The 52,160-nt window shown below is 44.8% G+C and overlaps 7 protein-coding genes across 7 annotated transcripts; 3 read left to right on the top strand and 4 right to left on the bottom strand.

Moving 5' to 3' along the window:
- Positions 1-2,065: 2,065 nt before the first annotated feature.
- Positions 2,066-2,769, top strand: HD556DRAFT_1446808 (uncharacterized protein; the record flags this gene model as incomplete). Its single annotated transcript, XM_041307157.1, has 5 exons — positions 2,066-2,101; positions 2,171-2,409; positions 2,442-2,453; positions 2,507-2,569; positions 2,622-2,769. 5 exons carry the CDS (start codon positions 2,066-2,068, stop codon positions 2,767-2,769), a joined length of 498 nt encoding a protein of 165 aa, XP_041156633.1.
- A 128-nt stretch (positions 2,770-2,897) lies between these two features.
- On the top strand, positions 2,898-5,422 carry HD556DRAFT_1396350 (uncharacterized protein). Its single transcript, XM_041303699.1, has 8 exons — positions 2,898-3,076; positions 3,137-3,386; positions 3,439-3,550; positions 3,602-3,683; positions 3,733-3,783; positions 3,838-3,942; positions 5,099-5,108; positions 5,224-5,422. The coding sequence occupies exons 1-8, from the start codon at positions 3,045-3,047 to the stop codon at positions 5,290-5,292; spliced, it is 711 nt and encodes a 236-aa protein (XP_041156632.1). The 5' UTR covers positions 2,898-3,044; the 3' UTR covers positions 5,293-5,422.
- Positions 5,423-24,876: 19,454 nt separating this feature from the next.
- On the bottom strand, positions 24,877-28,905 carry HD556DRAFT_1492627 (uncharacterized protein; the record flags this gene model as incomplete). The annotated part of the gene is made up of 3 exons (XM_041308824.1): positions 24,877-26,169; positions 26,224-28,143; positions 28,243-28,905. Coding segments are annotated over 3 exons (3,876 nt in total), but the record flags the coding sequence as incomplete, so codon positions are not given.
- Positions 28,906-31,043: 2,138 nt separating this feature from the next.
- Positions 31,044-35,881, top strand: HD556DRAFT_1311176 (uncharacterized protein; the record flags this gene model as incomplete). The annotated part of the gene is made up of 19 exons (XM_041300511.1): positions 31,044-31,164; positions 31,240-31,281; positions 31,381-31,481; positions 31,542-31,603; positions 31,657-31,733; positions 31,797-31,856; positions 31,892-31,910; positions 31,997-32,143; positions 32,224-32,407; positions 32,699-33,197; positions 33,310-33,446; positions 33,496-33,900; positions 33,964-34,200; positions 34,255-34,662; positions 34,712-34,957; positions 35,001-35,063; positions 35,549-35,602; positions 35,659-35,715; positions 35,825-35,881. The coding sequence occupies 19 exons, from the start codon at positions 31,044-31,046 to the stop codon at positions 35,879-35,881; spliced, it is 2,976 nt and encodes a 991-aa protein (XP_041156630.1).
- Positions 35,882-38,036: 2,155 nt separating this feature from the next.
- Positions 38,037-41,028, bottom strand: HD556DRAFT_1311175 (uncharacterized protein; the record flags this gene model as incomplete). The annotated part of the gene is made up of 8 exons (XM_041300510.1): positions 38,037-38,081; positions 38,125-38,712; positions 38,763-39,015; positions 39,061-39,491; positions 39,546-39,746; positions 39,796-40,358; positions 40,422-40,708; positions 40,943-41,028. 8 exons carry the CDS (start codon positions 41,026-41,028, stop codon positions 38,037-38,039), a joined length of 2,454 nt encoding a protein of 817 aa, XP_041156629.1.
- Positions 41,029-45,113: 4,085 nt separating this feature from the next.
- On the bottom strand, positions 45,114-47,970 carry HD556DRAFT_1446798 (uncharacterized protein; the record flags this gene model as incomplete). Its single annotated transcript, XM_041307156.1, has 3 exons — positions 45,114-46,457; positions 46,520-47,890; positions 47,935-47,970. 3 exons carry the CDS (start codon positions 47,968-47,970, stop codon positions 45,114-45,116), a joined length of 2,751 nt encoding a protein of 916 aa, XP_041156628.1.
- A 3,310-nt stretch (positions 47,971-51,280) lies between these two features.
- HD556DRAFT_1446797 (uncharacterized protein) lies at positions 51,281-51,976 on the bottom strand (the record flags this gene model as incomplete). The annotated part of the gene is made up of 1 exon (XM_041307155.1): positions 51,281-51,976. One exon carries the CDS (start codon positions 51,974-51,976, stop codon positions 51,281-51,283), a length of 696 nt encoding a protein of 231 aa, XP_041156627.1.
- Positions 51,977-52,160: the final 184 nt, after the last annotated feature.

Genomic DNA, 52,160 nt, shown 5'->3' with positions numbered 1-52,160 from the left:
GTCTGGATGCAGTGGTGTTTGCCTATTGAACTGGATCGACCTACCTTCCCACAGGAGTCCATCTATCGCTGACCAGGCTTTGACGTGCACATACTTATTGCGGAGAGCCACTGCAAACTTAGTCATAGCCAAGAATTGCGGCAGGTCTACAAATTCCAAAAGAGCATTGACTCTCAAGTTCAAGAGTTCGAGATCGGATACCAGCTGGGTGGAGAGAGAAAATCGTCGGGCACTGGAAATAACATCGGCGGAAATAACAGGTTCCTTGTTCTAGATAAAACAAGGGATTAGATGAATATCCGAATGATTATAGCGTATTACCTGTTGGCCCACGGCATGCCAAGCTGAAACCAACTTAACATTACCAGCCAGCTGGCCCTCCACTACATGATATGATTCCTCTTGATCTCGCCCTTTTTTGTCCGCCCCTTTTCCCATTTTAAGGGGGACAGCCATCCCAAACTGCATCACAGACTGGTATAAGGCCTCCTGCACCGCACAATGAGTATCTCAAAATTAATCAATCAGTAACCATACCCGTCCTCGTTCATTAATAGCATTGGGAATGTGTAACACAAGAGGCACTCCATCAGCGCTGACTGCCAACCGGGGTTGGTTGGGATCAAGCCACTCACGCAAGTTCTCCATTGATTGGTTCCAATGAGGTGGTGTGAGGTGCCGATAGGCCCGCTCTTTCACAGCATCATGGAACTTGAAGCTGGAAAATTCAACTAATTTTTGGCCGTCAATCTCAGTGAGAAAAAAACAGAAACCATTTACCTTGGGACACTTGGGCCTTTTGCACCAACCTTCCCATCATTGACCGAAGCTTCGTTCGAAATTGATTAGCCTCAGCTTTCCGGGTGCGACTGAAAGGAAATCAGTGACATTACAGCAAGAATTAAAATGAATGCACCGTTTTTTACGGGGTGGTGGACACCCATCATGTATCTTAACCATTGGGTCCTGGCTAGACTCCGGAGAGGAGGGCTCATCCCCTAAGAATATGAGTAGATCTTCGTCGGTCCAAATATCAGCATCGGCATCAGCCCCATTGACAGGCCCATAATCTTCGTCGGTGACACTAGAGGCTACCATCTAGAAACTCGTATCACAGTCAGAAGGAAAGTGTTGAGGCAAATGACAACAAAAAAGTTTCAAAAAGAGGCCCCACCACACGTGTAACAGTCGAATAACCTACAAAAGGCTTGTCCAACCTCGCATGGTGTACCAAACCTCGCTCACCTACAAAAGGCCGGCGAGGACAGTAGGGGATGGGCCGCAACAAACAATTAAAGTAAAGATGGACTAAAGCTTACCTATCAGCCGGCCAACCAAAAAGAGAGGGTGGAGAGGTAATGTGAATGGAATGAGTAGCACAGTTAAATCGTGGAGAACGTCAGGAAATAGACGATCGGGGGACCAGTCAGTCACCGGGCGGCGATGGACGTTAAGAGGAAGGGTATGCGCTCGGTCATAAATGAAATTAACATTCGAAACTCCAACCAGATTATGTAAGCCCAGCGGCTGACACAACGAGTCGACATATCCGAGTTATGAGTCCTACAACTACATTCATCTTATCTTCTTACTACTACAATCATGTTGTCTTCTCTCTTTTTCATCATCGCAATCTCAGTTTTTACAGGACCTCTGCCGATTTTTTGTCTCCCACTGAGGCCATAGAGTGTAAGTGGTATTGTTATTATTCATAAACAGACTTGATTTTTAACACAAGTCCTGTCGCGCCAGCCGCATTCGTGACACGCTGTGACACAGTACTGCACCGTCACAACATGTATGTCGCTATATGAATTCCAAACACTTTGAACTCTTGCTAATGATCAATATAGGTAAGTACTACTTGGGAATGTTATGAGCCATGCTGATCAAAGTCGTTGCTTATTGTTCGCAGGAAGTGAGTATGTCAAGATTTTCGAGCTCGAACCATTCTGATCCAAATTGTTGGCCACCGTTCCTCGTTCGAACAAGAGCTGTGCTGATCCAAGACATTGGCCACCGTTCGCAGGTCGTGAGTGTGTCAATCCTCGTTCAAGCAACAGCCATGCTGATACAAGTTGTTGCCCACCGTTTGCAGTTCGTGAGTCCGTCGATCTTCGTTCGAGCTCGAGCTATGCTGATCTAAGTTGTTGCCCACTTCAAAGACAAGGATTTGGGATACATTGCAGGAACGATGTTTGGGGCCAGTTCTGAAATGGTGAGCTCTTACATTGCATTGCGTCTTAAATTGACAACTGTGACTGCGTTCGCAATCACAATCATAATGATGGCTGCTGCCACTCACACAGATGCGCAGGCTCGCGTACAAGAGGAACTCGATAATGTCGTGGGGCGTACACGGAACCACACAAGTTTAATCCTCAGCGTTGGATCGACGATGCAGGTCGTGTGCGCGGTGATCTCAAGTTTTTCACTTTTAGTTTTGGCCGCTGGTGAGTGGTTGACTCTAATCTAATTTTCAGGTCACTCACAGATTGATGTTTAGTCAAACGTACATGGACTACCTCAATGAGAAGGCCGCGACGTGCAACCTACTAATGGATATTTGGTATGTTGCGCATGTAGACTCGACTCTGGATGGGGGACTGATATGTTCCTAGTCGGGCACTCTTCATCAACGCGGCTCTTATTCTATGGGCCTTCTGCCTTTCAGAGAATCCTGCAGCGAAGATTGATACACTTGCATTCTCGGACATTGCAAACATACATGCTACTCTGTTTGAGATATGTTTTACAAAGAGGATCTAACTGCATCCTACTCTCAGAAAGTGCGCAGTGTTTTCGTCTTTTGGCCTGCTTACCTGATGTTGATGGTGCTCTGGCTACGTCCTGCTCTCAGTATGTGCGTGTTCTCGTCTTTTACTACGTTGCATACTCGCTGATGGTGCTCTGGCCGCGTCCTGCTCGCAGTTTGTGTGTGTTCTCCTCCTTTGACCTGCTTACCTTACGCTGATGGCGCTCTGGCCACATCCCGCTTTCAGAAAGTGCGTGCTCTCGTCCTTTGACCTGATTACCCCACGCTGATGGTGCTCTGGCTACGTCTGGCTCTCAGTATGTGCGTGTTCTCGTCTTTCGACCCGTTTACCCCACGCTGATCTTTCGAATATCTTGATAGGGTGGATATATGTGCACGCCAAGTGCCAGCACTTCCTCCGAAACTCGAACATACAAATCGCAACGCATCAAGTTCGAAGATGACGACGCTAACAGTGCTACGGCCATCACTTTCTGGCTCTCTGCTCAGTGTTCCCCCATCTTTCGTGCTCCACCATCCATGTCACTCAGCACCGAGCTTCCACCATCTATCATCGACGGATTCACGCGTGCGTTGTTTCTTGTGCTCTAAGAACGACACGACGCATCGAGTAAGTCCTTTTCATTTAGGCCATTTGTTTATCCTCATTTTTGTCGTTGCAGCCCCGATATATCAGATGCATGTTTGAATTATTGAATTCATCGTCACATGCAGTAAAGTACGAAGCTACTATGATGCTCACTACACTCACGCAGAACCCCGCTGCTGTGAAAGGTATGTTTACGATCAGGTCCCGTACGCATATATGCTCACTTTCATAATTAGCGGCTGCCTCGTGCTTTGTTAATTTAGACGCCGGGATACAGACCCTGGGTGGAGGTTTAGAACTGTGGCGCGGTTACTTCCAGTAAGCTCAGGATCTCTGTGGCGACGCACATTTGACCAACATACAGTAGGAGTGTTCACCCTACCATTTCAAAGAACATTGATGTGTCGACAGTGGTTATGTAAGCAAGCCTGTTCCAATGATCGCTATACATTAACCCTCATCTAAATCTCAGGTTCAAGCAGGGTAGCTTTCAGACCGCCGCTCTTGCTGTTCTCAAGCAGAACGATGTTCGTGCACTGGACCTCCACCCAGATTTGCCGCAGTTCAGGCAGTTGAAGAACTTCTTCAAGGGTGTTTCTGTCACACTCATCCACCGGCCAGGCCTCAAAATTCGCGTGGCCACATTCCTGCACACACTCTCAGCCCTTCACTAGCAAGCGTGTGCAGTGCAGACGTATCCGGAGCCAAAGGTTCTTTGTACTATGAAGTCAACTTTCAGAACCTATAGGGCTAGCTATAGGTGTGTCGTTTTACTTATTTATGTATGTACATCACCGACAAGTATTTATATATCTATTAGTGCCGGTGTCTCTTTTGCATTTCAGCACTGTGACTTCATTTTTGAGTCATTTTTTGTGTGCTTGCGCACATCTAAGCTTACTACTCCCAAGTATAATTCACTTCCGCAGGTGAACAGAACGCTTGTATGTGAGTACAATGGAACACTTTGATGATATTCTACATACACTAATTACTAGTACTACCTCCCTGACGTTCCATAGCATTCAGTATCGACGAAAGAAGTTGTGTTTGCCTATCGATTGCTGCTTCAATCCCTCCCGCAACTTTCAGCAGTGCCTCGGCTACTGACAGACTCGGACTCGGAGCTTCAAACTCAAATGCACGTGCTAACTTCCGCCGTTTCCGTGGTGCTTCAAGGGCTGCCGGTACTGATGTCCCCCGCTGTCCATTGAAAAGGTCATGGTCAAAGTAGCGCCGAGGCTGTTTGCAGTTGTCATTGGTCAGGTTGATTCAATCCTGAGTAGTACTACTTACCGTGACAGCCTGAGTGTGTTCTTCAACTTGAATGAAGTTAGACTCAGAGCGCTTTCTCTTCTGCCGAGTCGGAGTGAGCAGTAGTGGACTTGCACACTGAGATTTCCAAACTTGAATATCCTACACATGAGTATGATGAGGATGACTACCGTATGTGTTTGATCTAATTACATACGAGTTTGAGTTTGGATGCGGAGTCCAAGTCATTTTGAAGCTTGTCCGCAACGTTAGACTCGGCTGCCTTGTTTAGTAGGTCTGTAGCTTCAGCCTGAACTTGATAGCGCGGCAGTTTATTGTAATTATAACATCCACAAGAATAGGTAGGGAGACCTTGCCCAGTTCCTCCTCCCCTGTTGCAGTTCTCGCCGTGACTCGATGGAGTAGTGCTGCCAGCCTGAAAATTCATCAAGAGAGCCTCAGCGGCATCATTAAAGTCTGAAGGGCGGGAATCGAATGACATGTTTGTGGCTTTCTTCTCGGAAAGCACATGTATTTGAATCATATTTTCCGGACCTTACATTCTACTGCAGACCTTGTGGACAACTTGAATACTCCATGCAGTATGGCTTGTGCCGTGATTTTGCCTTCCAAAACTTTCTTCAAGCCTTCAATGAACTTTGTCTCCTTTTGATTAATGCTGCCATCAGATTTATACTATTCAGGGTGGTGTAACCAGTGCTGAGCTCCGTGACTATCATTTTTTGAATCCTTTTTACATACGTCATTCTGACCAATATTGTATTGTCGGCCGAACACAATGTGCACTAGACATGGTGTCACAGACGCGTCACGACCATGTCAATGGTGTCACAGGCGCGTCGCTGCACACAACCATGTCAACTAGAAGAATCTACTAGATGAGTGACGACACCGAGTTGCTCACTAAAACTTGGAAGGTAAGTATCTTCATTTATCTAGTCTTCAACCTTTTTTTTTACCCTTTCAGAGGTATGTGCCAAGGTAGCCTCATGATTCATCTCGAGCAGGGATAATGCAGGCTCCTTTGACACTTGCAGAACCTAGTGGTGACACAGACATTGTGTCAAAGTCCATAGGAATACAAGAAGTTGTCAAAGAACATGGACAATAAACTCGACAAGGAGAAGGGCCGGTATGATTCCTTTCACTTCGATCTACAGCATTTTACATTAATTACTTTCTGCAGCGCTATCAAATCTTTCAATACACTATGCTGACCTCGACCAACCTCATCTCCGCCCCACAAACTCTCGTATACACTATGGTGAATTGAAGGCATTAGTGGTCACGTTGTACCACCTGCATAATTTGACAGCTGTACGCCCACTCAGACTTGCACTCTCCTCCACCTCGCTCACTCAGATGCAGTCTGCAGGCGTGTGTCTCTGTATGCAGTTGATTTGCTGTGAGTATTATATTTCAACTTTACAGCATCAAAGATGTGCTCTCACCTCGTATTGCAAGCCTTCAGATTACCAGCTTCAAGCTTGTCAAAGCAATTGGCGATGTGGACATATAAGTCCATCACCATAACTGGACAGAGCCGGTAGAAAACGGTAAGACATTCCGGTGTAATTATTTCCATGTCGTCTAATGTTCTGATGCCCATTGAAGTCATAGGACCGTGAAAAATTCTAATCCACCCTCTTCGTGGCTCCATCTTCTCAAGATCAGCCAAAATTTCATTGATCGATGGATAGGAAATATCTGGGTGGATCTCAAGTTCCAAGTCGGCGAGTATTGATGACTCGGACATTGGGTATATTGTGCTTGAGAAATTCAGTGTCCAAGCCGGTACTTCTATACTTATTACTACTGTTAAATCAGCAGATCGGTTCAAGATGACCGAAACTGTATTGGGATAGTTCCCAAATCATTCCACATGACTAGTGACAGTGAAGCTCCGGAGACGTACTATTGTAAATCTGTGTGTCCACCTCCATTTCTTTTTTTTTTCAAAAACTTTAGATTCCCAGAGGAGAAGGAACATTACGAAGGCCAGGGTCAACGGGAAACTCTGAACCTTGTCTGATGCGGTCTGTACGGATCCGAACAAAGCAATCGGCTGCTGTTTTCTGGGTACTATATGTACGTGGCCCATGGTAATGCTGCGACACTTTTCCACTATGTTAGACTCACCTCCATCTTGCGCTGATGAGACCCAGATATTATCATTAAAAAGGCGTATTGCTCTCCTGGAGGAGCAGAACGCTGAGCTTCGCATGCCAACTGCCAGTGAAAAGACCACGTATGTCAACATTTTTGACCTTGCTATATGCTAAGCATCATTGGCAGCAAAAATCACACTCTTGAAGGCCGTGTGATACGAAGACTGGTGTGTCTCACTGAGCGTGTTGATGACATGGTTGCAGAATTCGATAGACATCACTGAATAGAAGGTAGCTCGCTATGACCTGATGTCGATTACATAACATCGTCTATCAAGGCGTGGGTGTACATAGCTCGACACCGCATTGTAAAGCTGAGGGCGCTTCCGGCAAATTATGTTTTACATTGTAGAACGCAAACTCTTAGACTGCACTTCTCTCATTCTATATCTATGACTTACAAGGGGCAAGTCATTTTGTCACAATTGAACCACGCACTAGCTGACAACATAAACATTAAGTAATATGACCAGAGCATTGGCTAGTCTCAGCAACGGCTGAAAAATATTTGGTGAGGATTACATATTTTCATCTATTGAGACATGTATTTGGATAGCTTGACATCACACGAGTAAAATTTTATCGACATTCTAGAATATGAACATTGAGACCGCACACTCTCATTTCACTATCAAGGGGAGATCACCATGTCGCAGGTGGACCATGCTTTTGCGAAAGGTACCAATCAGAATGCAGCATTAATCGAGCAAATATTTCTGACAAATGTTTGTAAAATCAGTACGGCTGCTAGGTGGCTTGCAAAAGAAGACTGTGTCCGTTTCCTCCGTACGTTGGATAACGATGGTGTTTCCTTCGAAACCAACATCTGTCTTATTTGTCGGCAAATTGAAAGAGTGATAGTGTTACGACACTAGGTCGTGTGCGTACTTGGATGGGATCTACAACAGCAAGGCCGAGAAGACGGCGTTCAGGTGCTGAGGTTTGTCGGCTTCCACAGAAGAGCAGAAGTTGCGTACGCCTTGTGGGGCGATGATAGCAGTTACAGACGGAAGGTTCGTGGTCGTAAGACAAGCTTCCGAAGGTGCGAGCCGGATGTCAAGCAAGGTAGCTTTATGCGAGACAAGAGGTTTCAAGGGAAAACCAAGTAAGATTAAAGTTAGGAACATCTACTTTAATCGTCGACCTTTATATAAGGCTACTCTATCGTATCTAAGCTCAGCTTGAAGCTGGGTTCTAATCTGCTTATCTATCGAGTCAGAGATACCATGCATGAGGCAGGCTTCCATCAGTACACGAGGCAACACGAGGCTTGCCTTCTATCTTGATAACAGGAATAGGTCTTCTAGACCTATGTCGTCATAGCGGTCCAGACCGCTTATCTAATCCGGCATCTTCCGGAGTTCTCTTCTATATCGGTCCGGTGTTCTATCCTGTGTTCTATCCCAAGGGCAGGAGAGGCCCGGGTATCGTCTGTAGCCGTGCAGGTGGCAGAGGGCAGGGTGGCAAGGGGACTCATGTAACGTTGTTGTAACATTACCCCACTACTATCGTCAAAGTCACCGGCTTTGACTATCTACGACATCTTCCATCGTCAAGGACGGCAGCGCCGGTTTCGTGGACGTGGAGACGGATGGTGCGAAGGGAGTTTCGGTTGTGCTCCCAATACAGTGACGGGAGAGTTTTCAATAGAGGTCGACATGATGGAGGTTCGTGGAAAGGATGTTCGGGGAAGTCAGGGTTTATATCCTCTTCCAGATCGTTTCAAGCTCCGTTTGATTCATGCTTATCTTTTGTTTCTTTATCTCTTATCTCCTATCAAGGTTCAATCGTGAGGGCTTATTGATGCCTCGTTTTCCGCTATCAGAGGGAAGTGCCGTGATAGGTGCGTTCGATCTTCTGTAACCTTTTGTTTGATCTAAGGTTCGTATTCGATCGTCGTTCTAGAGGGTTCCATGGGCTTGCAGGAGTTTCCGTGGAGTTCGTCTCGTGATAGTTTAACCTCGTTCCGGAGGATCTTCTTCTTCTATCTTTTGTTAGATGTTCACATCAGATATCGAAGGTTCTATGCGTGGGATACGCGGGGGTCTTCTTAACCTTTTGTTTTCAAGATCGAGGTCTTTATACGCGGGTGTTATCGAAGAGATCAGTGGATAAGGGGTTCCGAAGCTTGCAGGAGTTTTCCGGAGTTCGTCCTTTGTCCAATAGTTTTACGTCATCCCGGACGATCTACTGAGACAAGGCAGTCTTCAGTTCATAGTTTTACGTCAGTTACGGACGTGCATAGTTTTATATCATTGCGGATAATCGTGCAGTTTAGCGTCGTGTCGGACGTTCAGTGGATAAGGGGTTCCGAAGCTTGCAGGAGTTTTCCGGAGTTCGTCCTTTGTCCAATAGTTTTACGTCGATTGCGGACATTCGTAGTTTAGAGTCATTCCGGACTATCGTGCAGTTTAACCTCATGCCGGAGGTTCGTAGTTTTAGAGTCATTCCGGACTATCGTGCAGTTTAACCTCATGCCGGAGGTCGGAGGTGTCGAAGTCGTAAATCAGAAGTGGTCAGAGTCGGGAGTGTGGAAAAATAAAAGCAAATCAGGGATTTTACCCCCTTCCTAAGCCTATAGTCACCGACTATATCCATCTTCTAGAAGTCGAAGCCCGAGTCAGGGCCGTCGTAGTCGAGATCGTTTCCTTCTAAGTCTACCATCCGCACGAACTGCGGAGGTTCATCATCGTCTTCTTCTCTGTTATCCTCAAGGTCCGTGAAGTGGACAAAGCTGGGTCCATCGGAGATGATGCGGTCAATTGTCATCGCTTCATCGGGATATTCTGTGGGGATCTCCCCGGATGTCGTGGTGAGGTTGAGGGAATTCGGTGCGTGGAATTCATCGGCTGTGTCGGTATCATCAGCCGGACTTTCATAAAACCTGAGTTTCTTGGCTTCAGGTGGGTCTGCGGTTTGAACCGCTCTTCCTTTTCCGAGAACGGATATTGGTTCTCCGGAAAATACAAATCTATCTTCCATCCGTATTTGGGCTGGTTCGGGTTCCAGTCTGAGCGCCTTGGAAACAGGCGGTTCTTCTGTCATCATCGCGCGTCCCTTCCCAAGGACTGACGCGGGCTCTGCCGAGAATTCATATCGGGCAGGTACGGGGTCGTTCTTCGTCGGCTCAACAGCCGGTACAATCTTCGTCTGCTGAAGAGCAGGTACAATCTTCTTCATTGGCGGCTTTTCGGGATAAACGTGGTCGAATATCGAAGCCGGTCTAGAAGTCTTTCTCTGAGTTGTCTCCGGATCAGTGGCCGGTCTCTTCTGTTCAAATCGTCTGGCTGCAAGGTCTATTCTTGGCAGCGAATCTTTCTTCGTCACGGTTTCAGCGGGCCGTGGTGCAATCGTGGAGGAATTTGAATACTGCGGTTCCTCAGGGACCGGTGCGATCTTTGTTGTCGGGGCTAGGTCGATGGAAGCACTAGCCGTTCGGGGGTTTCTGGGAGTTGTCGGGGAAACTGATTGTTCCCTTTTCTTCGTCTCCTTCTTTTCTTTCTGGAAGAGTGGCGTTTTGCCGTTCTTCTTCCGATCAGCATCGATCTCTCTTTCCTTCTTTCGGGAGTCTACGGTGCTCTTGAGAGTCACCGTGCCAGTCATCCAGTTGATGGCGGGGTTCTGGCTGCGAAGCCAAGGCAATCCGAGCAAGAACTTGTCTTGAGGAGCAAGTTCGGCAAGGTAAAACCTTTCGGTTATCACCCGTTCGTCGATCTGGAATGTGAGGATGCAATACTCCTCTATCGGCTTCTTTCCGAAGTCAGTTACGTCAGCGTTCGAGAGCATTAGGGGCTGCTCAAGCTGGTGCGTCGAGACTCTTAGTTGCGTGACCATGTCCTTATGAACGAAGGACTCGCACGCCCCCGAATCTACAATCATGGTAGTCGAGACCGGGGCGGTTCTCTTTCTGGAGATCAGGGTGGCTTTCACCCGTAGTTCTTTCTTCGTCCCGGCCACCTTGATGGTGCGCAAGCGGGGTTCTTCTTCGATCATCTTTCTCCGTGGGGTTCGGGTCCATTGAGGACAGCCCGCGGCTTTGTGGCCGATGTCGTGGCACACAAAACATTTCTTCTCTCGCAGATATATGCGAGTCTCCTTTCCGGACAGGTGTCTAGCGGCAAAGGTGTTTCTGGTGAATGTTGCCATACTGGAAATGGTTCTATTCTTCTTCGTAGTGTTCCCTGCAGGAAGTCTTCTACTGTGACAGCGGTTCTTTAGGTTCCTCGACTGGTCAGGCCGGTGCAATCTGAGATCTGGGATCTTCTGGTTCTACAGGCTCCGGTGGGAGGCAGGTGCGTTCAGGACGTCACAGATGGTGACGTGCGTGAAGACTTTAATCTTTTGTTACGACACTAGGTCGTGTGCGTACTTGGATGGGATCTACAACAGCAAGGCCGAGAAGACGGCGTTCAGGTGCTGAGGTTTGTCGGCTTCCACAGAAGAGCAGAAGTTGCGTACGCCTTGTGGGGCGATGATAGCAGTTACAGACGGAAGGTTCGTGGTCGTAAGACAAGCTTCCGAAGGTGCGAGCCGGATGTCAAGCAAGGTAGCTTTATGCGAGACAAGAGGTTTCAAGGGAAAACCAAGTAAGATTAAAGTTAGGAACATCTACTTTAATCGTCGACCTTTATATAAGGCTACTCTATCGTATCTAAGCTCAGCTTGAAGCTGGGTTCTAATCTGCTTATCTATCGAGTCAGAGATACCATGCATGAGGCAGGCTTCCATCAGTACACGAGGCAACACGAGGCTTGCCTTCTATCTTGATAACAGGAATAGGTCTTCTAGACCTATGTCGTCATAGCGGTCCAGACCGCTTATCTAATCCGGCATCTTCCGGAGTTCTCTTCTATATCGGTCCGGTGTTCTATCCTGTGTTCTATCCCAAGGGCAGGAGAGGCCCGGGTATCGTCTGTAGCCGTGCAGGTGGCAGAGGGCAGGGTGGCAAGGGGACTCATGTAACGTTGTTGTAACAGATAGTTTGCGGAGAGTGCGAGCGAAGTGCGCAGAATGAGCTTGGATTGATCCTGGAGTGCAGGGTTATCCCGAAAGTTCGTTGCGCAGTTGCAGACTACGCGATCGAGTCTGACTAAGTGGATGCACAGTGTATAGATCAGAAATTACCATCGTCGTCGATATCATAGTCACTGAGACTTGTATCTTCCATACAATTGTCCTCGCTCTCCTCTTCGCTCTCCTCGCTCATGTCCTCACTCTCCTCCTCGCTCTCCTCGCTCTCCTCGTTCTCGTCCTGCTCATTCTCGTTCTCCTCGCTCTCCTCGTTCTCCTCGTTCTCCTCCTCCTCACTCTCGTTATCGTCCGCTAGTTCATCTTCCTCACGAGATTCGTCATCACTTGGGCTATCCACTTGCCAAGGACCATGTCCGACACCAGCACCAGTAAACCGAATGAACATATCACGATCCACAAAACTGCATGTTGAATGAGAATGAATTAAAAAATTGAGACGACGACTCACATGTTGATATAGTATGCAGTCCATGTGTCGTCCTCCATCCATGTGCATTGAGTTGATTTTTGCCGTTGTGCAGACTGGCGTACGCATCCATCTGCAAAAGCCGGGATCAAGTGTACCCCGCGAACCACTAATGCAGGATCGATGAAACCGAAAGCAGAGTCGTCTGTCTCGGGTACAAAAGCCACTTTTGGAAGACGAGCTGCCTTGATCCCTGACCGGTACCGCCGCACTGGATCGAACCATCTGACAAACAATATCTCCATCTGAGTTTTCTGTGGGCTTGCTCCGCTCGATCGTAAATCAAGTACGTTAACATGGAATATGCGCAGTACTCGAGCATACCAATACGGATGATTGGAGCGGGATTCAGAATCACCTGACAATACCATGATATCAGCGTGATTTCGAGGGTTAATCAAATCTTGCTGGGATTGTAGATCGTATGAAGTGTAGTTGACGCGTAGTGTATTGACAGAGAACAGAACGTTGTCACATATGACAACCTCATTTCGGTCATCGCCTGAGAATTCAATGAGGCCATCTTGCGCGTGCAAGCAACGTAATATATGGTCCTTGAGTTTTGGAATGAATTTCTTGTGAAAGTGGCTGAGTAGCTAATGCACGGAGACTCATGAGAACACACCTCAAATGCTGGATCGTTTTTGTTGTCCTGCAGTAGTTTGTGTATGTGTACAGGAGAATTGCGATGGTGGGATAGTTGGTGATGAAGGCGGGGATCCGGAGGTGGAATATTTTCAACGCAGACTGGGCCAAGAGACGAGGCTTTCTCTGCCTCTTGCATCTTCCGAAGTCGTCATCGTCGTCGTTCGTGTTTTGAAAGCTGTTTGGCGGTATTCTGTTTGTTGGTGAACGGGTACAGTGCTTTGATGGCCCGATGAGCAAGTTCACCCTGCAATCCGTATCGAATTTAGATGCTCAAACTGATAACTAACCAGCACCCACTATCTGCGTTGTGAAAGAATCGGTCGTCCCAAAGAACTTGATAGACTGGACGTAATCTCCAAGAGCGTGGAACTTGTAGGTTTTCATGTTGAAAATTTTCTTCTTTGGAGAGGATGGCGGTGCGTCAGTAGTTCGGTGTTCCTTAAGTGCTTCGCGTCGATGCCGTGCAGCCTTTTCCTTTGGAAGTTCAGTAGTATCATAGTTATCGCAGATCTGACGACGGAACTTTCGTAGCTGCTTAGTGAGCGAAGTAAATGCTTGTGACATAGAAACCAGAGTTAATTCACTATGTAGCCGCAATTTTGCATAGGCGTGCCATTCAGCAAACCTGAATAGCAGCGTCTGCACTATTGTGTCGTGCGGGGTCGGCAGGAGTCCCTCAAAAACGGGCATAGCACACTGCAACAACATCAGCAACGATCTCTGGAAAGAAACAACAACGACCTGTAAGATATCTTCGAAGTCCCTTGCAGCCAATCTCTTCATGCTCGCCGTATCATCAGAGAATTTTCGGATGATGCCTTGGCCAAAAGTGGGTACATGCCTGAACCTGGTGGTGTGGTGAGCCTTTCCACAAGTTTTAAACGACAAAGTCTTACCTTTGATTGAGTGTAATTACAACTTCGGCACCTTTCGGGAGCGCATATAGGAGGCGGATCAAGTGACTAAAGAGACTCTTCCAGGTCCCTAATTCACACTCGTGCATAAAATCGACGACCAGCATGCGAAATGGGTCGAGTCCGAGGCTGCCAAGCTTTTGCACGAAGACGTTCTGCATGTCATATCTCAGCCAAAGTAAATAGGACGAGCGAAATACTTACGATAGTCGGAATCCATGACTCACTGGAGAGAACTTTCTCTACCGCAACGCCATCAACGGCATATCCAGACTTGTATACCATGTCCCGAGCAGCCTGTACCTTCCGCAAGCAGTAAATTCTTAGATCTTCAATTCACCCGCGCATGTCTTTCATAAATCCAACACGATCAGCTTTTGATTTTGTCACCAGGCATCGTGGACAAAGACAAGACCCCATGTCTTTCATGGTCGCAATGAGAATCCTGATAGTCTCGTTACAGTAGCATGCGACAGATGTCTTTGAGCTCACTCACTTTTCTGGATAGTCGGCAGAATATGTAAATATTCGGGGAAACACGCGGCGAAGTATGCCATCAGGGCATCTCATTACAATACCATGGCGGTATGCATGGAGAAAGTCTTCATCCAAAAGAATATCCCAACAGGCCTGAAAGAGCTCTCTCCGGCAATGTGTGTAGAGAGCGGCTATCCCACTTTTCGTAGAGACCCCGAGATTTCGAAAAGTGTCTTTAATTCGACCTGGAAGCTACACCTTGATGTGAAATTGCTTTGAACAATGAACGTAAACAACACTTACAGACGGTAGGAAAGCGATTAAGTGACAAGCTCCAGAGCTGGGTTTTGCGCGAGCGTACTTTGACAAATTGCCAAAAAATAAGTATAACGGCCATGCTGTTGCATTTCCGAAGTTGGTAAGTTGTGTTGCGTCGGAGGAAAACATCAAGCCAGTAATTACTCGCTCAAGAGTACAATCAGGCTCCTTGGGCTGCTTTTGTAGGTCGTCGTGGGCTTGTATCCAGGCATCTGATGTATAAAGTTCATCATAAAGACGATATGTTCGCCCATCGTTCGGGTTAGTCCAAAGACGGCGAAATGGCCATAGATGAAATGCCTTCGCTTGAGCATCTGAAAATGCTTCGCGAATGGTGCTGACCAACAGCCGATAGTGAAGCCCTGGGACTTTAAACGGATGGCCACCGGAAGTGTCACCCTTCCGACCTGGGACTTTTATCATGACATCCGCCTCCACCCAACCTTCCGGGAACGTCACAGCTGCAGAGGGTACATCGCTGTCCCACGAATTTTGATCTGGAATGTCGAGGAGTCTCAGGGATTTCCTCATACTGAAGTCTTGCAGGTCGGTGGTGTTGAAATCCTTTGCGAGCAACACGTCATGGACCAGACGTGAAACTTCCGCCTCGGACTTTCTTGTACTTCCACTGGACATCCAGTTGAGCAGCCGATACACGGTCATGTTTGGAAAGGGATGTGGAGGTGGAGGAACTGAATTAGGCGGCTGTAATGTCAGGCATTTTTTGGCCAGTAAACGTGAGGGGACGAAGACATCGGGTTCATAAGATGGGCGTTGTAGATAATCACGAGTTAGACCAAATGCTCCAATGACATTGCGAAGGGACTCTGTGACCAGCAGAATCACCCTTCGAACAACACTGCGAGCTGGTGGTATATCATGTGTCGCCGAGTGGTCATCTTCTGTCGCATCCTGAGTAGAGGTTTCGATATCGTGGACAACATGTTCCACAGGTTCGGCGACTCGATATCGCTTCGGTAGTCTGATGCGCCTTTGAGGTTTAGAGCGAGCTATTTCAGACATTAGCATATATGAAAGTGTAATGATTAATTTTTCACCAATACAATCCAAGTTCACGTCCATGGCACTGGGAAGAGCGTACGATTCACCCGGAATTGAGTTATCTGACATGAAATCGTTCGGTACAAGAAATAAACAAAATCACCAAGCTTACCAATGACCATATCAAGATCCTGGCTTCCTGCTGGTGCGTCCGTAGCATCTGTGGTTGCCAGTATCTAGGTCAACATCCATAGGGGACTCAGATGCAGAACCCAAGGGAGTGATCTCTTCAACAGCTGGATATTCAGGAAGCGATGCCCGCTCCTGCGACTCAGTATCACTTGCAGAACCCCCTTCTGGGGCGACGAAACACTTAAAATTTACTTTGTGAGTATCAAATCTGAAGTCCCGCGCAATGTAGAACTTACTTGAGGGCCAGATAGTTTGTCTTTTAATGCCCTCACGGCTATTGCGTTGCGTGCACGATCTTTCCGTTTCTGAGAGGCAGCGACCACTGTTTTCTTATATTCTACGCAAGTTTTCCGGTGCAAAGTAAGAGCGCGCTGATCCTGCAATGTCCGTTGGCACCCATGGGCGCCACAAGAGAGTTCAACCATTAATGAAATGCAGAAAATTAAGATGACCGTTGCAGTGATGGAGCATCGGATTCTAGAACAAAGTTGAAGCATAGGTCCGTCAGTTTGGTCATAGTGAAGATGCACCTGGCGGTGGCCAGCAGTGCATGGCAGGTGGCACGTGACCTCAAATTGCTGTGCAGCTCTGACGCTCTCAGGTTATCGTTTTCACTTTTGGAGCTAATACAGGCTGTACAGCATAAAACCCAACGACCTATGGTCATCACTTGTAGTATATAGGAATCAGTATTTGTCAGATAAAGATACCTAGGACATGAGACCGAGACACAAACTGTCAGGCTCCCAAATAATGTAACTGTCTTCATCATAGGAAGCGAATCAAGCTTGTAATGAGGAAGTGGCCACTATCAATTAAGCTGAATGTTCGAATATAACGTTAGAGTATGTGTGAGATCCTGCATGGCCTATCACTCATGAAGAAAACACCGGCAAGGGTACACTCCATGTTTGGAGAAGTCATAAATGGAACAAATGTTCGCGAGATTCTCTTATGCTCTGCAAGCACTGTTTCCTCCGTTTCCTCAACTCTCTGGATTTCAAAGGTTTTCGACACGACTTTGTGAAACTTGACCAAAAAAATGCAGTCTGTGGGTTAGGTAAAGGAGGATCTGCTTTGTTTTCGGTGGGAGCAGGTGCCGGCAAAGCTTCATACATGGCTATAGTTCTAGAACGCGAGAAAACCTGTCGCAAAATTTAATAGATAAATCACAAGACTACTTACAAACAGATGAGGAACCAAAGCCATTTCGCCTAATGGTGCAACGAGAATTTGATCGATGTCAAGATCCTGAGGCTTTCTGGGGGGGTCTTGTGGTAAAGACAATGCAGCAGGAGAGCAAGAATCACCGATATATTCTCTAACGGAGAGATAGCAGTGGTCGAGAATACAATAGTCAACTTTGGTAGTGACCAGATCTATAGAAATTGATATTAGCTAGCTTCATCCCAAAAGGTCGATGTGAGGCTAACCTCTATGACGCCTTGTGGTCGCACGACCATGAGCCACCGACATCTGTTGCCAGCCGTTGCGGCCGCCTGCAGTGTAGACGTATTCTTATCTGCATGTACTGCAGGGGTAGTCTCGCTCGCCTCTATATCAAAGAGACCGATAGTATCCGTGAAAAAACAGCCTGCAATATAGCGAGATGTCTACATTGAAGCAGTAAATAGTGTGGAACAAGGTAAGCGAAATCAGAAATACCTTGTCACCCATTGGAGACATATCTTTGCGTCGAATCTTTCCTCGCTCCGCTTCACCAATAAAAAGACTGATAAACTCGTCTTCTCGAAGGATAAGTACAAAGGGATCGCAAATATTGCATGATTTAATCCTTGCCCGAGGTAGACTGCCGTCCATATCTTTGATAACTTGTCTTTCATTACCGTCTTGATTCCACCTCATTAGTCATCAATGCAAAAAGTTTGTAGGAATATCATACTGAGCTCCAGCACACGGATAGCATTTGTCATGACATGCAATAGAGTGGTGCGCTGGAAGAATGGAGCTGCGCTTATCGTTGTCCCAGGTATGCGAGTCGGAATGGCGACATCGGTCTTTGCGGTCCGGGTTGCTATCTGCGAGGGTTTAGCGAATAAAATGTACCAAAAAAAATTACCTACCCGCAAAACACCCGGTGTAGGATTAGCGTCTGTGCCAGTAATTATCGCGTCAATTTCAGCTGAAAATGAGTCCATAGACTTCTCATAAGAGAGACCACTGACACGTTTGGACTGGCGAACGGGAAGAGACCAGATTCCTCGTGCCCCTCCAAGTACATGCAGTTTCCGCTTAGTGCGCGTCGGAAGGTCACGCTGTGCTGAATTGTCAGTTGAAGTAGCAGTCTGTAAGATCATATCAACTCGCCTGGAAAAGGGTGAATCCGCCTAAATGACCTACTCCTGTGGCAGCAACAAGTTCCGGAACAAAATGTTCCTAAAAAAATATTGAGCAGAGTTTGACCCATCTAAAGTCATATACTTACTCCATTCTTAGCAAGAGAGAATGTCATATCAGCGATTGGGCCATATGCAAGTAATGAGTCGCACAATGAAAGGTGAATGATGGAATGAGTCTTTGTCGTGGCACTGGCTCCTGATGCTGCTCCAACTGCCACCTGTGTGGCTGTCTGTGAATCGCCATATGAATCTGTGACGCATCAGTAGAGTTTCAAAACCACGTGGCAATGTAACCAACCATCGTCATCGTCTAAATTCATACTATCAGAAAAATTCATAGTGGTGAGAACGCCAGTATGCTGCGCAGAAAGCTCGAGAGGTACCTCTTCTCTAGCGGTCTTCATCAATACTGACGGTCCATCCATGCTGCCTACGAAAAGCAGGTCGTCATTTAGTAGTCTGGCGACAGCTGGTATGGTTGTCTGAGCAATAACGGGTAATAACACTAGTTTAGATACAGTCCTCCCATCAAGGATAATCTCAATGGGGTGTATCATGCCATCCTTTTGAATAACAAAGAAAGTCTTTTCATCGACAAACACGAGCCGACTACCTTTGAGATACAGGCCAAGGTCTTTGTCTGCTGGAGCATTGGCATATCACTGACACGTGTAGCCCAGCCAATAGCAAGAAGGGACACACGGCAAGCTGCTTGATGATGGAATTACTTGTGAGGATGATGACACCTCCAAGTGAAGTTGCGCAGGGGAGGAGAGAGACGCTGTCGTAAGGGAGACCGTCGACAGTCGTGATAATGGGGTAATTTCGGCTCATGAGATTCAAGGTAAATATGTAGAGGCAAGCAGTGTCACGGTACTCCTTGAGACGACTACACAGAACACGTCATTGTGTGAAAATTAAGCAAAGCATGCCACGCACCCAGCCCACGTCTGCTCAGATTGGCAAAGCACCGCGACCGTTGGATTGTTGTATCCAGGAGGAAAACAAAGTCGATGATGTTCCGAATGTGCTCACCGACATCGTTGACGAGGTCTAGCATGAAACTTGCAGAGTATGGTACGTCCCTGTTGGTTATTCGAATTTGCATCGAGCCAGAAGTGGGAGAATTCAGAAGAATGCACACATTGTGTGGTTTTGTTCCTTCCGTTACGTCGAGTTCTGCTTGGGTCTAAAAGAACGGAAGAGTAGCCAATGCGTCCTTTGGAAGAGATAGTGCTGCACATCGGGACAAGGGGTCTGCACGCAATTCTATTCTGAAAAGGGGACTATCCAATGAAACGTGAAACCTGGTCAGATATGTGCACAGTGATGAAGACAAACACCAACTATCTGCCAGAGGTGCTTGCTCATACGTATGTATTGAAACGGTGACAAGATCGTGTGCAGCGTCCGACTACTCAAGAGCTATCTGTAATTACGATCAAGAACCACTATGAGACGCAGAATAAATGCCATCATACCTTGGCGTCCTTGAAGGACACTGATAGACGATCTAGTTGGTCGTCATAAGTTGACATAATGCGCACGCTCCGAGTCTCCATGCCAGTGACAGTGCCATGCAGAGTATGCTCTCGCACAAAGTGAAAGTGTGACACCATTGAAGGATCTTTCTTTGCAGTAGCCTGTAACGCAACTAAGCTACCCTCCCCAATTTCAGGCTAGGTATTCACCTTTACGGAGCCCATATTAACCCACCCTTCTCCACCCTCATTTCGCCTTTCATAGCTTCAGTGCCTTTTCGTATATGAGCCCTTTGCTCTCGCTCATTTTCCATATAAGTTGATATTTGCGGAGGTTGCTCCCAGACTTCGAAAATGCGCAAAAGGTTGGATCTTGAAACAACAACATTGGTAAGAACGCGAGGCAGCTTTTCTTGGCTGTAAGATCCAGTGATAGTTGAGGGCGTTAGTTTGAGTGTCGTTGCGAATTCAATACCACTAGGGGGGAGTAGTAGTATGTCGTGTCTCAAGGCATGCATTTCTCCACCCCGGTCTGTTTGTTTCTAAAGGTCTTGCCAAACAACCTCAAATTTTAATCGATTATGTAATAAGATCACGTTCTACTAAGTGGATGGATGCTCGGCGCTTGAGTCTCAAGTCTTTCAGTTCCTCGGTGAGAACAGTGTACCACGATGATGAAAATATTTAGTGCGTTCTCCAAATTGGAAAGATCCTGAACATCCGTGTAAAATTTGAGATTGAAATCTACCGGAAAGGTAAGTGATGTTGGTATGTTGCATGGTCACCCATATGCACCCAGGTCTCCGTATTGAGCTATCAAATCAACCTTTGACAAAACATTGACATGCGGCAGTTCCAAGAGCAGCATAGTCCGGAGGGACAGGAGAAGTACGGAAACATATTCATATTTCGCGGTGTCGGTCGCATAGTGCGCATTCACAGAGATGAATTAGCGTTGTTTAACAACAAAACCAACATAATAGAACGTACCATAAACCCGATCTTCGTCAATCGTTGCACTATGCATCTCAGCGCCTCGTGATGTATGCTAAGCTCGACCTGACCGGGTACGTCAAATAGCACATATCCATCAGATCCCAGCTCTTGCAGCCGTGCATCGAGCCAATTGAAGTTGATGTATAGGTACTCCATACAGATCAGGATTCCTCCGTTGGGGCCAAGGCCATGTTGGTCCATGACATCCTGGAGGGAGATCAAAGAAGTTATATCAATTGTATATGGATAAGGCATGTTGTCGTTAGCTGGGTCAAGGTTGACAATGGATATTTATATGGTCAAAACAGAAATAGGTTACAAAGTTCAAAACTTTTTTCTCTTCTTGGGCTGGTACATATGTTAGAGGGATTCCCAAGGATCAATATGAGCCCGGAATGACAGAAAACGGCGGTTGGGATGTGGAGATAAAGTTGAAATACTGACTTTTTTATACCTGTGACCAAACTCAATATTCTCGACCTCCAGAGACCCTGGGACCATCACCAATCGATTTCTACGTCTTAAAAGCACTAGGATCATTATTTACAGTATCGGTTTTGAGCTAAAAGTGACCATAGTAAGATATATGGGGTAGGAGTGGGGAGGAGGACCTTCTATATCTCAACAACCTGATTTTTCCTGACAAAACGGGCTCGACCATCGTGTTCAGGGACATCAAGAGCACTCCGGAAAAATACTTTTAGAGGACAAGCAAGTCATGGGAAGCCTAGAAAAATCGATCTTTGAGGGGGGTATCAGGAAAACTCCCATATGTTAATTAGGATGGACTCAAATCACTCTGGGACCATTTCCAATCGATTTATATGATAATAAAACAGTAGGAACATCTCTTTATATACCGGTATTTACATAATATCAAGATATATGAGTTTGGGGGGGGAGGGGGACCCTGCATATCTCAACAACCTGATTTTTCCTGACAAAACTAGCTTTACCATTGTGTTCAGAGGCATCAAGAACTCTCAGGAAAAATACTTTTGTAGTCCTGGCAAGATATGGGAAGCCTGTAAAAATCGAAGTTTGGGGGGGGGTACCAGGAAAACTTCCATATTTGTCTCAGGATGGATTCAAAACACTCTTGAACCATCTTCAATCGATTTATATGATCATAAAACAGTAGGAACATCCTTCTATATACCGGTATTTACATAATATCAAGATATATGAGTTTGGGGGGGGAGGGGGACCCTGCATATCTCAACAGCTTGATTTTTCCTGACACAACTAGCTTTACCATCGTGTTTAGAGGCATCAAGAACCCCCAGGAAACATACTTGTGGAGTCCTAGCAAGACATGGGAAGCCTAGAAAAATCGATCTTTGAGGGGGGTATCAGGCAAACTTGCACATCACATTCCATATTGGTTCAGAACACTATGAAGCCATCTCCAATCTATTAATATGATCCTTAAATACTGGGAACATCCTTTTCACATCATTATTAACATGAAGTCATGCCTCTTGGTGAAGTAGGTGGGGGGAGGGGGTAGCATGACTCTCAAACCTGATTTTTTCAGATCAAATTCGCATTTCCATCTCATTCAGATTGGTCAATAACCTCTAGATCAAGTTCAACATGAAGCCAGACAAGTCACACGAAGGCTGAAAAAATCAATCATTGAGTGAGGCAGCATGACAGGGGTGACACAGCTTACATAAGCAAAAGCGGTGGACTTGGACTCACTTATACCAAGACTTTGCAAGATCAAGTATTTCTGTTGCTGCTCTATATATATGGATCAATTACCTTCATAATGAGCCTGAGATCGAGCCATGCGAGTGATATATTGGTACTGTTGGCAATAGTTTGACCCCCATGAAGGGGTGGCAACCAACCTCAAATGCCCCCAGAATCACCAAGTCAAAAAGCCCCCAGAAGCGAAAATAGTTGGTACTGTTAGCAACAGTTTGACCCTCATGGAGGAGTGGCAACCAACCAAACATGCCTCCAGAATCACCAAGTCAAAAAGCCCTCAGAAGCGAAAATAGTTGGTACTATTAGCAACAGTTTGACCCTCATGAAGGGGTGGCAACCAACCAAAAATACCCCCAGAAGCGAAAATAGTTGTTACTGTTAACAACAGTTTGACCCTCATGGAGGGGTGGCAACCAACCTCAAATGCCCCAAGAATCACCAAGTCAAAAAGCGAAAATAGTTGGTACTGTTAGCAACACAGCATTACAGACATTCATAACTTTTAAATGTGATTTTTTTGAATGAAAAGGGCATTACCATCGTGTTCAGAGGGCTCAATACCCCCAAGTGAAACGTCTATTTGAAGCCAAGCAAGTCATATGAAGGTTGAAAAAATCAATCATTGCTCGAGGTGGGTCTGCTTACATAAGCAGAAAAAATGCGGAGGCAGCACAATGAGGTGGTTATTTTTCATGGACAAACTCATGTTTCCAGTGCATTAAGCAGGTTATATCATATTCAAAACAATTTCTGCTTCAAGTCTGGCCAATCACATGAACACACAAAATATGAAACTTGAACAGATGCAGCCAGCCAACTGAACTGAACTGACCAACATGACTTTTGTGACTCAGACAAAAAGCTGAAATCATGGCAGGACAACACTTAATAGCTTGCCATGTGGAAATGAGAAACAGGTGAACTCATTGTGAAGGACTAGGTTCAAATCCTCGTCCTGTCATGTTTTCAGTGTTCAAACTGGTTCGTCTTGACTCACCAGTATGAGTTCACCTGTTTCCACTTCCATATGACAAGCTCTGAAGTTTTTGTCTTCGACGATAAGTAAGACAGCAAGGAAATCGCTACATGTTTGGATGAGAGGTGAGGAAGGTGAAGGTGGTAATCAATCTTGGGACGAGGCAGATGGCACTGCTTATATAAGCAAAAATGCGGTCATCTCATAGAGGTGGCCAATAACTACTTTGTATTCTAATAACTTTCGCATTTTTGGCTTCACCTTACATTGTGGTTTGCATTTCTAATAAAGGTGACCAGTCAAATTTTTGCTCCTACTAGCTCGGATCATATCAGTACCCTGCCTCATGATCAACAAATATATTGCACGTGGGAATGCTTATATAAGCAAAAAAATGCGGTCAACATGAACCAAAAAATTTCTCTTTCTTTCTTCCTCCCCACCTACTTACTTACTATCTGAGTTTTTCATTTTTGCACTTTTTACCTACAAACTTCTATGCTGGGTGTCACTCCTCAATGGGGGTCAACCTGTTGATAACAGGCCCAGTTTTCTTTGCTTTTTTACTTTTTTGTACCTACAAACTTCTATGCTGGGTGTCACTCCTCAATGGGGGTCAACCTGTTGATAACAGGCCCAGTTTTCTTTGCTTTTTTGCTTTTTTGTACCTACAAACTTCTATGCTGGGTGTCACTCCTCAATGGGGGTCAACCTGTTGATAACAGGCCCAGGTTTCTTTAGCTTTTTTTCACTCCTTTTTACCTACAAATTTCTATGCTGGGTGTAACTTCTCCATGGGAGTCAACCTGTTGATAATAGGCCCAGTTTTCTTTGCTTTTTTGCGTTTTTGTACCTACAAACTTTTGTGCTGGGTGTCACTCCTCAATGGGGGTCAACCTGTTGATAACAGGCCCAGTTTTCTTTGCTTTTTTGCTTTTTTGTACCTACAAACTTTTGTGCTGGGTGTCACTCCTCAATGGGAGTCAACCTGTTAATAACAGGCCCAGTTTTCTTCTCTTTTTCACTCTTTTGTACCTACAAACTTTTATGCTGGGTGTCACTTTGTGAGAGTCAACCTAGTGATAACAGGTCCAGCATTTTCGCATTTTTGCACTGTTGTAGTCATATCTGTCACTATGTATGAGAGTGTATCTATTTCTAATGTAAATGATAAATTTTTCTTCCAAAAGTGTGTGAGGTAGAATTACTCTGCTGTGGAAGTAAGAAAATCATCACACTGTATTCTGAGAGAGACAGAGTAAGTGAGTATGTACAAAAATACCAGAATGCTAATTCAATACCATCTGACAAAGTCTGAATCAGGTTTGTGACCTTTCAATCTCATTATTACCTGTTAACATGAGAGGAACCATCTAGATTGGACGATTGGGCTACCACATATGACAATCCACTAATGTATGTATATATCTTGTACATATACTAATCTACATCCAGGTCATCATTTCATATCTCAGGGCCTAATTCACCCATTGGAAATGGCCTGGACTTGCGAGGACGTGGTGGAGGAGGTACTCTTTTGTTTCTCTTGGCCATGGTAATCTTTTTGTGAATCTCCCGACGCTTTTGCCTCTCTGTCTTCCTTCTCAGATTCCCATCAGCATCAAATGGTTGTGAGTCCATGAGGTCAGCTGCAAAGATGCGCTTTCCTTTGATAATCTTCATGGTACGACGCGCCCTTGGTGCTTTCCTTTGACTCTCCCCTCCCCTTCCAATACAGTCGATCCTATAAAATGAAGGATTTGTGATGAAAATGATGGAATCATTCTTTTGTGTCCATACTCTTGCACCACTTGCAGGAAGACAATGCAGGTCAGAAAATACCTCGCGTAAACCTTGCTTCAATGATGACCGCTGGCCCTCCTCCATAATCTTCATCATCCTGTGAAACTCTGCGATATATCCATCTTGCTCCCATAGTACAGACCACTGCGGGTTGCCTTTATGTGCGGCATCAGGGTTTGGAAAGAATAATGAGCACCTGTCTGCAAATTTTCTTGACTTGGGACCCATACGACCTGGGGTTACACCAGTATTGTTTTGCAGCCCAGCATTGCATGCTTCGAAAGTGACTGCAGTGAGTGTGTCATCAATGCTAGTCATCGTCCAGCACTTCATTGCCTCGCGAAGTGAATTAGGGTATGGTACGATTCCTTTTATGACTTCTGTGGTCAGCATCAGCCACATCTGCCTTATGAACATGATGACCAAACGTTCAACAGAGAGTTGAGTGTTAGAAAATCTGGAAGACCACGTCCACTCCCTCATTATAAGTGCAGGCGAACCGGAAATGGCAGCCTTGAGGCGTGCCCATGTTGGCGTCCGACCAAGGGGGTAATCCTCCAGCTCAGATTCACAGCTCTGCCATGCGACCATCCTTGCAACCGCTCTATCTCTTTGAGCTTTTGCATTTACACCCATGAGGGCCAGCACATGGACGTCATCGATTTGCTGCACCTCCTCCAAGCATGTATCGCTGCTGAGATCGAAATCTTGGACGAAAAACATCCCTGCTGTCTCGAGAACATTTCTATATTCCAGAAGAGCAAGGGATTCGCGGATATGGAAGTCATAGATGATGGGGGTTGATGTAGTCGAGCGCAGCATGTGGTTCAGCACGCCGGTCAGAATTCCAAGGTTTGGAGGATTCTTCTTTACAATTCTGATTTGGGTCCTCTGAATCTCCCGCATTCTTCGTCTGATGAGCTCAAACCAGATCTTGGATGGGATCCATAGTATGGGATCAGATTGCAAATATTCAATAGCCTGGAGTTCAGCCATTGTCAGAGTAATTCAGCTCCAGTGTCGATGATCACTCACCTTGCTTTGGATATTATCTAGCATTATTCTAGCTGCACGGCCACTGACCCGATACTCATCTCTGACACCATAGGTCTTCTCCTTGCAGCCGTCGACCACCTTCATCACATCAAAGCATTCAGCCATGTAAGATGGAGATATTTTGTATGCATCGCTGTCGGAAGCGAAGTTGACTTGGTTGTTGTTTGTTCGGATGGACTCGTAGTATAGGTTGTAGGTGCTCCTGAATGCAATGTGCGTCTGCTGAGATCTCTCCTGTTGCATCTCTGCCTGAAGCGCGCCATATCTGGAGAGCATGTTGTGGTGATGCATCTCGCCACGCTTGTAGCCACCTGCGCCAAATGATGCCTCTAATGCATCTAATCTCCATAAACCGACGACTGGAACCTCTGTGGAGTGGGGTGTAAATGAGATGCCGATGTCTACCAGCAACTCTCCATGTTTCCTGTTCATCATATATTCCCAGTTAAGATCAGGAAGGTTGTGAAGCAGAGCCTCTTCAGGTCCTGTGAAACGCCCCCTTTGTCCATCCTTTGTGAGAAGCTTGATTCCCTTTCCCTCTAGAATAAAGAATGATGACCCATACATGCTGAGCTCGCCCTCTCCATCTTGTATGCGAGCTTCCATACGGTCCTGCACGTCTCTAAAGTCGTCATCGGAGAGTGGTATCGTCTTTGGAGGTCCCCATCCACCTTTGCGTCCATCTTTACCTCTTGCCTTGTATCTCGCCTCTTCCAAAGTGTGCTTAAGGTAAGGCGCCCAGCTGACATCGGTGGAGTCCCCTATAGACGGCAGCAGCACTTGATCCCAAAAGATATCCAAGACCTCCTTTGGCATCAATGTGATTCTACGACCATTCACTGGGTGTTGGTGTATCATCCTTGGGAAGGCAATATAAAGATTGAGCATTGAGGACGCAGAGGATATGCGCCCAATGCAGATGTGAGGGATCGCAGACATGGGAAATCTTTTTGATAGCCATTCCGTTCGCCCACCAGGAGTATTAGCATCTTCCTCAGACTGCGGAATTGTGATGTCGATGTATGCATGGTTGTGCTTGAAAATACCAGGCTTGGTTTGAAATGGAGGAGTGACATAAATCCCCACAGATCCTCTGCATCGGAACGCCTTTGTCGTCCAAATGATACTGTCAATGTCCAGCGAGGTCTCTATCTCATCCTCTGAAAACTTTATTGCATCTCGTTCAAGGTCGACATATATTGGAGGTCCATCACCATATCTATGGCTGGTATGGCCACGAACAAATGAATTATGTCCGAACCTACATTCCTCGTGAAGGGGGGGATCATACTGCGCAGATTCTATTAATTCAGAAGCAGAGAGGATTTCCACATCTGTCACATGCGTGTGCTGTGCGTCTTGAGATGATCCGATTCGTGCAAGGCTGTATGCACCTGTCACTCGATCAGGAATTTGATTTGAAGCATCATAGGAGTTTGTCGTTCCAATTGGCATGATGTGGTCCATTGTTGCTATGGGGTCGCATTGATAGAATATATGAAATGAGCTAGGCGTGATGCGATATCCATGATCGACCCAATCGACCCAAGAAGCAGAGAGCTGGATTGCCCCAGCCTGGAATGTCGTTGTCGGATTGATGTCCCTCTGTGCTTTCAACATCTCAATAGTAGGTCCATCCTCATAATCATCGAATGTGTGATCATCGTGAAGCCACCTTCTACTTGAATACGCAACCAGAGGAAGTGGTGCGATAGGACGTGGAAATCGTTTGTTGCTTCCAAGATTCCAGTTTTTGACTTTTCTGCGAGGTGCTGATGCGGACACAGAGCGTTGCGAGTCATCCGTATTATCGCAATGATGTGGAATTTCTATCTCTAGTTCCAGGTGAGTTCCAGTTGCGCGAGGGACAATGTTATTGCGGTTTCTGGATCCATTTAGCTCTTTGTGGTCTTTTAATAGCTTTGCAAGACTTTTCTTTCTCTCATGCGATAGGGCTACGCCAAGGCTATCCTCATTATCGCTCGATTCAGCTTCTACATCCTCCCCATCAAGTCTTGTCTCGTCTTCATCCTCAGAATCACGTGAGGGGCGTTTACCATCCTGTGATAGTACAGGACGCTGACATATTGAGCAGGTGGCACTGACGACAGTCAAGGTGCGGAGGAGCTTCAGACATTCAGCCTGATGATGTCCATTCTGAATGTCATTGATGGTATCCTCGTCTGGAAATTCATCCTCGCTCCAATGGTGTCGTTGGCTGTCTAGGAGCATGAGATAATCGCTGCAGCTGAGCTTGATACGTCCTGCCACAACACGCAGCATGTGAATTCTCAACTTGTGGCCACATTGGACATGAAATGTTGGCAAGCCTCCGATTTCATCTAATCCTGATGCGAGACATTGCTGTAGCACAGAACAAGCAATTGGACCACAGTCCACTCCATTTTGCATCCAATCCCTGTGTATCACAGAAATTTTGGTGACATCGCCTATACTCCAGCCATGAAGGGACGCAATTCTTCTCCAATATCCCGGTCCTTGCCAATCCTCCCAGTTGTATGGGTCAGCTATCTCGACATCCATTTCAGAGTTGGAAATATAGCGACCAAGGACATATGCTGTGCATCGCTGATAGTCGAAAATGACAGCAAAGAAATGATCGGAGTGATGGACTATAAATCCAACAGGGATGATTGGACATTCGCCCTCAGAAGGAACAAAATAGTTCCTCCTAAAGAGATCCACTTCTTGTGTTGTGATTTCGTTGACCCTAGCTGTATATAGGTCCACATATCTCATGCTCGATTTTCCCAGACCATCATACCAGATATGAGACAAATAAAAGTTTGCCACTGTTGCATCAAGCCACTCGTTTGATGCGAGTGTTTTCCAGTTGTGCCATACCGATGTCCAGGATAGTGGTTGGGCCATTGCATAAGCTACAATGGGGAAGAATGAGTGTTTCCCATTGCACAAATAAATATCATTGTCAACATACAAGAAATTTCCTCGACAGTCAGGTCAGGTGTCACATTTTGTCGAACTTCAATAGAAGGTGATCGGAGTATATCTGGTGGTAGAGAAGGTCTGTACTCTTCATCCTCTATTCTTCTTGTATATAGTAATGCACAACCTAATTAAGATGATCAATATATGTGACGACATATGGACGAACGTGAAATGTTCTTACTTTGTACTGAGTCCTCCATATATTCCTCTATATTTCCTGATTCATGGTCGCATGAAGGTTGACGATGAATAATCCGACTTTTTGATGCTTAATATTATATTTAAGGACATCTTGCTTGAATAATGATTTAAAGTCTCACTGACCAGTTACTCTCGGACGAGAAGTGGATCGATTTTCACCTATTTCCCCATCGATGGATTGAATATCATCATTTAGACGAACTAATCCATCTTGTATGAAATTTATGTTAATCATCTTTTTCTTGTAGAATAGCATTTTAAATGTCACCCCTATTTGATATAACATCTGCACTTACCTGCTGGTTATCCTGAACTGGGTTGCTGGTAGCACGAACGATGGATCTTGAATGATCATTTTCTTTCTGTGATGATGTCGTATCTTTGGAAGCCATTGCCTTGAGTTTCTTGCCTATGCCAACAATAAATTGAATACGATAAAATCTGAAATGCAAAAACTCACGAAGTGTGGTTGATTTCCTAGCTGGTCATCCACGTGGCCGACTTGGCTTATTTTGCGTTGAATAATCGATCTGTTGTGTATTACCTCCATCATCCATTTCCATGAAATGTCCCCTGATGTCTTCATTCGCATTCGAGCGATCATCGGCAATATACTTCATAGTCAATGATTCCTTTGGATTCAAATCCAGGATGCCTGACATCATTATCTTCTGTATGATATCAGTCACATCTGATTGTAGATCCTTTTGTGCATTCCACCGCTGATCATGGTCTTGTATTGTGCTTCCTGGTAGGATATCTATATCCGTTGAAGGATAGTGGATTTCATCGATGTTTGGCCGGAATAGCTCGTGGACTGGGCTGATTGTGGCACGGATGAGTCGTCTATCTGTATTCATGATTTGTTCGTTTTGTGCTTCAGCTTGCAGTATAGGTAATGCAGTTTTTCCTGAAACATATTAGCGTTATCAAATTTGCATTTAAATAGGGGTCAAGCATGTATACTTACGATTCTGTCTCACTCGCTTTCTTGGCCTGCCTCTCTTTGGCTTTTGCTTTTCTTTCGCTGCCACTATTTCTCCACCATTCAAATTGTCATTTGATATGACCTCAGTAGCACATTCATGTGGAGGACCAGTGGCACCTAATATGCTAGATCCATGTGTGTCCGTATCCAATATCTTCAATTTAAGTATTTGTTGAAGAATATCGAGTGAGTCCTCGTCATCCATGGTATGTAGTGCGTTGTGTGAGCAAATTCCTGCACCGTAGAAACTATTGTTATTATATTCGCTCCGATGATCCCCTAAATTTCCATGTGAATTAAAGCGAATTGCATACTTCTAAGCGAGACATAATGGGGAAAATCCCTGCAAATTGACTCGGAGGCTACTCCCTGTCCTGGACTAGTATCTGAAATTTTCAGAATATTTAAGGTTTCGGTTCAGTGTAATGAAATGGAATACGGTCATGTAACAAGCTGCGGTCTGATGTGATGCCTACAATTATGTAACACATTCCTTAATTCCGTAAGAACGATTCTCAGTCGTTTAAAGTATAATCATGGGGTTTTTCTTGGCCCGTTCATTTAGGGGATATTCCATAACTCCCGCTGAACGGTGCTTATTGGTGGATGTTAGACTTTTTTCACTCCCATCTCAACCTCCATGTCCCGCAGACCATCAATCACGAGTTATCCCTCCCGCACGGATGGAAAGAGGAGGTTAGCACCAATGCGCAATAGTCATCCAAAACTTCATAAATTGAGGCGATGCACATCATTGGAATGTAAGTCACATTAACTACCCATTGGTGGTCGTTCAAATATCTAATATCTACCCTGATATCATTCTGAATATGAAGGGATTTACAACTCTAACGACGATTCTGATGATGAAAATGATGGTAGGATGGTGATTCGAGTTGGGGAAGAGTACGAATATTACTGTCCATTTTTACAGTCATCCTGACTTAATTTTTCAAGTCTCTCAATTTATCCACTAGATCAAAGGGCGGTTCAGCGACAAGATGGTAGCCTACCAGTGATGTCATATTGGTATGGTAAGCTGTCAGAGATATATCTAAAGTCTGGTACGCACGTGCAGGTAAGTCTGGTCCATTCAAACATTCAGCTATCCTCATTGACCTCATTTTTTCTATTGTAGGATGTATGGCTCGAAATACAGTGGTATTACAGACAGGTAGACTTGAAAGATGAGGACGTCGAGTAAGATTTTACATTTAGTTATATCATTCTCATGAATGAACATTTTATTGTAGTCTGGCAGCTTGTGTGGGCGAATATGAGCTTGTTCTCAGCAATCATACATCTGTGGTTGATATGTCCTGTGTTGAGGGTATGTATTTTGATATTTCTGCACAGTAAAATGAGTTGATTGAAATTTGTGTATTATTCGCAGATCATGCCAATATATTTCCATATGATGAAGGTGATATATCACAACGTCAGATCCCAGTTGGTACACTGTATAATCGTTGGACCATCGATATACAGTTTTCAAGGCAGCAGAGTCGTCCGTTGTACATAGAAGGGGTCAACATACGTGTATGCAGATTTTATTTTGGCTTTGGTATATTCTAAATCTCATTAAATATGTAGAACTCTCAGACCGCGACAAATTGTGCATGCAATCGATGCGATCCCGCATTTTCCTCCCCAATCACAGTCCAACGATACTGCAGGAAATGTTCTCACTGGATCAATGAAAAATGTCTTGCAGCTCTGGGGCATCCCCTGCGTTGCAATGTAAAGGCAAGCCTGCCATCCATTTATAGTCATGTCGACTTTGACCCACAGTTTCTGTCACTTTTGACCATGCCGATTAGACGAGGGGGATCATGTGGTGTTGTTGGGAATGCAGTGATATTAATACAGGGAAAGGCACTTATGGAAGCAGCTAGAACAATTGGACGACTGCCTGAGGGATGGAAGGATAACATACAACAAGCCATGCTACCCATTGGCGATGATACTATACCTAGATACTACTGCCAAAGTTGTATGAAGGAGGTGATCTAAGATTACCACCTTAATTCCATTTGTATCTACTTGATCCGTCTGATGTCACGTCATTTATCCCTCCATTCAAACAGAACTTTCCCTCATGTGATCCATCGCATGTGCGATACTTTCCCTGAATTTAGATTAATCGGTTTTTGCATGGAAATAGTTTTACTAACCTCGTGTATCATGAATAAGCGATCCAATAGCATAATGTTGATGTGTGCCTCGAGGATGCTCGCTTCCGAGCACAGCATAATTCAATATATCATTGTATGTTAGTCTTCCATGCTCTTTTAGATAACCCCCATGCATCCATCTTGCGACCTTAGTGAATGGAATGCACACGACGTGCAACAGTTGCTCAAAATGAAGGGGACCATTCAAGACGTTGATGGAGAGTGTTCACTGAAGGTTATCGGACATTCACGAAAGGGATGCCTAATAGCTCCCCACTACCGTCTTCCATTATATGCACTCAACAAGAAGATTGGAATTTACAGAAAAGTCATTGAACATTTGCAGAAATCATCGAGCACCAATGCTACCACGTTGCGGGATACCTATGCATCGGTTATGAAATATCTCAACGATGTGCGCACTGCATTTGTAGATGATGCTGCTGCATCTTCAGATCCAACAAATAAAGACTTCAGATCTTCTACTGTTGACTACTACCTGTGGTTGGACCATACGTGCGATGGGTTTCATGATGTGTGGCGCCAATCCTTGGCTACAGAGCATGGTGTAACCATTGAAGGTGTAGAGAACGGAGAGTGTTCAGATATCCTCGTTTTTCGTGCGTTCTTTTTTTAAGAATTTTTGACCGTTCTCAAATTGCAGGAAAGTCAATTGGACTACATACCACCATGAAAAATGCAAGGATCATGACATCTGTGGCGCGATACAAGGGTCTGGTGGAGAAGAAAACATGGAGAGTTTACTGAATGTGATCGATGCCTGTGTCAATGCGTCAATCGACCAAGAGAGCACTGCACCATCTATTTCTGTGCCACAAATTAACATGGTATCTGATAGCACAGATGTGGTATGTGACTGGTACAATATTTTATACTCACATTATTTATTATTTCTAGAATCCCAGTACATTTCCAACATTCCCATTGCCATTCGATATGAATTTTCGCAGGCTTGCTCTTAGCACTCTCGGCAGTGATGCACATAAAATCATCGTTGGTGGCTTTGGTAAATGGTTACCTAGCCATGTCGCCATGAGATTTCGGGAGATCCAAGGACTCGATCATAACGATCCATTGGACAATCTTGTAGCCAATGGGTTGCTTCTTACTGCAAAACATTTGGAAGAGTACTTGGAGATATTCGGTATGGCAGAGATGATGGCCACATGCCAGGAATTATCAGCAGATCGAGGTGCAATGTCGCGATTCTTTACTGCTGCTGGTCGCGCCATTTATATATCTCGCACGGGCAAGGAATGTGTGGTTGAATATGGCCAGACTGTTCCGTCAACGAATGAATTGGTGATTTCAAACAAATACTGTCTTAATGTGTGATATAGCCATACTGATTCTATAGTCCGACAGATCATCGCAATGGACAGCCGTGCATGTACAGCTGTCGCAGTTGGGGTTCAATGCGACTTCATTGCCGAATGCAAAGTTCAATTACCTCCTAGCCGTGTAATGATGGATCGCGAAATGCAGACAGACATCATAATCGATGACAAACTAAACATGGACGCATCTAACCATGGAATTAATGAGCCTGCTTTTCAGCCAGATTTACTGCAGCCTGAAGAATACTTACATGATAAATGTCACGTATGTATCTCATTTTTGTTGTTTAATATCCTAACAAGCCCTTGAATCATTCAGCATTACGATCGAGAACCGCCATCATTTGACCCGCACGATGATAATTCTGGAGATTTACCTCAGAGTACATCGATTCACCTCGAAGCATCAGTCACTTCCAATCCAGATATCAGTGATACGTCCAGCTATGAATATGACTTATCTAAAATCCGCGACACTCTCAAGATGTCAACCCCATTGAAGTCTAGATTATGCCAGGATACGCAGGTTGTCTCACAAAATGTTCCTGCTACAACTGTTGAGCGACACGGCTCCAAAAAATCTGAAAGGCCAGTTATATTCGCTAAAAAAAGGCCCGTGGTTGCGAACAACGCCTTTGGAGTATCTAAGTCTGTGAAACAACCAAGGTACACCATTCAAGATCTTGTGCGTGAGGCCCAGGAAGGTACAAGCAACGTCACTCCCTTCGTATGTCGATTATACATTCACTTCATCGTTGAATTCACTATCTCAACAGCTTTCGTCATTCATCATGGATCCTGAAGGAATAAAGTTCCTCATATCCACTATCGACTCTAATTATGATTCTTGGTTATTTATTACTCGACACATTGCATTCTTACTTCGTAAGGAGTGCATGACCCGTTCTATGAGGAAAATGGCAGTATTACTGATGTCATTTGATATTTGGATCAAGGATGTTTCTGACGAGTGCAACAAGGCACTTCAGAGTGATACCGAAGATAAAATACTTCCTCCATTGGTATGCAGTGATTTTCCTGATGTTTTTGCCCTGTTAATGTCAGCATCAACAGGCGCATTGTGTTATTCTGGAACTTTCTGCTCGTGCCATATTGGATGAGCAATCTGTTCGTTCTACACTGCATCATATTTGGGTAATTCCTGTCGTTTAAAAACACGTGTTTCCTTTGTGCTAACAGTTTCATTATACTATCTAGACGAAGGAAAATGTCAAATATGTGACAGACGTGCTTCGATATCTGTTACATATGTATCAGCGTGATGGACAACATGCGTATTCCCCTGGACTTCGAATCCTAGCATCTGTGATGACTGAGCGGACGGGCACTGTACTAGGTTGATTAGATCTCTGTCGAAAGCGATAAGCTTGCACTGAAGAAACCCCATACTCCCTCATTTAAATTTCAGTGTTACACAGATGACCTGCCCAATCATGACTCATGTACACAACAATGATGCAGATATAACGTTCATATTCATTCAAATACACAGCAAAACATGGATTTTTGAATCCTGATGTAATGCGAAAAGCATACTTATTAAAGATTGGGCTAACATCCAGATTATATACACATCAATACATAGTCTATAGATAATGGTCAAAGCTGTTATATTATTTATGAAAGGTGCAATCCAGGACAGTGCAGTGTGCCCGCAGATATACATATTATATATACAATGTAACATGCATACATATTATAGAATATGAACATTGGGCCAACAAATCTGAAGTTGGACATCAGACGTACAAAATCTATGGTCAGCCGTGTAATCCTTAATTAAAACACGATGTAGTACAGTACACATATCATTCCGAAGTGGACACACTTACAGACATCGCACTCAGTTATACTATGACAAATTGTAGCCACTTTCGTCGAAAGTTATCGCCATAGAGCCAAGACAACAACTCGAAATGATATGAAGGAGCAGCCGAAGACAGAAGTGGTAACTGTCATATACAGCACACGCCAATTGAGGCAATAAAACAATCAGAGGACAAAAGGAGCAGCAGATATTCGACGGTGAGACGAAAAACAAAAGTGGTCACTGTCATCGACAGTACACACCCATGGAGGCGAGATAACCACAGAAAGTATGAAGTGAGCAGCAGATATTTGAAGGTGAGACGAAACACAAATGTGGTCACTGTCATCGACAGTACACGCCCATGGAGGCGAGATAACCAAAGAATGTATGAAGGGAGCAGCAGATATTCGAAGGTGAGACGAAACACAAATGTGGTCACTGTCATCGACAGTACACGCCCATGGAGGCGAGATAACCAAAGAATGTATGAAGGGAGCAGCAGATATTCGAAGGTGAGACGAAACACAAATGTGGTCACTGTCATCGACAGTACACGCCCATGGAGGCGAGATAACCAAAGAAAGTATGAAGGGAGCAGCAAATATTCGAAGGTAAGATGACAAACAAACAAAAGAGGTCACTGTCATCGACAGTACACGCCCATGGAGGCGAGAAAACCACTTCGGAATGTAGTAGTCCGAAAGAAAGAGATATATCTGAAAAAACCAACCATATATATTGTTAATCACGTGACCTTCCCACGCCACACAAGTATTGAGATTTTCTATATTTATACTGAAGGGCCGGCATTTCAGCCGGCAAAATTTTATGGACACCTAGAGCACTGCATATTTTGCCTGGGACGCATCTGGCATGAATCTAGAAATTCGCGCCACATTCGTCGCATATAACACTCATATCACAGCAGTACTGGTATTTCGTACTAATCTCCTCATTATCACCAAATCCTAGCGACATTCTCGCTGTGATGTTTCATAATCAACAATTTTTCTGGCTCAGTCCAACTGTGTGAATAAATGGAAACTCTTGACCCACTCACACTTCTTGTACTGATACGATGACAAACACCTTGACTGCATACAACTCCAAGGCTACGTTCGTCCATTTCACACATTTGCTTGCTATACTAATAATGATTCATAGCTGCGAGGATGTGTACTAGCCTGATTGTAGACTCCAGAGAACGACAAAATCAGCATATGCCGCAGAGTACTAAATATTTCCCTCACAATTGTGAGTTGATCACACTGGCAGGAGGTTTCACATACTGGAGTGACATCACTTACAAATCTTCGACTCTCGGGCCACGATGGCGTAGGTACCGTTAGTGAAATCAATTCGTTATTTCTTCATGTTTGTTCTGTAAGTCTCTGATTCTTTCATGCAACAGTGTAATTACTGTATACCGGAGGAAGCGGTATTTTAAAACGGGCGAGTCCTAATTGAAGTTTAGGAACATTATACTAATATATTTCAACGCCTGCTTATGTTAAATGTTAACCTCCACTTCGATTTCTGGCAAATGCTCATCTGTATCTTTCCGTTTTAACTTCAGGCCCGGGTGTGAGTTGTTGGCTTTCAAAACCATGCGCTCGTTGTATATGAACTGAAATGTCTTTTCAGCTTGGTCTTTCATGGTAGAAATTGTCATGATTACTTTGTAGGTAATTGAAGATTACCCAGCGAACGAATTAGACAAAAATCTGTCAGAAATAAGACAACAATACACGAAACGTACGACGGATAATTCTACATTAGAGCTGTAACGGACCTAACAAAAGTACCGCAAGGATTGGCAACGGATCGGCAGGTTTTTGCCACATCCGTCACAGACATAATTTGCAATGAAGGACATGTTTTAGATCTATACCATTTACCTTCACAAATATTTACGTGTTATTTTCTACTGAACGTAATGCAGGACAGATTTTTTCAATCATCTCTTCGTTATGCAATGGGCAGATCAATGAAAAGATACAGTAGCGTTTCGGCTGAAATGATTGTTTTGGCTCAAATTCCGGTGGTACAATGTACGACATAAGGATGAGCGTTATCACATCAGGATAAAACATGATTCAGATTGTTTTCAATTGCATACAAAATGAGAAGACGATACGATGATCAATGTGGTCAAAGAATCCATGTGTTCACAGACATTTGGGCATTCCTTGAGTAATGTACAGTTGGAGGAGTGCATGAGATATGTAACAGTGTGGCGCACGATACTATATGAAATTTATGATTATGTATCACATCATAGCAACGCTGGAGTCATCATGTGGAACCACTTCTATCTGAATCATTAATTTTTGTCGGAAATAAAGCGAACTTACTCACTTCACATTTGTCTTCGGGAGTAGTATCAGACATTGCAACGTCTTCCTCTGGGCCTGGAGTTGGTCCACCAGCCAAAGATGCTTCAGGTGTGGCGCTTTCATCTATCATATTGTCCTCAGTCGTGACAATACATGCAATTGGTGGGAGGAGGGGTGTCGTATCCCTTGAACGCTGAGGTTGAGATGGTTGGGTGTCGGGTACGAGGATAACTGGGCTAGGAGGCAGTACACTGACGCTGGGTGCCTGTGGTGAAGTAGGGTCTTTTATTTCTTCTTCATCATCATCCCGTGCAGCGGCGTCATGTAAATTTGCATTCTTGTGTGGTTCATTTGACAAGAATGAGTCCGGTCGTGGTCCATTCGCATCGATATCATTGTCAGTCATTTCTTCGTCCCATGGCTGTAGAAGCACGGATGCATCACCCTGCGGACTACTAGTGTTTGAATTCGAAGAAACTTGAGGTACCACAGGAGACGAGATCAATCCGGAATCTTCTATGTCTGTAGCAGACGGGATTGGAGATGGAGATCGGACAATTCTTCTTGAACTGTCCTTGCGACGCTTTGCAGGACCTCTGCCACCTTCCTTCTGAAATATATGTAAATCTCAACATTAAGATATTTGAAAAAGTTACTCACCTTTGGCGGCGACGCCTGAGATAGCGTTCTCTTTCGCTTTACGAATATCGTGTCACTACTTGTAGTTCCTGGTTTGACGGATGTGGATCCCTCATCAATCATCATTGAATCTAATGCCTGCCTGACTTCAACCTCATCGCCGTCAATCGATCCATCCGCATCGTCATCTGTGATGTTATTAAATGCTGGCAAGGGTCCTTCTTCAAGATTATTATTCAACGTCAGCCATGGAATATCCAAGTCTGACATCATCCTGAGATACTTTCAGATACGATATGAACGAATTGTGAATGCTTACTGTGCTTCGACTGAAGGTGGGGAGTTGCATGGCATCATGCGCGGGTTGCCCTCGCTGACATCAGAGTTCGCAATAACCTTTCCCAATGCATGAAAAATATGAGTCATGTAGCGAGGACTTGTTTCCAGGTGCACTAATGCCGAATATAATCGCTCCATCCCTAGGGCCTCGAAGAAATGATCATCCTGGATATCATCCAACAACCTTGGATTTTCCGGAATGACAAGGCCACCTAACGGAGTCTCCATGTCTATATTCGTTAGTTGACGAAAACGAATGAGCATCCATGTAGCGAGTGTCAAGAATATTTTAGAGTTTCCGTCTTCGAATACCACCTTCGTCCAATCTTTCCAACCATCTTGAACGCTCGGAAGTATGACGTTATCATATTTTTCCTCGACAGATTCCTTTCCATCCATTTCATCTTCCTCCTTGCCGCATTCGTGTATTAATAGTGTGGTATTCCATAGAACTGAATCACTCACCTCCACAGCCGGTTGAACGGACGGATACACCGCTGTTGCATCCTCCTCATCTTCCTCAGACTCGACCACAGGCGATGCAGCAGCTTTCTGCTTCCCTAAGGCCTTACTTGACCTAGTCTTCCGCTTTTGCCTTCGTTCCTTAGAGTTCTTCTTTGAATTCGTATTATGTTCGAACTGAGATGCAATTTCATCGGTAGGACTCTAATACAATATATCAATCATCGACTCGAACACAAGGTTAGTTACACACCTCATGGTCCGTATCAACGACCTGCTTCTTCAATTTGCTGCCTCCATTGACGATGATCGAATTCTTCTGACGTCCGTGGATTTTCGGGTTGTTCAACACCGGCTTAGACCTAATCTTTTGGGATGAAGGACTTTCGCCAGCTTCTTCCTCAATCTGCAATGATTCCTGCTTGCTCAGGATCGATATAGACCTTGTATTGCGTGACACAGCACTGTCACCGTCTTCCACATCAATTTCAGAGGATATCGGCTTGCTAGATTTCGACATCGACCTTGTCGTTCTTGATGAGGCGCTGCGACTGGCTTCTGCATCGTCGTGCACGATCTCAGATAATTTTCGTGACATTGTGGAATTTCCCTTCATACTGATTGGAGTATTGTGTGAGTCCATAGAATTATTGATGTCTTCATCTGCATTATTCATCGGTTTTGCAGATTCATCCCCGGTGACACTCTTCAGTAGAGCAGATACTGTCTCATCATCCGACATGGTGTGTTTGAACGACCCCCCGCACATGTTGTTACCAGCAGAACAAAACACATCGTGCATTCGTTTAGCCGTTACTGTGGTTGATATGTCAGTTCATGTCCATACATATTAACGTAGCGCAAGAATGAAATACTTACGTTGCTGAACCTCTTTCAATGCCTTCTTCTCCAAGAATTGAGCCCAAGTCCGCTTCATCTCTCCCAGCGCTGTTGCTTGCATTGCTTCTGTGAACGCGCTGTTATGTAATGCCAGTGCAATGTGATAGTCGAGATATGCTGATCGCCACTTCGAAGTTGAGCTCGACGCATCGTCCTTCGCCTCCTGATGGAAGGCTAAGATTACATCTTTGAAATACGAAACCAAAGATAGGTAGAATTTGACAGTATCATTGACGCTATCAGACTTTGGAATTTTTATCAGCTCTCTTGCGGCCCGTTGATAGAATCGAAATTGATGGATGACAAGCCGAATTTGATCAATACATTTTTGGGACACTTATATGGTCAAAACAGAAATAGGTTACAAAGTTCAAAACTTTTTTCTCTTCTTGGGCTGGTACATATGTTAGAGGGATTCCCAAGGATCAATATGAGCCCGGAATGAAAGAAAACGGCGGTTGGGATGTGGAGATAAAGTCCAAATACTGACTTTTTCATACCTGTGACCAAACTCAATATTTTCGACCTCCAGAGACCCTGGGACCATCACCAATCGATTTCTACGTCTTAAAAGCACCAGGACCATTATTTACAGTATCGGTTTTGAGCTAAAAGTGACCATAGTAAGATATATGAGGTAGGAGGGGGGAGGAGGACCTTCTATATCTCAACAACCTGATTTTTCCTGACAAAACGGGCTTGACCATCGTGTTTAGGGACATCAGGAGCACTCCGGAAAAATACTTTTAGAGGACAAGCAAGTCATGGGAAGCCTAGAAAAATCGACCTTTGAGGGGGGTATCAGGAAAACTCCCATATGTTAATTAGGATGGACTCAAATCACTCTGGGACCATTTCCAATCGATTTATATGATAATAAAACAGTAGGAACATCTCTTTATATACCGGTATTTACATAATATCAAGATATATGAGTTTGGGGGGGGAGGGGGACCCTGCATATCTCAACAACCTGATTTTTCCTGACAAAACTAGCTTTACCATTGTGTTCAGAGGCATCAAGAACTCTCAGGAAAAATACTTTTGTAGTCCTGGCAAGACATGGGAAGCCTGTAAAAATCGATCTTTGGGGGGGGTACCAGGAAAACTTCCATATTTGTCTCAGGATGGATTCAAAACACTCTTGAACCATCTTCAATCGATTTATATGATCATAAAACAGTAGGAACATCCTTCTATATACCGGTATTTACATAATATCAAGATATATGAGTTTGAGGGGAGGAGGGGGACCCTGCATATCTCAACAGCTTGATTTTTCCTGACACAAATAGCTTTACCATCGTGTTCAGAGGCATCAAGAACCCCCAGGAAACATACTTGTGGAGTCCTGGCAAGACATGGGAAGCCTAGAAAAATCGATCTTTGAGGGGGGTATCAGGCAAACTTGCACATCACATTCCATATTGGTTCAGAACACTATGAAACCATCTCCAATCTATTAATATGATCCTTAAACACTGGGAACATCCTTTTCACATCATTATTGACATAAAGTCATGCCTCTTGGTGAAGTAGGTGGGGGGAGGGGGTAGCATGACTCTCAAACCTGATTTTTTCAGATCAAATCAGCATTGCCATCTCATTCAGATTGGTCAATAACCTCTAGATCAAGTTCAACACGAAGCCAGACAAGTCACATGAAGGCTGAAAAAATCAATCATTGAGTGAGGCAGCATGACAGGGGTGACACAGCTTACATAAGCAAAAGCGGTGGACTTGGACTCACTTATACCAAGACTTTGCAAGATCAAGTATTTCTATTGCTGCTCAATATATATGGATCAATTACCTTCATAATGAGCCTGAGATCGAGCCATGCGAGTGATATATTGGTACTGTTGACAATAGTTTGACCCCCATGAAGGGGTGGCAACCAACCTCAAATGCCCCCAGAATCACCAAGTCAAAAAGCCCCCAGAAGCGAAAATAGTTGGTACTGTTAGCAACAGTTTGACCCCCATGGAGGAGTGGCAACCAACCAAACATGCCTCCAGAATCACCAAGTCAAAAAGCCCTCAGAAGCGAAAATAGTTGGTACTATTAGCAACAGTTTGACCCTCATGAAGGGGTGGCAACCAACCAAAAATACCCCCAGAAGCGAAAATAGTTGGTACTGTTAACAACAGTTTGACCCTCATGGAGGGGTGGCAACCAACCTCAAATGCCCCAAGAATCACCAAGTCAAAAAGCGAAAATAGTTGGTACTGTTAGCAACACAGCATTACAGACATTCATAACTTTTAAATGTGATTTTTTTGAATGAAAAGGGCATTACAATCGTGTTCAGAGGGCTCAATACCCCCAAGTGAAACGTCTATTTGAAGCCAAGCAAGTCATATGAAGGTTGAAAAAATCAATCATTGCTCGAGGTGGGTCTGCTTACATAAGCAGAAAAAATGCGGAGGCAGCACAATGAGGTGGTTATTTTTCATGGACAAACTCATGTTTCCAGTGCATTAAGCAGGTTCTATCATATTCAAAACAAATTCTGCTTCAAGTCTGACCAATCACATGAACGCACAAAAAATAAAACTTAAACAGAGGCAAGCCAGTCAACTGAACTGAACCAACCAACAAATAAAGTTTAACAGACCGATGTTTGCAAGCAAAATAGAGTCTTCACTGCACATTGTGTCCATAAATGTTGCTATATAATGGTCCACCCATCCCAACCTCATATCTCCCTCCATCTGATCAGAGAGGCAGGAAGCTCTGGACTCTAGGCAAAGTTCTCTTGCCCAATTTGCCACTGATTTGGCTGTCATTGAGGATGGTAGGAGATAACATTAGCTCCAGCAGGTGGTGGAATACTTGATTATGTGAGTCGTGATGCAGCTGTGAGCTGGCTTCGTCTCCTACCACCCTCTATGCCAGACACAGCCGACTCAATGGCAAATTGTTTGGCCTGTCTTGCCGCATTTGACACATATTTGGCGATAGACAGATATCAAAACCACCATGAAGGTAAGTTCTACGTTTTAGATCACTACCTTCAGCCTTGATGTCATCAAGTAGAATGACAATTTCCTCTCTCCATGCAGCCTCGGAAAGGAACAACACATCTGCATTGATATGGGAAAAACAGAAATAGGGTTCACATATTGGTAGCTGAAATCATGGCAGGACAACACTTAAGAGCTTACTATGTGGAAATGGAAAACAGGCGAAATTGGATGGCTTTATGAATGACGCCGCATTGCAGACATTCATATTTCATCTTTGTCTGCAACCACTGCTTCCCATAATATTGCTTTTCATGCGGATGAAATATCATGTTGTAGGCAGGTGCATTGCACCCGGCACTCAAGCACTGGTCATTGGGAAGGACCAGGTTCGAATCCTTGTCCTGCCATGATTTCAGTGTTCAAACTGGTTCATCTTGACTCGCCAGTATTGGTTCACCTGTTTCAATTTGCATATGACAAGCTCTCAAGTTTTTTGTCTTCCATGATAAATAAGACAGCAAGGAACTCGCTGCATGTTTGGATGAGAGGTGAAGAAGGTGAAGGTAGTGATTTCACGACTGGTGCATGTCTAGAATATATGTCAGAACAGGTAACACAGACTCTGCTTCATCTTGAATCACCAGGATGAGTTCGGCTGGTTTCCAGTTGAACAACACATCTGCATTGATTGTGGGTGCAGTGTGATATGAAATTTCGGTGACTACAGAGGTACAGGCTGCAAATCTCCTCAGCAATCGAAATCTTATGTAGTGAAAGAATCAACTTTACCGCTCATGCCACTCTTGCCAATCATGTCCGCTGCAGACAATGATCAACATACATGGTATTGAGAGGAACTTGCCCCACTCTGCCTTGCAGTGACCACTCCCCATCTATCATTGCTGTTATGGTTGGTGATTTCCTGGCTTGTTTCTACCACCATTGTGCGTCATGACTTCACTGCTGACTTCATGAAAACCAACATCAGTGTGGCATAACTTATCTATCTCTTTAATATGACCATCTGTGCGACCAAATTGTCCAGCAAATAATGAGCCTGGTCGCTTTTTTGGCATGTCAGTGCTGGAGCTCTCACTTCAACAATAAAAGGCTGTCAGCTTATAGGAGGCTTCAGGGTCAGGAAAGAACATCAAGGACCGGTTTGCAAATGCTCTTGACCTAGGACCCATGCGACCTGGAGTTACACCTGTATGGTCCTGCAGTCCAGCATTGATTGCTTCAAAGGCCACTGATGCAAGAGTGTCATCGATGTGGAATACTTGATTAATGCGAGTCATGACGCAGCTGTGAGCTGGCTTCGTCTCCTACCACCCTCCATGCCAGACACAGCCGACTCAATAGCAAATTGTTGGCCTGTCTTGCCACCTTTGAAACATATTTGAAGATAGACAGATATCAAAACCACCATGAAGGTAAGTACTACGTTTTAGATCACTACCTTCAGCCTTAAGCTTGTTACACTGAACCCTTCCGCCAAACCCTTCCACAGCACAGAGTGGTGAAACTGTATGAGATGTGCTGATGAGCACAGAAATCATTGTTTGCAGCCTTGTAGCAGTATTTTGAATATGTTTTTAGCAGGCGTATCTATCCATGTCAAGTGTCATGCTACCAGATGCACCCAGATCCACTATGGATCTCCTCATAGTGTTTACTAATACATCGATGTCATGTATATATACTAATCAACATCCATTGCATCACCCTCTTCTATAGTCTCTCCTGTGTCCATGGGAAATAATCTGGATTTACGAGGATGTGGAGGAGGAGGCACCCTCTTGTTTTTCTTGGCCATGGTTATTTTTTTGTGGATCTCTCGACGCTTTTGCCTCTCTGTCTTTCTTCTCAGATTTCCATCAGCATCAAATGGTTGTGAGTCCATCAGGTCAGCCGCAAAGATGCGCTTGCCCTTGATTAACTTCATAGTGCGACGTGCTCTTGGGGCTCTCCTCTGGCTCTCGCCCCCCCTTCCGATGCAGTCTATCCTATAATATGCAGGATTTGTTATGAAGACTATGGCATCATTCTTCTGCACCCACACTCGTGCACCACTTGCAGGAAGACAATGAAGGTTTGAAAATACCTCACGTAGACCTTGCTTCAGCAATACCCGTTGTTCTTCTTCCATCATCTTCATCATCCTGTGAAACTGTGCGATGTATCCATCTCCCTCCCATAGTGTGGACCATTGAGCGTTGTTTTTATGTGATGCATCAGGATCGGGAAAAAATAGGGAGCATCTGTCCACAAACGCTCTCGACTTGGGACCCATGCGACCTGGAGTTACGCCTGTATGATCATGCAACCCAGAATTGCATGCTTCAAAAGCAACTAAAGCGAGGGTATCGTCGATGCTCGTCATCGTCCAGCACTTCATGGACTCCTTAAGCGATTTGGGGTAGGGTCTGATGCCCTTAAGGACTTCATCCGTCAGCATCAGCCACATGTGCCTCGTGAATGCAACCACAAGTCGTTCAACAGAGAGTTCGATGTTAGAAAAGCTGGATAACCATACCCATGGTCTCATGATCGTCGCAGGAGAGCTTGAAATTGCTGTCTTTAGCTGAGTCCATGTTGGTGTCCGACCAAGAGGATAGCCTTCCATTCCTGACTCTGTTATCTTCCATCCTTCCACTTTTCCCACTGCTTTGTCTCTTTGAGCCTTCGCATTTACACCCATGAGTGCCAACACATTCACATCATCGATTTGCTGCACTTCCTCCAGGCAGGTTTCGCTGCATAGATCAAATTCCTGCAAGAAGAACATCCCTGCTGTTTCGAGTACATTTCTGTATTCAAGGAGGGCGAGTGATTCACGGACATGACGGTCGTAGACGATAGGCGTTGATATGGTTGAACGAAGCATGTGGTTCAGCAAGCCAGTTAGGGTGCCAAGATTGGGAGGGTTCTTTTTGACAATGAAGATTTGGGTCCTTTGAATCTCCCGCACACGTCGCCTGATCAACTCAAACCAGACATTGGATGGAATCCACAGTATAGGATCTGAGCGCAGATAGTCTATAGCCTGCATTGACATGGAGACATTCAGCTTACATTACAACGATCGACGCAGTGTATATTACTTACCTTGTTTTCTATGTTATCCAACATTGTTCTAGCCGCTTGTCCGCTCACCCTATACTCATCTCTGACACCATATGTTTTCCCCTTGCACCCTTCGACAACCTTCATTATTTCGAAGCATTCGGCCATGTACGATGGAGAAAGCTTGTAGGCATCACTGTCCGAAGCGAAGTTTACCTTGTTGTTGTTTGTTCGGATGGATTCGTAGTATAGGTTGTAGCTGCTCCGGAATGCTATGTGGGTCTGCTGGGATCTCTGCTGCTGCATCTCTGCCTGGAGGGCACCATATCTGGAGAGTGTGTTCTGGTGATGAATCTCGCCTCGCTTGTAACCTCCTGCGCCATACGATGCCTCCAATGCATCTAATCTCCATACACCAACAACCGGAACTTCTGGAGAGCGTGGAGTGAATGAGATACCCACATCCACCAGAAGCTCGCCATGCCTGTGGTTCATCATATATGGCCAGTCCAGGTCTGACAGGTTGCGACGCAAGGCTTCCTCCGGTCCTGAGAAACGTCCTCGCTGTCCATCCTTTGTGAGGAGCTTGATTCCCTTCCCCTCCAAAATGAAGAAGAACGACCCATACATGCTGAGCTCCCCCTCTCCATTGCGTATGCAGGCTTCCATGCGTTCCTGAACATCCCTAAAGTCATCATCTGACAGGGGAATTGTTTTTGGAGGTCCCCATCCTCCTTTGCGTCCTTCCACACCTCTTGCCTTGTATCGTGCCTCCTCTAACGTGTGCTTCATATAAGGCGCCCAGCTGACATCGGTGCAATCTCCTATAGATGGAAGCAGTACCCTATCCCAGAAAATATCCAAGACCTCCTTTGGCATCAGTGTGATTCTTCGTCCATTCACTGGGTGTTGGTGGATCATCCTCGGAAATGCAATATAGAGATTGAGTGTCGAGGATGCGGATGATATGCGGCCCATACAGGCATGAGGGATGGCAGCCATAGGAAACCTTTTAGACAGCCATTCCTTTCTTCCACCAGGCGCATTCGCATCTTCTTCTGACTGTGGAATGGTGATGTCGACATACGTGTGATTGTGCTTGAATATACCAGGTTTTGTTTGGAATGGTGGAGTGATGTATATGCCCACTGACCCCCTGCATCGGAACACCTTTGTCGTCCAAATTATACTGTCTATGTCCACTGATGTCTCTAGCTCATCTTCTGAAAATTTAACCGCATCCCGTTCAAGGTCAACATATAATGCAGGTCCGTCTCCGAAGCGATGGCTGGTCCGGCCACGAACAAAGGCATTGTGTCCGAACCTACACTCCTCATGCAGTGGGGGATCATATTGGGCGGCATCGATGAGTTCTGAAGCAGAGAGAATCTCGACGTCAGAGATGTGCGTGTTCTGACCTTCCTTAGCCAACCCCAGACGATTCAGGCTGTATGCACCTGTGACTCGATCTGGAACTTGATTCGAGGGGTCATGGAAATTTATATGGTCAAAACAGAAATAGGTTTCAACTTTCAAAACTTTTTTCTCTTCTCGGGCTGGTACATATGTTAGAAGGATCTCCAAGGATTAATATGAGCTCGGAATGAAAGAAAACGGCGGTTGGGATCTGGAGATAATGTCGAAATACTGAATTTTCCACCCCTCCAACAAACATCAACAATGTCGACCTCTAGAGAGTCTGGGACCATCTTCAATCGATTTCTACACCTTAAAAACACTGGGACCACCATTTTCAGTATCAGCTTTGGGCAAAACCTGAGTGTAGTCAGATATATGGAGTAGGAGGGGGGAGGAGGACCTTCTGTATCTCAAGAACCTGATTTTTCCTGACAAATCGGGCTCTACCATCTTGTTCAGGGACATTAAGAGTACTCCGGAAAAATACTTCTAGAGTACAAGCAAGTCATGGGAAGCCTAGAAAAATCGATCTTTGAGGGGGATACCATAAAAACTCGCATATGTTGATCAGGATGGGCTCAAACCACTCTGGGACCATTTCCAATCGATTTATATGAATGGAAAACAGTAGGAACATTCTTTTATATACCGGTATTTACATAATATCAATATATATGAGTTTGGGGGGGAGGGGGACCTTGCATATCTCAACAGCCTGATTTTTCCTGACAAAACTAGCTTTACCATCGTCTTCAGACGCATCAATAACCCCCAGGAAACATACTTTTGCAGTCCTGGCAAGACATGGGAAGCCTAGAAAAATCGATCTTTGAGGGGGGGTATCAGGCAAACTCGCACATCACATTCCATATTGGTTCAGAACACTATGAAACCATCTCCAATCTATTAATATGACTCTTAAACACTGGGAACATCCTTTTCACATCGTTATTGACATGAAATCATGCCTCTTGGTGAAGTAGGTGGGGGGAGGGGGTAGCATGACTCTCAAACCTGATTTTTTTGGATCAAATAAACACTGCCATCTCATTCAGATTGGTCAATAACCTCTATATCATGTTCAACATGAAGCCAGACAAGTCGCATGAAGACTGAAAAAATCAATCATTGAGTGAGGCAGCATGACAGGGGCGACACAGCTTACATAAGCAAAAGCGGTCGACTTGGACACACTTACACCAAGACTCTGCAAGATTAAGCATTTCTGTTGCTGCTCAATATATATGGATCAATTCCCTTCATAATGAGCCTAAGATCGAGCCATGCGAGTCATATAAAGGCTGAAGCAATAGACCTTGTGTTGAGGGCCTCAGCATTACAGACACTCATAACTTTGGAATGTGATTTTTTTGAATGAAAAAGGTGTTACCATCGTATTCAGAGGGCTCAATACCCTCAATTGAAATGTCTATTTGAAGCCAAGCAAGTCATATGAAGGTTGAACAAATCAATCATTGGTCAAGGTAGGTCTGCTTACATAAGCAGGAAAAATGCGGAGGCAGCACAATGAGGTAGTTATTTTTCATGGACAAACTCATGTTTCCAGTGCATTAAGCAGGTTCTATAATATTAAAAACAAGTTCTGCTTCAAGTCTGATCAATCACATGAACACAAAAAATGAAACTGGAACAGAGGCAGCCAGTCAACTGAATTGAACTGACCAACATGACTTTTTTTTGACAAACAAAGTGTTCCTATCGCATCAATAAGGCTCAATAGCACTCGGAGCAAGTTCCTAATAACACAAAATAAGGTTTAAAAGACCGACATTTACAAGCAAAATAGTGTCTTCACTGCATGTGGTGTCTATAAATGTCGCCATATATGGGTCCCACCCATCCCAACCTTGTATCTCCCTCCATCTGATGAGACAGGCAGGAAGCTCTGGACTCTATCAAAGTTCTCTTGCCCAATTTGCCATTGATTTGGCTGTCATGGAGGATGGTAGGAGATGAAACCAGCTCCAGCAGGTGTTGGAATACTTGATTAATGCGAGGCGTGATGCAGATGCGAGCTGGTGTTTTCTCCTGCCATCTTCCATGCCAGACATGGCCAACTCAGTGGCAAATTGGTTGGCCTGTCTTGCCGCCTTGAATACATATTTGACAATAGACAGACATCAAAACCACCGTGAAGGTAAGTACTACACTTTAGATTAATACCTTGAGCCTTGATGTCATCGAGTAGAATGACAAGTTCCTCTCTCCATTCAGCCTTGGAAAGGAAAAACACATCTGCATTGATATGGGAAAAACAGAAATAGGGTTCACATATTGGTAGCTGAAATCATGGCAGGACAACACTCAAGAGTTTGCTATGTGGCAATGGAAAACAGGTTAACTCATTGGGAAGAACTAGGTTCAAATCCTCATCCTACCATGATTTCTGTGTTCAAATTGGTTCATCTTGACTCACCAGTATTAGTTCACCTGTGTCCATTTCCACACGACAAGCTCTGAAGTTTTTTGTCTTTGGTGATAAATAATACAGCAAGGAACTCACTACATGTTTGGATGAGAGGTGAGGAAGGTGAAGGTGGTGATTTCACGACTGGAGCATGTCTAGAATATATATCAGAAACAGGTAACACAGACTCTGCTTCATCTTGAATCACCAGGATGAGTTTGTCTGTTTCCAGTTCCATACAGCAAGCTGTGAAGTGTTGTCTTCAATTATAAACAAGACAGCGAGTAACTCGCTACATGCTTGGATGTATTTGGGTTACTTGTCGCAAGTCAATCACACAGTCTGCAAAGAACCACGGTATCTCCCTCCATCTGGTCAGAGAGGCAGGAAGCTCTAGACTCTATGACAGTTTTCTTGCACAATTTGCCATTGGTTTGGCTGTGTCTGGCATAGAGGATGGTAGGACACTAAGCAAGCTCACAGCCATGTCAGTTCTTCATCGACCATGTTTGTTTATATTTTAGTGTAACTGAGGTCACCTCTGCATTCTAACCTTCTGAATCCTGGAGAATGGCTTAATGGATTTTGAACCATTCTTTTTTTGAGTTACTTAATTGATTGGCTTGGAAAAAGTCGTGAATGAGAATAGGGAGCTACAAACATACAGTGCACAAACAATTTCAACCCAAACATCATCAGAAAAATTTGTTGATGTATATTAATATGGTCAAAACAGAATCCCACATCACCTTCTGGACCTGGCTGAGGACAATAATGAATTACCCTAGCCTAATCACGGTATTTTCATACTGTCGCAGTCAAGTGCACATGTTCATGGTTATCCATCTTGTTTACAGCTGTGCATCTAGCATACTGGGAGACCCAGAGAAGGATACTTATCTGCATTTTATGGGCTATACTTGTGCATCTATATAATAGAATATCATGTACACATGCTAATCCACATCCATTTCATCATCTGTCACCACATGTGCTGATTCACTCATTGGGAATGGCCTGGACTTGCGAGGACGTGGGGGTGGGGGTACCCTTTTGTTTCTCTTTTCCATAGTCATCTTTTTGTGAATCTCCCGACGCTTTTGCCTCTCTGTCTTCCTTCTCAAATTCCCATCGGCGTCGAATGGTTGTGAGTCCATGAGATCAGCCGCAAATATGCGCTTTCCCTTGATCACCTTCATAGTCCGACGCGCTCTTGGAGCTCTCCTCTGACTCTCGCCCCCCCTTCCAATGCGGTCGATCCTATAAAATGCAGGATTTGTTACGAATACTATGGCATCCTTCTTTTGGATCCACACCCTCACACCACTCGAAGGTAGACAGTGAAGTTCCGAAAATATGTCCCGTAAACCTTGCTTTAGCGATTCCTGCTGATCCCCATCCAATGTCTTCATCGTCCTATGGAATTCTGCGATGTATCCATCTCTTTCCCACAGTCCACACCACTGAGCATTGCACTTATGGGGAGCGTCAGGGTCAGGAAAGAATAACGAGCATCTGTGCACAAAGGCTCTTGACTGGGGACCCAAGCGACCTGGAGTTACGCCTGTATGGTCATGCAAACCAGCATTGCAGGCTTCAAAAGCGACAGAAGCAAGTGTATCGTCGATGCTTGTTATCGTCCAGCACTTCATGGCATCATAAAGTGAGTTAGGGTAGGGTCTGGTGCCTTTAATGGGTTAGTTAGGGTTAGTTAGGGTTAGTTAGGGTTAGTTAGGGTTAGTTAGGGTTAGTTAGGGTTAGTTAGGGTTAGTTAGGGTTAGTTAGGGTTAGTTAGGGTTAGTTAGGGTTAGTTAGGGTTAGTTAGGGTTAGTTAGG

Source organism: Suillus plorans (genome assembly GCF_016647745.1).
Source record: "Suillus plorans strain S12 chromosome Unknown HD556scaffold_57, whole genome shotgun sequence".
NCBI classification, from domain to species: Eukaryota; Fungi; Basidiomycota; class Agaricomycetes; order Boletales; family Suillaceae; genus Suillus; species Suillus plorans.
This window is presented reverse-complemented; position numbering and strand designations above follow the sequence as displayed.

Bases quoted from the DNA above. Each gene is read 5' to 3' on its own strand.
- HD556DRAFT_1396350 (XM_041303699.1), top strand. From the start codon at position 3,045: ATGGTGCTCTGGCTACGTCTGGCTCTCAGTAT. The intron at 3,387-3,438 runs GTAAGTCCTTTT...TTGTCGTTGCAG, and splicing joins AGAACGACACGACGCATCGA to CCCCGATATATCAGATGCAT. The intron at 3,551-3,601 runs GTATGTTTACGA...TTTCATAATTAG, and splicing joins GAACCCCGCTGCTGTGAAAG to CGGCTGCCTCGTGCTTTGTT.